The sequence below is a fragment of the Astyanax mexicanus genome, chromosome 3 (assembly GCF_023375975.1).
Source record: "Astyanax mexicanus isolate ESR-SI-001 chromosome 3, AstMex3_surface, whole genome shotgun sequence".
Lineage (NCBI taxonomy): Eukaryota > Metazoa > Chordata > Actinopteri > Characiformes > Acestrorhamphidae > Astyanax > Astyanax mexicanus.
In genome coordinates this window covers 38,311,405-38,383,493 of record NC_064410.1, presented here as the reverse complement: position 1 = coordinate 38,383,493, position 72,089 = coordinate 38,311,405, and the positions used below count along the sequence as shown (strand labels likewise).

Here is a 72,089-nt window from a genome sequence, read left to right as displayed (position 1 = left end):
TAATGTATGTGTATGTGTTTTTTTAGGTGTAAAAGATGGCCTCTTGCCCGGAGGTCAGTGGGTCAGAGCGTGCAGCTCGCTTTAAAAGGATGGCGGGTTCTGGATGTCATGGTTTTGGAGTTCGCTCCTACCTGCATCATTTCTATGAGTGCACGGCCTCCATGTGGGAGCAGGAGGATGCTGAGAGTCGGAGTGCATCACCACAGTGGTGGAGCTCAGGCCTCTGCAAGGTGTGGACCCTATACTGGTGCTAAAAACGAAAATGTGTCGCAAAAATGATGATAGAAATACATTAACACATAACCAACCACATGGGATGTCACAGCAACCACTTGGCAATAATATCAATAGTTTCAAAAATATTCCACTGCGACAACATAAATGGTAAATTGTTGTTAAATATGAACAGTTTCAAACAATAAGTAGAAGCTAAAAAAAAAATGTGAACGTGTGTAAAAAAAACAGTAATTATAACATCAGTAACAATTAATATCAATGCATCACAATTATTAATGTAACATAAACATAATGTACAAACAGATGTACTGCATACCTGCAAACCTACGTACCTTTTAACCTTCATATGAAAATAGCTAAACAAAGACAAATACAGGACAAAATATTGATATTAAATAATGGAATTTTTTATTGTTTAAAAAATGACGATATTATTGCGTATGATAGGATATGGCATACTCTTGGCAACTTCCAAGATCCATTACAGCAAATTGTCCAGGCCCTGAAGCAGCAAAGCATCCCCAGGCCATCACACCATGTTTTATGTTTTCTATATTTCTAAGAATACAAAATAAGAATGTGCAGAATGTGAGATGTCACGGAAACAGGACGAGAAACTATGAATACACTAATTTATGAACTACATACACATTCCCTCTATTTCAGGTTTCTCTGGCATTCGGAGCAGTGGTCTTAGCTGTGGGGTTGGTGGTCCTGACTGTGGGCTTTGCCATCCCCTCCCGTATCGAGGCCTTCGGAGAGGGGGAGCTGCTGTTTGTGGACCGGCAGGCCGTTCAGTATAACCAGGGGCTGCATATGTGCGTGCAGGCCGGCACAGGCATGCTGAGTCTGGGGGGGCTGCTGATGGCTGCCGGCCTTCTGGTGTCTGCCTTCTCCAAACCAGTGGGCAGGGAAGGTGAGCGCAGCCCTCAGACCGCCGGGAGAGAGCGGAAAGGGGTCCGTGGAGCCCAAAGAGAGCCATCGAACACCAGCCTTGTCACTAAAGCACCGAGTCCAGCGGCAGGAGACGGAGCTGTGCCAGTCAGTCTTTCTAAAGTGGAGAACGTCCAGCCTACCCTGTGAATATCCTAAACAAGCTCATCCATCTAAAGACCTGGATACACCAAGCCTGTTTTTCTCTTCCCTTCTTAAATGTTTTATCTATAGAAGAACCCAAACTATTTCAGTAGGTGGCCTGAGATACAGTCTAGCCAGATGCTGACCTCACAAATGCATAGTTTGGCTGAATGCAATCAAATCTGGGCAGCAGATGTTCCAGCTTGTGTTGTAAATCTTTAACAAGAAGAGTAGAAGTTGTTACTGCTGCAAAGGGGGAACAAACCTTATTATTAAACGTATTAAAATGCTAGACTAATCTCAAGGGCTTATTAAGAACACCTCCCAAAACCACATGGTAGGTTAATTGGCTATGCTACGTTGCTCCACACTCCACAAAAAATGTGCTACATACTAGGGCTGCACGATATATCGTTTAAGCATCGTCATCGCAATGTGTGCATGTGCAAAAGTCACAGCACAGGACGTGTGATGTCACCTAAGACAACTAAATCAAACACGTCATGTTGCATTGTTTTGATTCTTGACACAAGAAGTAGATACACAGCACTGTGCCTGTGTCTGTGTGAGGGATAGGCTCCTGCTGCCTGCGCAAGAAGTGTGAGGGGAGAGGGAGAGTGCGAGGGAAGGGGGGCAGGAGTAAACATGAAGTAGCTGCATGGCCTCCATCCACATGGTTGGGCACGTGGTTGTAAATGCACATGTCGAAAGCCCTGCAGCTCAGTCCAGCACAGTTTTGCCCAGATATTTCCAGTTACAGCTGATTTCATTCTTTTAATCCCAGACAAACACTCTTATTTAATCGGCCATTTAAATGCCCGATTAAAGAGCCAATTACTGTTGTTTTTCTGTTTTCCTCGGGTTTTGAGTGCTCAGCGCCGATTCAGCTCTTGATTGGTCCGGACGCAAGACAGTGCGTGGGTTGGGGTGGGGCTGGTGACATCAAAAAAAAAAAAAATTCCAATATCGTGCAGCCTTACTACATACTGTAAATACTTTAAGTGATGCAGTTGAAGAAATATTTTTGAAAATGAATGAAATCAAATCAAATCAACCAATTTCACCCTCTTTGTCCCTGTCTTGGTGCTTCAACAGCAAAGGCTTGATCATCCTTCTGGTTTAGTGAACCCAAGAACGTAGAACAACCCGCAGCAACTGAGTTAAAGACATCCTCATTGGAAATATGACCCTGATTTTACTCACTACTACTACCATTGTGATGCTGGCTGGCACAGGCATCTGTTGGCTGATGTACCAGAGCTGGGGCCAATAAAAACCCAAAAATCAGTGTCTCAGAAAATTTTTACATTATAGAAGACTGTACTTTTGGCAATATGGACAGTGTGCTAAGTCCTGCTGGAAAATGAAATCCACATCTCCATAAAAGTTGTTAGTAGTGGAAAGTATAAAGTGATGCAAGATTTCGGATAGTGTGGAGAGTCAAGTCATGTACCAATTGGTCTTATATAATATTATAATTTTCTGAGACACTGATTTTTGGGTTTTCATTGGCTGTAAGCCATAATCGTCAACAATAAAAGAAAAAAAAACATTTAAAATAGATCATTCTATGTGTAATACATCTATCTAATATATGAGTTTCACATTTTGAACTAAATTACTGAAATAAAGTAACTTTTCAGTAATTTTAAAATTTTACCAATTGTAAACAAATTTGGGCTTTTATTAAATAGTAGTAATAATACAAGTTATAACAATACACTTTACTGCTGCCTTTATGAGAAGAACAAATAGAGATGGCAGGATAATAAACGCGTATTATTACAGCTTTTCTTTTTTTGTCGTCCCTGTACATTTATTAAAACATTGCTTTGGTGTATCCAGGCCTTTCCAGGAAGTGAGAAAATGTCCATACTTTTGAGAAAGAAATTACAGATTATTTTATTATGGTTTATTATGTGCCAGTTTTGTGTTACTGACTTTTTTATTGATTTGTATTCATAAGTAAGTCATACCGTTCATATTTATTGCATTGTTTATTTTTAAAGATAAAATCAGATATTGCTATTCTAACACACTTATAAAACTTGTAAGGCTGTGACTGAAATGGATTCCACTCCCTCATTAGTATTGCACTTCACAGGGAGAGACTATTTAATTCCCTATTAGCTGTAGAAATGTAAGTAAATGAAATGAAACTGAAACTCTTTCATCATTAACCTCCATCAGCACCAGTCACATTATCTGACACATGAGTGGCTGAGCTGTGTTTAAAGCTCTGTACACACACAAACTGAATTCTGACTGAAAGTTAGTAAAAGTATTGTGCTGTTCATTAAATAATATTTAGAATTTATTATTTACATAAGGCAATATAAGCCCTCTCCAAATAAGCCTAACTACAAATATTCTATTGAATAGCAGGACTAATATATTCTAATATATTCATTCTAAAAACAGAGTGGTCTGGTGGGTTCATTAGTTATAACTGATCTCTACATTTTGCACTATACAATACTAAGGTCATCCAAACTATGGAAAAAAAAATAAAACGTATGAAATTATGTAGTAACCATAAAAGTGTTGAACAAACCAAAATATGTTTTATATTTTAGATATTTTAGAAGTACGTACCTCTTGCTTAGATGACAGCTTTGCACATCTTGGAATGAGTTATGAAACTGATGAAACTGGCTCTTATCAGAACTGCCAAAGGAATAGAAGAGCAAGAGTTACCACTGTTGCACAGAAAAAAAATTAACAATGCTTCTCAGAGTATTTTGGTTTGTTTAACACTTTTAAGTTTCTACATGATTATTTACGTATTCCTTCATAGTCTGAATGACTTAATTTTTCATTTACAATGTAGGAAAAAAATTATAAATAAATAAAATCAACAGAACAACCCTTAATTTCACGCAGGAATCCATTTATTTACATTTCCATGCATCAAAAGTTCTCAGTCTCTAAATCCCCAAATTCACACAACTTACTGACTCTAAAAAATATGGTACTATCAGAATTAATGTGTTAAAGTTGTTCAGTTTGTGCTTAACTTCAGGTTCTAACTTTAGAGGCTTTTCATATTGTGATTCTTGGTGAGAAACAAATTTTTCTGATAAAGAAAAAGGAAAGTTTATAGGACCTCAAAATCATGATAGAATTCCACTTTACTATTTGGTTAAAAGGCTGACAAACTCAAAAATACCATAAAACACAACTAAGGACCCATTTCAGTCACAGTTCAGTTCACATGCTGAAGAGGTTTGGCTTACATGCGTCCTTTCTTTTGTGGTTACCTGGCAACCTCTTGATCATGTAATTCACCTTATTGAGCAGGAACAAAATGGTGATGAGTGCTGGCAGCACTAACACCTCTTATTCACAGCAGTCGTGAAGAAGAAGAAGGAGGAAGCACATAATGCTGTTAATCTGCAAAGGCACTCCAGAGCAATGTACCTTGATTACTCCACTTAAGTCATTTCTTTTCATTATGTTAACTCGAATTTTCCTCATTTCCTTGTTATCTTTCGCTCTGCTGTTTCTTGGTCACTTGTGTATTCAAGCTTTTCTCTTTTTTTTTTCGTTTCGTTCGATTGGAAGAACTAAGGCTAAGGATTTTGAAGGCTCCTGTCCAACCAAACGTGCTCAATAAATTCTAAGCATACTCAAACTGCGGTGCCCGCTGGTCTCTTCACGTCCTCTGATATCTATCGTTCATGCGTGCTGTGATAATATCAGTGGTGCTGGCTCTGATTTTTAACCGGGGGAAGCGTCGGCCCTCTGATTGGCTGGTGGTCTATCGGCGGGTCATCTCGTATCTGAGGGGCTGTAAACAGATTGAGGGAAGGCAGCGATGACTCATCCCGCCCTGTCTCCTCCCCCAGCCGAGCAGTGAGTCATCCCCTCTGATATACACCATTCACAGGCCTCAGTATAGCAGCGCTAATAATCCATTACCCAGCATTACAGAACATGCAGTGCTGCGGTCGCTCTGGATGCACTCACTGCTCTGCTCTTATAAGAATTAGTGTGGAACAACATCATCAGGGCTGTCATTTATTGCCTGTTGATCTACATATACTTCGCAAATTCATATGATTTTGTCATGCAAAAACCTTACATTGAATTTTATGGGAGAAGCGAAAGATCTTTTTCAATATCAGTGGAAAAGTAAAAGAGTTCAGGTAACACTTGATTTTCAATCAAGCAATCAACCTTTATTTTCACTAATTAAAACATTGAGGATGACCCTCATTTACAAAGCTGCCGAGCATTTACAGCATCAAAGAGATTGAAAACATTTAATAAGAAATTAGAAATAATATTTAATATGTATGAATAAAATATACAGGGATTGGACAATGAAACTGAAACACCTGGTTTTAGACCACAATAATATTTTCCTGATGGACAGTTCTGGTGGAAACAGGAGAGTTAAGGTGCACATTGAATTCTGCCGTGATTTGGGAAGCCGTGGTTTTATGTTTTTTGGATACAATCTGGGTTAGCACCCCAACATCCCTTTCAAACAGCTTCCTCTTGCGTTCACAGTTAATCCTGTTGGATGTGGTTGGTCCTTCTTGGTGGTATGCTGACATTACCCTGGATACCGTGGCTCTTGATACATCACCAAGACTTGCTGTCTTGGTCACAGATGCGAGGAGCAAGACGTGCACCAACAATTTGTCCTCTTTTGAACTCTGGTATGTCACCCAAAACATAATCCTATTCATCAACTGAAACCTAGTCTTAACTGTAACCTCAACCCACACCTAGTATTTATCTTCAGCATGGCCTTAAGCCTAACTTTAACTTTAGCCTCAGCCAAAAAAAAACAATCCTAACCATCATCCTGAACCTAGTGTTAACCATAACCTCAACCCACAGTGTTCAGTATTTTTTGTTAAATTAGAATCTTTTTTTTTTTCATAAAAAAACTATAAAAAAAAAACATTTTTTTGATGATGATAATGATAATACAATGGTAAAAAAGAGGCAAAGCAGGTTTGGTGTTCAGTATTCAGTATGTTTCAAATTGTTCAGTTTTAGGCCAAATAATTGTATAAAAATGTCTGCATCCCAAGATACAAATTATATCAGAAAATGAACATATACATATATATTACACTTAAATATGTCACTGTGTTTGGCTGAGCTGTCAAACTACAATAAAATACTGACTGTAACATCAATAAAAAGTAGTGTATGTACAAAATTAAAAATATGAAAGTAACTACACACAGAGCGTTATTTTAAAATAAATTGAGCACTTTGTTTTTGGACATTTGATCCTTTCACACCTGATGAGCAGACTGATCTGTTTATTCCAGAATGGAAAAACCATACGGAGTCTTTCATCAATATGTTTCTATTGTCTTAAATGTATTTTTCACTGCTATCTAGTCTTAGTAAAATGATTAAAAAATGGTGAACATCAGAATCTTCATGAAAACTGAGTATTTAAGCATATGAGTTTGTGGGTTGGTGAATAAGAGCCATGTTTATGGGTAAATATACATTTTCTTGCTTTTTTTTAGACACATAATTATATATGGTTTCACAGCTCTAGAGTGGCACAACTGTCTGATTGTCAAGCAAAAAAAGGAGATCATAAGTTTGAGTCACCTTATGAAGAAGGACATCAGATGTCTGAAGACACCATGAAGTAAGAAGAAATACAGAGGATTAAATAGTGTAGTAATGAATGCCATACAATTTTAATGACAAAAATAGATAAATATTCTAAATTTAAAGCATTATGTACTTGTAACAGAACAGAATTTACATTTATTTATTTGTCAAAATGTCTAGAGTCTAGAGGTACCTGTTTGCATCATATTGCACTTTTTGATGACTTACAGAATGAGGAGGTATTTGAGATTCAGACAGAAATGTGACGCATGTGATGTGATGTCAGCAATTTCTTAGAGCGCTGTTTTCCCTGTCTGTACAACAACACTGAAGAGAGACCAGAAACTGTCCTTTTGTTTGGACGGGAGTTTTTTTTTTTTAAATATGTTTCTAAAAATATCCAGATATGTCTGGACAGGGCCTGAGTGTGCACCTCGCTTTTGTTTCAATAGGGAAGATTATGGCTTCAGTTATGTTTATTAAGTTAATTTAGGTCAAGAGAAAAAATACTTTGAGTGGGAAATTAATAAATACAGGTTATTCTATTTACTTTTTTTTTTTCATTTTTCCATTTATTAATAGCCTAAATAACTTAAAATAGGAAAGAAAATAACTGATCTCCCAAAAGGAGGAAGGAATTTTTGATTATGGTTATTGATTAGAAGGCCTCAATAAATTATTTTCTTCTTCTTCTTCCTATTATTATTATTATTACTATTACTATTATTATGAATTATACATAAAGCACTAGGTCTTCTTGGAATCTAAACACAGAGGAAGTAAAGTCAATCTGAAGGAAACAGGAGGGTTAAGTTGAAGCCATAAGCCCTGCAGCAGAAGCACAGCAGGTGTAGAAAGAGCCTCATCCAGGGTGAGTCATATTCAGCAGCTCAGTCAATGGAGCATGCAGTCTCATCTCATTTCCCCTGCAGCGCTCTCTCTCTCTCTCTGACGGAGCCGCTCTGTGTGTGCTGCTGAAGCCCCCTTCACACGCTCTGTCTCCCTGCTCTCCTGATGGGCCGGAGCTCAACAAAAGCCCAGAAATTCCTCCTTTATGAAGATATCTGTCATGTGGAATATGTGAAAAGTAGCGTGTTCAGTGGTCTGAGGATGAAAGACCGTGAGCTCTCGAAAGCCAATGGATGTCACTTTGGTGGCGACAGTATAGAGCATAGCAAGTTCACACTCTGCAACAGTACTAAACCACCTGAGAGAATTATATTGACCTCTACAGGCTAGAAACAGGTAACTACTGTAAATCCTTTACTAACTGTATTCGATTTGAGGTAAACTGAAGTGTGGACCAACATCATAATCAATACTATTTTATTTCAGCAGGTATTTTACACAGGGCTGGGGTGAGATGGCTGTGGCTTCGGCTGGGTTGGGTGTGGGAGAGATAGCTGAGAGTGGGGTGAGATGGCTGGTAGGTGAAGTCAGAAAGCTGAGGGTGAGGTGGGATGGCTGGATGATGGGGTGTGATGGCTGGTTGGTGAATTTAGATGGCTGAGGGTGGGGTGGGATGGCTGGTTGGTGAATTAAGATAGCTGAGCTTGGGGTGGGATGGCTGGATGATGGCTGGTTGGTGAATTTAGATGGCTAAGGGTGAGGTGGGACGGCTGGATGATGGGGTATGATGGCTGGTTGATGAATTTAGATGGCTGAGGGTGAGATGGGATGGCTGGTTGGTGAATTAAGATAGCTGAGCTTGGGGTGGGACGGCTGGATGATGGGGTGTGATGGCTGGTTGGTGAATTTAGATGGCTGAGGGTGAGGTGGGATGGCTGGTTGGTGAATTAAGGTAGCTGAGAGTGGGGTGGGTTGGCTGGATGATGGAGTGTGATGGCTGGTTGGTGAATTAAGATAGCTGAGAGTGGGGTGGGATCGCTGGTTGATCTACAGTCTTGGAGTTTTCTGATCGAACAAACATGAGTCTAAAATGCTGTTCCTGTCTATGAAATTTGTGGGTGGGTTGAGGTTTGGCTCTGCAGGAATAAACATTCCTGTAAAATACTGTATTGAACAGACTAGTCAGCTGTAGTGTCTATTGATCAGTACTCAAATTAGAGTGACAGAGAAATTTTAAAAAGAAATATAAGAAAATTAATAACTTTAAATAGCAGACAGCATATGAAACCCACTGTAAAAGTAACTAAAATAGAATATATTAATGTGAAAAATATTACTGTTATTAGTTTTAAACGGAAAGGTCCCAAGTTGCACGAGAGTGCCCCAACTGCGTACTAATACTTACTGATACTAACTAGTTTAAGTAAAGCGTATGTAGTGTAGCTTAAAGTTTCAGTTAAGTATACTCAAATATTCCCAATAGGTACAAGAAGCCAGACTGTTTTTTAAGTATGGGAGAGCTACAATATTAGAAAATGTTTTGGATACATCAATACAAGTGCATCAGCAATGGTGTTAGGAGATGTTGCAGTGATGTGTGCATGCAATCAACGCTTTAGCCCTTCTTGCTAATGCAAAACAGGTAAGTACATACATTTTTTGTGTACCTATCTGCTAAACCCATATTATTAAGATTAGTATAAAGTACCCGGCAAAAGTTTGGACACACCTCATTCAATGTTTTGTCTTTATTCCTTTATGTAATTTATTAACTACATTGTAATACAATATGAAGGGACACATATGAAATCACATAGTAAACAAAAAGTGTTTGTCCTCCACAACCCCCTGATCTAAACCCAACTGAGATGGTGATTTGAGGTGATTTGGGATGAGCTGGAGCTTCGCGTGAAGAAAAAGCAGCAACTATTGTTCAACACCTCCAGGAACTCCTTCAAGATGCTGAGAAAACTATTCCAGGTGACTCTCCCTCATGAAGACACTGAGATTAAAACACCAAGAGTGTGCAGATCTGTCCTCAAAGCTAAACCTGTTTAAATAGATGAGTGCAAGGATAGCTGGTCAACCAAGCAGCCTTTCTAAACCAGATTAATATTTTTAATATAATATTGACCCACTGATTTGGTTATAGTATTTACTGTTTCTTATAAATGAATCTTAAAGTTGGAAGACCACCAATTTTCTAGTAACAACTGAAACAAAAAAAAAAACTGATGCATAATATTTACTGAAATAATTAAATGAAATTAAAAAAAATCTACAAAATTCAAAATTTAAGTCAGACACATTTAAAAGTGAGTTGAATTGTGTATATTTTGATAATAATTTCAGTTGCATATATTTAATGTTACAAAACATTTTTCTGAAAATGAAAACTCTGTAATGCTTAAAGAGAAAACTGATACATAATAACACTGAAAAATAATGTTTAGTGAATGTGTGATCCTGAAATTGAAAAATTCTCTACAAAATGTATATTCAAAAGTGAGTGTGAAAAACTAAACAGAAAAGTGATATAAAATAACTGATAAATTATGTTCAATGATGTTGAATAAAACAATTGGATGTTAAAGGACCACTATGTAACTAATTTTCAGTAGTAAATGATAAAATGATCAGGATGTATCATCAGATATTAAGGAAACATGTTGAGTGAGAGCACTGGCAGCTCTTGTCAGCACGGATTCAGCAGTTCGTTCCTATTTTAAGTCTGCAGTCCGTCCCCTGTTTTGTGTTTGTTTTGTCCTCTGACTCCTCCTGCTGCTCGTTCCCCAACACTAACTCCGCCCCCTGAGGTTGCCAGTACTACAGCAGCGCAGCACAGCAAAAGGAGCTAGCAGAGCTGGTTCAGTTAAACCTCAGCTGCTACACAGCTTAAAAAGCCTCAGCATGTCTCAAAAAAGCTCAGTGACCAAAGCAGGGATATAACAAGAGTGAAAACTGGCAGTGAGTTTAAAAGTTGGAGACTTAGAGCTCAAAAAGACTACAAGACCGAACCAGAGCTGCTACTTTTCTCCTGAACAGGTAAGCTACCTGGCTAGCTAATTCAGTCAGGTACTTTCACAGAGCCGCGGTCCGACACACCGCGGAAATCGCGTGGTCCAACACACTCGCGCGGTCCGTCACACCGCGGAGCCTCGGTCCGGCACACCGCGGAGCTTGCGCAGTCCGGCACATCGCAGAGCTGGTTTTAGAAGACGTTGTGTAGATTCAGCCTGCTGAATTTGACAACCCAAATAAGTTTCGTGGCTGGGGAGGGGTGGGCGGAGCAGACTACTCTTTGTGGTGTTTTCAAATTGGACTGCTGTAGCCATTTTACACACTCGCTCTCAGGTCCTACATAATGCACCTTTAACTGGAGCATTATTTTATATTTTCTGAATTTCCACTGATGAATAAATATTGGACTTGAGTTAGTTTTTGAAATATTTCTAGCAAAAAATGTGTATTTGTTAGAGCAAACATAATCTCACCAGAAGAGGACGGGTTCCTTTTAAGAGGCTTGGACCTGTGTCTCTGTAAAGCTGCTTTGGATCATTTGTTGTAAAAAGTGCAATAAAATAGATACATTGTATTAAATAAATGGGGTACTTGGAAGAATCTAAAGTATAAAACTTATTCTGGTCTGTTTAACATGTTTTGTTTACATACACTACCGTTCAAAAGTTTGGGGTCACATTGAAACGTCCTTATTTTTGAAGGAAAAGCACTGTACTTTTCAATGAAGATAACTTTAAACTAGTCCTAACTTTAAACAAATACACTCTGTACGTTGCTAATGTGGTAAATGACTATTCTAGCTGCAAATGTCTGGTTTTGGTGCAATATCTACATAGGTGTATAGAGGCCCATTTCCAGCAACTATCACTTCAGTGTTCTAATGGTACAATGTGTTTGCTCATTGGCTCAGAAGGCTAATTGATGATTAGAAAACCCTTGTGCAATCATGTTCACACACCTGAAAACAGTCTAGCTCATTACAGAAGCTACAAAACTGACCTTCCTTTGAGCAGATTGAGTTTCTGGAGCATCACATTTGCGGGGTCAATTAAACGCTCAAAATGGCCAGAAAAAGAGAACTTTCATCTGAAACTCGACAGTCTATTCTTGTTCTTAGAAATGAAGGCTATTCCATGCGAGAAATTGCTAAGAAATTGAAGATTTCCTACAACGGTGTGTACTACTCCCTTCAGAGGACAGCACAAACAGGCTCTAACCAGAGTAGAAAAAGAAGTGGGAGGCCGCGTTGCACAACTAAGCAAGAAGATAAGTACATTAGAGTCTCTAGTTTGAGAAACAGATGCCTCACAGATCCCCAACTGGCATCTTCATTAAATAGTACCCACAAAACACCAGTGTCAACATCTACAGTGAAGAGGCGGCTGCGGGATTTTGGGCTTCAGGGCAGAGTGGCAAAGAAAAAGCCATATCTGAGACTGGCTAATAAAAGAAAAAGAACACAGACATTGGACAGAGGAAGACTGGAAAAAAAGTGTTGTGGACGCATGAATCCAAGTTTGAGGTGTTTGGATCACAAAGAAGAACGTTTGTGAGACGCAGAACAAATGAAAAGATGCTGGAAGAATGCCTGACGCCATCTGTTAAGCATGGTGGAGGTAATGTGATGGTCTGGGGTTGCTTTGGTGCTGGTAAGGTGGGAGATTTGTACAGGGTAAAAGGGATTCTGAATAAGGAAGGCTATCACTCCATTTTGCAACGCCATGCCATACCCAGTGGACAGCGCCTGATCGGAGCCAATTTTGTCCTACAACAGGACAGTGACCCTAAACACACCTCCAAATTGTGCAAGAACTATTTACAGCAGAAGCAGGCAGCTGGTATTCTATTGGTAATGGAGTGGCCAGCGCAGTCACCAGATCTGAACCCCATTGAGCTGTTGTAGGAGCAGCTTGACCGTATGGTACGCCAGAAGTGCCCATCCAACCAATCCAACTTGTGGGAGCTGCTTCTAGAAGCGTGGGGTGCAATTTCTCCAGCTTACCTCAACAAATTAACAGCTAGAATGCCAAAGGTGTGCAATGCTGTAATTGCTGCAAATGGAGGATTCTTTGATGAAAGCAAAGTTTGATGTAAAAACAATGTTATTTCAAATACAAATCATTATTTCTAACCTTGTCAATGTCTTGACTCTATTTTCTATTAATTTCACAACGTATGGTGGTGAATAAGTGTGACCTTTCATGGAAAACACAAAATTGTTTGAGTGACCCCAAACTTTTGAACGGTAGTGTAATAATAATACATACATAATAATTCCTGTATGGCTTTAATGTATTTAATATTTAAATTACATTTTTACAGTGTAGAAAAAAAAAAAAACATATAAAGAAAAAAAAATTGATTGAGAAGAGATGTGTTCAAACTTTTGACAGGTACTTTACGGTGTTTATCTTACAGTATTAGTTTAAAATAGAATCTTTGATTAATTACTCATCTGTTTTTTAAGACAGCTTAAGAAAGAGAATAAGCATACGAATGCAAATAATCAGCAAAAAGCTTTTTTTTTTTTTTATACGACAGCGGTTCGTCTGTGTAAACCGGAGACTAAACGAGTGTGAAAACTTTCTGCCAATCTATCTGAGCGTATCTCGTAAAGGTATCTCCCGGTCCCAGACCAGAGCTGAGATTCGAGTCCCGTCATGAATACATGCATGTGTTAGAATATCATGACTGTACGGTGGAATATGCAGAGACAGGCAAAGTCCCTGGGCTGAAAACCTGACAGCTGATGCCTTCTGTGATCACAGCCCGTCACTCAACATTACCAGGAGAGCCGCATGCATTAAACTCCGCTATCAGCTGTAGGCCAGCGCGGCAAATGATCAAGAATGCGTGTGTTATGCAAGTAACCGCCAGCCACGCTGTAACCAATCACTTTAATTCAACATGATGACACATAATGAGCCAATGTGATAAAATACTGTCATTAAGATAAGGTTTTAGACACCTATTGTCACTGCTGGGAATGTAGAAGCAGCTTGTTATGTTAATGGAGGTGCCACGGTGGTCAGATCTCACTAAATATACGCGTGTTGTCAGTTGTCAAATTAAAAAAAAAAAAAAGTTTCATTAAGCTAAAGTTTGGCTGCTTTAGAGGAAGCTATCATAATATTCCATGGTCAAATAAGCCTGCTGGTATTTGCCATCAGTGCGGTTTGTTGAACATGGAAATGTTAATTGGATAGCAAAGTGAGAAATATCATATTCAATAGGATCCACCTACTATTGGCGAAAAGCAATATTCCAAATGAGATTTTAATTTGGATAATCTTTTGAACTTTAATAGAGCCGGGAGCCAGTGGGCATATTGCGATTGCTACATCATTATTAAACAAAAGTGACACAAAACCATCAATTCTCCGCCCGTGACAGATAAACGCTTTCCACCACACAAATAATATTAGTTCTGCCTACCGACACCAGCTCTTATCTCCATATTGGTTTATTGGGTTCACATTGCTGTCAGGTGCTGGGAGATTTGACAGAATTGTTTGCATATATGAATAGCTGCACAGACGTATATTTATATATATATATATATATGTGTGTGTGTGTGTGTGTGTGTGTGAGGGCTGGTGGGACTGGGGGGAAAAAAGCCTCAGGCATGGTGAAGGCCCCTATCAGCAATTTAATGAAATTCTCCCCGCTCATCAAAGACGGGCAGCGGCTGATTATACATGGAGAGGGACAGGGAGACGGGATGAAAGCCCGGCTCCCCAAATATCATAATCCATACTCCTCATCATTATCATGCTAATGCTCGGCAATAGGACGGACTTGTCGCCGAATGCAGACCGTCAAATGTCACCAGGCTTAACTTTAGTTAGACTAAAGAGCAGCTGAGAAACAACAGCGCGTGTGAAACGTCCATCACCCATCTCATTCCCCGAGATAATGAAAAAGAAAAGAAAAAAAGAAATGTCAACACGTGCCGTATGGCGCGTTGTCTTTCCTTGATCTTCATGTTCTTCTATATATCTGTACAAACAACCATCACCATCATACACAAACATAGCATGCAGCACTCTGAGGAGACGTGGGACAGTCTATGAATACAATTTATGTCTTGTTAGCATATATTCACTATATATTCACTCGTTTTCGTCAACAAAAAAAAGTATTTGGCATTCAAGATGTGCCTGAAGTGAAGATGTTCAGATTTTATTCAAGGAGTTATAATAATAACAATAGTGCATAGCACTAATTTCAGGAATTTCAGCCATTTTTAAATAGTCAATACACACAATACACTATTTGGTTTGAATGGTTCAAGTAATTGGACAAACCAATAATAATAATAATAATAATAATAATAATAAAACATTATTTTTAATACTTGGATGCAAGTCGTTTGCACTCAGTGACTGCTTAAAGTCTGGGAGCTATAAACATTATTATGATACTGATAATTAGATTCCTCCCTTTATGTTGTCATGCCTTAGCCTGTGTCTTTTTAATGTTTTCCCTATTTTGGTCCCATGTTCTCCTGTCCCCTGTTTTCCTGTCTTGTGTTCCCAGTCATGTGCTCTTTAAGCATATGGCCATGTTTTGTTATTATCCTGTCTCTGCCCTAACCCCGCCTGTCTCTTTTGTAACCCCGCCCCCTTGTTACCTTCCCAGGTGTCCCTTGTCTGTGCCTGTGTGTTATTACCCCATGTGCTCCTGTGTTCTCTGTCGTGCTTTTTGATGGACCTTGTCATGTTCAACCTTGCTTTATAGTGTGATTTCTGTCAGTTTGAGCATTAGTTCTGCCTTATTGTGTATGTTTCTGGCTTGGTTTCTTTAGTTTGTTTGTTTCTTGGTCTACTTTTGCTTCTTTTTTGTCTTAGTTTTTTTTTTGTAATGACATTTGCATCCTGTCTCAGATTCATTACAAAAAGCACAACTGAGAACAAAGAAACACATGGGGTATTTATACACAGGCACAGACACGGGACACCTTGGGAAGTAACAAGGGGGCGGGGTTACAAATGATGACACAGGCGGGGCTAGGATTGACACGGGATTGTAACAAAACAAGACAGGAAAACAGAGGACAGGAGCACATGGAACCAATATAGGGAAAAAACTCAAGACACACACAGGCGGAGATGTGACATATATGCTCTCCAAGGTCTTTACTGTAGCTGATTTCAGCTGCTGCTTGTTTGTGGATCTTTCTGACTCTAGGTTTGTCTTTAGCCATAAAAAAATCATGCACACTTAAGTTAAGATTATTTCATTTTTGTTTATTTGATTTAAACAACTCCTGGATGTTTTTTTTCTCTTATTTGGGTCATTATCAAGTGCTACTGTGAATAAGCCATCCCCGTTTTTTGCTAAATTTGATTGAATCTGAGCCGAAATATAACTCTATACACTTCTACAGGCCATCACACCATCAACAAAGGCTAGGACCCAGTCTTACTTGCAGTCATACATGCACAAGTCATAGTGTGACATCATCTGCCTTCACCATGTTTAACAGATGATGTGAACAGATGATGCTTTAAAAAGCTTTCTTTTACTTCACCATAATATTCATACAATTTATTCTTGTTTTTTGTTTGTCTGTAGAATCCTGTTCCAGAAGAGAAATAATCTGATCTTTCTGATCTACTAGTGGTTTGGATCTTGAAGGGAACACGTCTGATTTACATTCATGTAGGCATCTTTTTTTTTTATCACCACCTTCTTCCTGCTTATTATGTGTTCCCAAGAACAACTACTGAAAATTCTACTTTTGGCGTGCCTTTGCTATCATAACGATGGGAAAAGTATGCCTGTCTGTATGTAAGGATGGGCCAAAATCCCAGGAACAGGACAGGAAATGTCCTCTGTACCTTTGTAATTGCGAACAGGTTTCTGTACCAAATATTGAGTTTTGTTTTTCCTATTGTATTGTATCATCCAATAAAATGTAAAGTAATTAATTATTTCAAAAAAATCATACAATGTGATTTTTAAATATTTTTCTCACAGTTGAAATGTACCTACCATAGAAATTACAGACCTCTCTATTCTTTGTAGGTGTGAAATCAGAAGTGTATTACAGTCATATGAAAAAGTTTGGGCGCCCCAATTAATCTTAATCATTTTTAGTTCTAAATATTTGGGTGTTTGCAACAGCCATTTCAGTTTGATATATCTAATAACTGATGGACACAGTAATAGTTCAGGATTTAAATGAGGTTTATTGTACTAACAGAAAATGTGTAATATGCATTAAACCAAAATTTTACCGGTGCAAAAGTATGGGCACCCTTATCATTTTATTGATTTGAATACTCCTTACTACTTTTTACTGACTTACTGAAGCACAAAATTGGTTTGGTAACCTCATTAAGCTTTGCACTTCATAGCCAGGTGTATTCAATCATGAGAAGGAATTTAAGGTGGCCAATTGCAAGTTGGATTAAGATTAAGTTTAAGATTAAGATTAATAGGGGTGCCCAAACTTTTTCATATGACTGTAAATATTTTTCCCCTGCTGTGTAACCAAGGATTGCAGCTGATGTTCAGTATGTGCTACGTGTTGTTTAGATTAATGGGATTTAGTTGCTGAGGTTCCAGGTCTGGAGCATAATCCATCTTGCTGGTGTTGGGTTACAGGGTGGATAAGGGTCTCAACTGCTGATCAACCATCTTATCCACCATCCACTGCTCTTATGGGAGTCATCCACATACTTTTAAATGAAGTTTTCTCAATGAAACTTAAGCCTGACCTTGTAACTCTATTGATGATGATTTTGGTTATATTCACCACATTACATTTCCAGCCCAGACGAACACATGTCGAACTAAACCAAACACAGTATAAGAGGAGTATGATATGAGGGGGTTCAGCTTTTTTAAAGACAGTTTAACCTTGTTTTGTTTTTGTATTTTTGCCTACAGATAATATATTTTTTTTTAATCAGATTTTATCTGTACTCCACCGTGGCTCATTTTGCAATATTTTCAACACAATTTTTTAAAAAGGTATTCTAGGGTCAATAGATATCAGTACCAGAACACAGAGCATTGAATTTTTACTTGGTTGAAATGTGTACCTCATTGCCACATGAATAAAATATACCAACACAATTAGCGTGAAAAGTAAGTGAAGGGAGAGTCAGCAGTGTGTAGATGTGATATTTTATTCACTGCTTTACTCTCCTCAGTCTAACAGAGACCTGAAATCTCATTCCTGCATGAAAGTGCCTGAGATGAGAAGGATTCATTGATGAGATGGATTACTTTATATAAGCAGTAAGTGTAGACTTTTTCCCTCGCTCAGTAAACATCAGGCTGTGGAATGTGTTTCTGCATGAGAATGAGGCAAACAGCGCGAGAGAAGGGAGATCTGCTCCTGTTTTTCAAAAGTTTACGATGTTCTACAAACGACCGTGTGCTCATTTCCTCACATCATCGTTCATTAGAGCCATGACAGACGTGACAAAGACAGACAAACGGCAAAGCCATTTAGGGCTAAGTCCTACTATCAAGGACACTCCGGTTAATTCAGCAAGACAAGCTGCTTAGCAGCTCCATCAGTTGGGTGCAGATGTGCACCAAATCCCGCTTTTCCATGAACAATTTCAGATGATGTCATTATCTATTAACAGCCCTGACACAGGTGGCAAAATGCTCCACTTCCAAGAACCCAAGAAACCAGCTCTCAGTCTATTTTTACACAAGCAATGATGTAATGCTTTTCCTTCAGCCAGTGGAGGGTGGGGGGGGGGGGGAGGTGGGTGCAGACTGGGGCTGGATCCTAAGTGTGCTAGCGCCACCTTATGGTGGTGTAAGTAAGCATTTACATAAAATATTTATAAAAAAAAAAAACAAAAAAAAAAAAACAAAGAGCACATGCTTGTGTGTTTACATCAAGAGAGATTGAGAAGAAAAAAAAAGACGGAGAGAACAAATATGGATAGGTAATAGACCAAAAATACAACAACAAAAATGGTGATAAATATAATTTACCATGCAAATATTAAGAGCATTATTTGTCAAACAGAAGATGATGTTCTCTACTTAAATATAGTCACTAGTCACAATGGCAAGTCTCATTTTTTTTATTACATTAACTTTTTAAATAATAATTTTAAATAATAATGTCATAATAAGACCAAAATTCTAATTTATTTATTATTCTGTTATAGTCCGAAGTGCAATATGTTTTTTTTAATTCTATTGTCTCTCTATATATACATGTATACAGCTCTGAAAAAATAAATACATAAGATGAGTTTCTTTGATTTTACCAAATCAAAAACATCTGACATATAATCAAGAGGAAGCTGGATGGTCACAAGCCATCAAACCAAGCCATCAAACCAAGCTGAACTGCTTGAATTCTTGTACTCGGATTGCCATAAAATGATCCAAAAGCAGTGTGTAAGACTGGTGGAGGAGAACATGTCAAGATGCATAAAAATGTTATTAAAAACCAGGAATATTCCCCCAAATATTGATTTCTGAACTCTTAAAACTTCATCAATATGAACTTGTTTTCTTTGCATTATTTGAGGTCTAAAAGCTCTGCATATTTTTTTTTGTCATTTCAGCCATTTCTCATTTTCTGCAGATAAATGCTCTAAATGGCAATATTTTATTTGGAATTTGGGAGAAATTCAACAACAAATATTTATTTTACTCAAACATATACCTGTAAATAGCATATACACACCAATCAAGCATAACATTGTTTTATTCTATAAACTACAGACATTTCTCCCAAATTCCAAATATAAATATTGTCATTTAGAGCATTAATCTGAAGAAAATGAGAAATGTCAAAAAAAAAAAAAAAAAAAAGATGCAGCGCTTTCATACCTTAAATAATGCAAAGAAAACAATTCATATTCATGAAGTCTTAAGAGTTCAGAAATCAATATTTGGTGGAATAACCCTGGTTTTTAATCACTGTTTTCCACCAGTCTTACACGCTGCTTTTGGATAACTTTATGCCACTCTTGGTGCAAAAATTCAAGCAGTTCAGTTTGGTTTTATGGCTTGTGATCATCCATCTTCCTCTTGATTATATTCCAGAGGTTTTCAATTTGGTAAAACCAAGAAAAAACTTCATTAAGTGGTCTTTTATTTTTTTCTAGAGCTGTATGTCTGCCAGTGCTGTCTAAATTGTCTACTTGTTTAAAGTGTACTTATTTTTGTTATATTTGCAAATCAGAGCCTGTAGAGAAGCTCATTCAGCTGTGCATTCCTTTCTTTATAGAATGATGAAGCTCATTTTAAGCAATTGAGCATTTCAAAGATGTTAAATTTTAGTTAAGCTAAATGCCTCTATACTATAACCTATGATCTTCAATTGTTTTGTTTGATTATTGATAACATTCTAAGTGTAAGTGACACAGGCTCTCTTTATATGTCTAATTCACATCATCACCACCGTAAAAAGAAACCCTGGTTCAATACATAAAATCTAGAAGCAAGCAAATCAATATTGAGCCAGTCTGCATGACTTAATTTATGTCCAAAAGATTTGTACAGAATGGGTGAAATTACCTTTTAGTGTTCACAGTTAAAATAACACAGTTCTTACAGTGTGGGCTGTGAAGGGTTAAGACTTCTTTCCCAGTGGCAATGACCTTCAAGGACAGTGTGTGTGTGTGTGATGAGGTAAGCTTAGCCAACACACAAATACACACACACACTGGACACCAACCTGCTCTGGTCTCCTGATCCTTCTGTAATTTTCTCCAAATAATGACATCATGCACAACCCTATAAAAAACAATTACATCAATGAGAATCAGAGCAGCAAACAAGGCTTTCAAACTGTACACTGCTTACAGTCCAAACAGTGAAGGAGCAAAGCTAAATAACTCCATTAATTAATAATAAGTGAACAAATTACGCATTTCAGTCAAATTAATAACATTAACCATATGTGACACCATCAGTTTCACCACTACTTACATTCTGAAATAAAGCAAAACACCACACACACACACACACTTTTCAAACAGTGCAAGCCATTTCTCACATCACTTAGTGTAGATCCCCCTCTGCTGGTGGAGAAGGACACTACATTCCTAAAGACAGGACCTTAAAAAGGATTCATTATTCAACTTTGGGCAAAAGTTTGGGCACATTTGGAAAAATGGTTATTATTAATACATGATTTTATTATATTTAAATGCATTTGTAGCTGATGATTATTGTGTTGCTGGTTCAAGTGTATCAGCTGCATTGATGTTGTTAATGTTTTTTTTTTTTTTAAACACTTATAAAATCACTACCAGTTTAACACTGGTTTCATCACCCAACATACCCAACCAATAGCAGCTCTGTGGTCAGAAACTGACATAAGAATTACAAAGCCTGACTGTTGTTCATCAACTGCCAGATGAGCTACAGTCTCAAACTGGAGCTATAACATAAAGCAGCTGATAAGTGTTAGAAAGAGATAGGTGTCTAAAACCCTATCTAGACAGGATTAATTTCTCAGTATTCAATTCTACTCAGTGATAAAACTCCTGCATCCAGACTGCAAATGAAAAAACAGGAGGACAAGCAAGTCTTTTTTTGGCTCTCTAGGTCACATGACATCGCGTTCAGTAGCTCCTCCATTTCCACTCGCTGTTGTGTTTGCGTGGATTTCTGTGGAAACGCGCGCCCAAAGTAAAATTACAGTTTGTGGCAGTGGACAAATAGCTATTTTATTAAACGCAAGGTGACAAAACTCAGAGATGTGCGTCCAGACGGGACTAAAATTACTAGGGGACCACGGAGTTCAGTGAAAAACAGTAGGTAATTCAGCCTGTAATTTTCCTAGAGGACGTATGAGAAGAACACATACATAGTAATTCAGGATGGGAATAAAATCACAGAGGATCCCCCATAAAAAAGAAAACTACCCCAGGACCCCCAGGTAACTGAACATTATGTCAAAGCAAAAAAACAAAACACTACTATACATCTAGTATCTGGTGTAAACAGGAAATAATAAACACATACTAATTATTACTATAAAATTATAGCAATGCTTACATAAAAAAACACACACAAGAACGCACTCAAAGGGTTTTCAGTATTTCTGTATTAAAATCAAATCTCTCAACATGTCTCAAAATTACAAACAGAATGAAACTTTATATAATATAGAAAGCTTGGCCTGGAATAAATAGATTACCTGTCCAAAAAGCAAAGGAGGAATAAAAAAATATATATTAAAAAAGTCCCATTACATTTCTGAAGATCATTTTAAAAATCTGTCAGTAAAAAAAAACAGATAAAAAAGATAAAGAAGAAAAATAATGAGTAAATTGCCCAAATCCACACAAATGAAGTTTAATTTCAAAATATCATCAAAAAAATCTCTCCCTTATACTCACACTCAGTGGTAATATAAATGCATTCAGACACACATACATATACACACACACACACACACGCAAATCAACAAAACATGTCTTAGTCGTGCTTCTTGTTGTGTGTGTGGTTGGTTATGGAAACTGAGGGTTCAGAAAAGGTGTGTGAGGTCTGATCGGGAACACAGTGGTACAGCTCTATAAAGTTTGGACAGCCCTCCAAAAACGTGCAGAAATCCTCTGAAAGAAAGAAAAATTTGTATAAAAACAATTTATAAAAACAACCTTTATAAAGAGATTTCATTTTTCAGATGCAGATTTCATTTTCCAGCAGGACTTGGCACACTGCCCACACTGCCATAAGTACCAGTTGGTCTTATATAATATTCTACTTTTCTGAGTGACTGAATTTTGTGTTTTCATTGGCTGGGAGCCATAATCAATGACAATAAAAAAAATATACACTTAAAATAGATTACTGTGACTGTAATACATCTATATAATATATACAGAGTTTCACATTTTAGACTGAATTACTACAATAAAGTAGCTTTTCAATGATTTTCTATTTTTTGAGATGAACTAGTATATAATAGTAGTAACAGCATTTGCAGTGTTTAGACCAAATGCTAATTTATATGCATGTGCTAAATTCAGGTTTTCACATACATACCAAATGTGATCTTCCCCTTGTCTCCAGTATCAATGGCTCTGAAGACATCACAGACAGTGAGATCTGCCACTCCAAGAGCTGTTTTCAGAATGACAGCTAGCTCGTCCTCTACTATAGCCCCATCCTCTTCAGCCTCAAACATCTGCATATAACAGAAACTGCTTAAAATCACATGCTATAAATATAACATCAACATTACAGAGCAAGATTTGTAAAAAGAAATGTTAAAACATTTAAACTGACTGAGAAACAATTTTGCTTGGTGCAACTGTGTGTGTGTATGTGTGTGTGCTGTAACTGTTAATGAGTTAATCTCCTGCTGATTCTCCTGGAGAGTTTTACTGCAGCTCTAATCAGATCCACCTGATCCTCCCATTCAGATTCTCCTGAAGGTTTCACAACTCATTCATGTGTGTTACTGAAAACTGCTCAAGGAAATGTAAATCAACAGGGAGTGGAGGAGGCATTTTCCCATAGAATGCAGTAGAGCAGAGATACACCTCGTCCTGGGAGGACCACAGTGGAATGCGTGTGGTGAGCCATGGGGAAATAAGACAGAGCAGGATACAAATAAAGAATGTGGAGGAGTTTCATTGGGTTTGATGTAGACACAGCAGGTACAGTGGAACAAATCTGATTTTCTCACCAAAACCAAAGTTTTAAGACTTTTTCACAGATTTTTAAAGTAACCAAAGTCTGACACTCATCTCTTCTAAACCGACTTGCATTTTTAAAAAAGCTATGCTTCACCTGATGTTTCGGTTTCACCTATACCACCATCACAGGAGCAATAAAGGAGCACAATGAAGCTTGCTGTAAAAAGTGCACATTAATCGTCTATGGAAATTTTTTGGTGTGTCTTTTGGTTTCTTTAAACTTTTTCAAAAATATTCGTGAGCATTTTACCATACTTTTACACAGAAAATTCTGTTAGTACAATAAGTCGTTGTTGCAAATATTTGGTACCTTTTTGGCAAATATCTAGACACAAAAGACAAATTCCAATCTGACCTGTTACAGCAAACACTGCCTTGTATGACTATGAAAGTTGATTTGGGCAACTTTATTATGTGGTACAGTGTGTTTTTGCTGTTCACACTACCGCACAGACAGCAAATACGTTGCACATGACAAAAATGACTGCATTTAGACCACTTTAAACACATAAAAGATCCACTCTTTCTTGGCTCATTGTCTGCTTTTAGGAGTAGGATGCATCAAGACAAACATTAAAAAAAATGGCATTAATATGAATGATTTCTTTAATATTCACAGTTTCATAGTCAGTATGTTGCTCGTCATATAGACTTTTGTGTTCTGCTCAGAAGAAGATCAGATATTGACCATGAGGACGGAGATCTGCTGATCAACAAAGCTAAGCTGAGATTGGTCAGACTGATTTTAACACATCTGTAAATGCAGATAATTAAACAGACTCTGATTAAATAATGTACCCAACAATGCAGTTCCTAAGTTTTGGAATTTGTGTGAAAGATATTACATATAAGATATAACTTAATTACTTAGTTAACAAAAATGTTAAACAAACCAGAATATGTTTTATATCTAATTTATCTAATTACTAGCCTCTTAATTTGAGAGCAATAGTTAAGTTGTGAAAGGTGTGAAAAGCTCTATTTGAATAATGTTTGAATCCATATTATGGTAAGAACTATTCAACTAAGTAAAGAAAAAAAATACTTTAAGGTGAGTCAATCTAAAAATTTCAAGAACTTTGAAAGTATCCTCAAGTGCAGTCAGAAAAGACCTTCAAAAACTTTATGATAAAACTGGACCACCTCAGAAAAGGAACACCAAGAGTTACTTCTGTTGCACAGGATACGTTTATCAAAAATACCAGCCATAGAAACTGCAAGTTAACAGCACCCCAGATATGAGACACCTAAATGCTTCACATATGTTGGGTTGTTTAACATTTAACCTTTGACTGGTACAGTTTTTGTGCGTGCTTTTTTAAGAACTTACATCTTAATTCCTAACAAATCTTACTTTCTGGACCTGAATTTCCAAACCAAAGCTGACTCACCCTGAAGGCCAGCTGAATGGTCTCCAAATATCTGACAGGTCTGCAGACCACAGAGAGAGCAATGACATACTCCCTCACATCCACCTGATCATGCTGGAAAAAAAAAACAAGATAATCAAAAGCATGAGGCCACTTTGTACAGTTTGCTATAGCATTTAGATATACCAAGTATTGAAATATGTTTATACCTAGATCCATTTTAGATCTGTGAAAGTGCTTTGTTAAAATGTATTTTAATTGAATACTGTGTGCAGAAACAATTGTGTGATACAGAGTTCCTGGGCAACTGAAAGAAATTCATAAATGCAAATCTTTTAGGAAATGTTACTTGAATCATTCTAATTATATTAAGCACAGTATAAATATGAACAACATTTTAAAAAGCCAGCTGTACCTCCTCAAAGAGGGCAAAGATGTCCTGCAGTGCTTCTGTAATAGGCAGGTTTACATATTCTGCAAAAGCCTCCAGGCTTAGTTTGTGTCCACAGAGCTTTCGTGCACGACTGCTCTCTTCATGCAGGAATTGATCCGTCACTCTTCCATTCAGTCTGCAAGATAGATTACAAACCAATAAAATATACTGTTTCTCAACTAACATTAATCAAAGTATCTATTAATTGCAACTGAACTTTCAGCTAAATAGAAAAGATTCTCAATGCTTATGCCAACCTCAATCCGAACCCTAAAACCTAACCTTAATCCTACCATTAACCTAAACCTCTAACCAAAAACTTAAACATCCCAAAATTAAGGTTAGAGTATAGTATAGGTATAGTGGGTAGACAGAGTTAGGTGTAGGGTTATATTCAATAATTATTATTTAATAGAGAATTTACATTAAAGTAAGATTTGCATTAAATGTACATTTAGGTAAATGTTAGTTAAGCATCTACAAGGCATTAAAAATTAACCATCTAAAATGTCAGATTCTAAAAATGTTTTTACATTCATCATGGACAATTTCTTGAACTGTGGCCAGAATGAGTGTACAACACATGTGTCTAATAGATAAAAACATAGATTTGGTGCACAAGTAAAAAATAATAATACAACTCAATTAATAATTGGTTAAATGTCAGTTAGCAAGGTGCATCTCGTCTTTTATAGAATTGGTAGTCAAAATAATAGGTATTTAGGTCAGTGAATAATATTCAAGCTCTGGGCTTTGGGAAGGTCATCAAGCTAGGTCCAAGTTGGTTTGAGGCACAGGCCTGCACTCCCGCGGGATTTGTGGGACCCGTCAGAATATCTTGTGGGAAATAATTTAATTGTTATTGGTAGGAGCGGAGTTCAACCAATCCAGGCGATGAGGGAGTGTGAACACATATACATGTAGAAAAATGCCACTAATTAAATTTAATTAAATTAAATTAAAAAAGCAGTTACGCACAGACCTCTAGTCACAGACGTAACAGTATTACACACTATTCTGACGTCATTTTTTGTCATCTGACATCATGACCAACATACAACCTGATATTAATGTCTATTGACATGGACTGTGCTCTAAGGTAGTCCTCTTTCTTTATTATAAGATTTACAGTTCAATGTGGCAATTTCAAAACATGCTGCTTCCACCACCATATTTAACAGTTGGTACACTGTACAGTTCACTAAATGAAAGAACAATGTGATCACAACTGATCATTACATTTTTGGTTTTGTGTGTGTCAGTGTCTGTAAGATTGAAGGTGACGTTTTGCATCCCTGCTGTGCAGTAACCAAAGCAAAGTGTCTTAAAATTTGTATCCTAAATCACTTCAAAGGTTTTTTTTAGGAATAATTTCAGTGAAACATCCCTCATCTGCAGGTGGTCTGAGAATTCATCTGCTTTCTGAAAATATACTGACACTCTTTATTTACTAGAGGGCGCTGTTCTCAGAGTGTGAGGTCCTTTCCACCAAGTAACAATGAACAGAAGCTCAGGAGATACAGCATCAGCCATCTGAAATCAATCCACAACTTTTAATCCAGACCGAGTAAAGCACATGCTTCATGTCCCTCTCTTCAGGAGGTAGCTGGGATACAGCAGCGTGCTGGAGGGCACAAATACAGTGCCACACTCTGCCCTGTGATTTTCCATGACTCAACACTCCACATCTCACACACTGACATACGCTCACTGTTACTGCTAGAGAGCTTTAAACGTTCAATAACTTTCAAGGACTGTCCTTATACTAAGCTTTTAATGGCCTTCCAATCACATACAATTTCAATTAACTATTTATTTAGATGGTTATTATAATTTCATTACTTTTCTTCATTGTGTATCAATATCAAAGACATGATAACAATTAAGGGACACATATGGAATTATGTAGTAAACAGTAAAAAAGTGTTTGTCCTCCACAATCACCTGATCCGAACCTGATCAACTAAGATAGATGATTTGGGATGAGCTGGAGCTTCACAGCATGAAGGAAAAGCAGCAACTATTGTTCAGCACCTCCAAAACTCCTTCAAGATGCTGAGAAAACTATTCCAGGTGACTCTCCCTCAAGAAGACACTGAGATTAAAATACCAAGAGTGTGCAAATCCTATCTGTCCTCAAAGATAAATGTGGTACTTTAGAAGAATCTAAATTATAAAAACATATTCTGGTTTTCTGTATTCTGGTTTGTTTAAAACTTTGTTTAAAAATTTATTCTGCATGCTTTTCCGTATAATGTTAATGTCTTTAGTATTAAATTTAAAGTCTAAACAATTATAAAAAGAAATAAAATGATCAGATTGATTGACTGAGAAGAGAAAAGGGGTGTGTCCAAAGGTTTGACTGGTACTGTATATGCACACAAAATGACACAGACATACAGACAGACAGACAGGCAGACACTTATAAAAATGAGAGTGTAAATAAAAAAATGTGACTACATTTACATAGATTAAAAAAATTAAAAAAACTATATATATGGGCTTATAAAAACAGCTAAAAAAAATGAGAAACTTATTTTCCTTTTTTCTAAAAAGTTCAGGAAGCTACGACACCCTTATATTATTCCATTCCATAATTCCATTTGGCCAACCTTACATGCATTGTTTTGTTTACAAGTAAAATATGCATTATTAAATAAATAAATCTTAAGAAGAAGAATTATTCACAATTAATCAAATAATATTATTGTAAATAATCTGATTTCATGAATGAGATGATGAATTATTTTGATTGTAGAGGAAAATAAAAATATAAGCAACTTTCTCCTATAGAACATGAATTCATTCATATAAACCGATCAACAGATCAAGCGGAATAAAACATAAGCAGGTACCTGCAGACTCACCCGAGCCTACGCACCAGCCTGGAGAACTCCAGCAGACAGGTATGACTGGGCAGACACAGGGGGCCTTTGGCCATCGCAAGACGACAGTCCTCGAATGAGTAGTCAGTGGTAGGCAGCTGCAGAGCCCTCGAGATTTAACAGACAATCAAAAACCCAGAGATGATTCGCAAAGCAGCACAACATCAGGAATATTTAAGATAAGACTATGCTGTGCTCGTCATGTGACTCTCAGACAAAATCTCCAAAAAGACTTCTAAACTTAGAAGTCAATGTAAGATATTTGAAACATTTACATTAATCTAGTCATTTTTAAATTAAAACAATATATTTTCTTATTTTATTTTATATTTTGGCATTTTTTAACACTAAAAGCAAAAAATCATTTTTTTGGTCCAGTGTTACAGTGACAGTATTTATTGTCACAATATTAATGGCCACTTAGAAACACTATAAAATATTATATCCTAAATTAAGAAGTATGCAACAGTTTCCTGTATAACTAAACAGAAGGTCTGTATCAGACACTCACTTGGCCATTATACACCTCACGTTGCTCGCAAACAGAGCTGGGTCTCTTTTCTCCTCTTCTGAAGGAGTGTATGTAGGGAGATACTAAGCAAACACAAACAAGCAGTTTTATAAAATCATAATCTGTGCAGAACAAAAACCACAAATATATAGTTGTGAAGAATTAAAACATTCATAAAAACATCTGACCTCTATTTCTATAGAATTATGCAGCTGACACAAAGTGAGCCATAAAATCTTGAATCTGAAAAGATCAACAATTCACTCATTAATAAAAGGGATACACAAATAAGACAAGAAAAGACAATAGACTAAAGTTTTGATGAAGAGACAGAAGGCAAATGAGAAGACAGGAAAGAAGATGAGAAGTAAGAAGATGAGGAGAAAATATTAAAGTAAACAAGAAAATACAAAGAGATAAAATAAAATGGTGAAAATAAGACTAAAGAAGAGAGAACAAAATAGAACACAAGAGGGAAACAAGATGAAAAAGCAAAAAGAGAAAATACTACAAAAATAAAGATGGCAAATGAGAGAAGAGGACCAAAGAACAACAGAGTGGAAAAAAGGAGGGAACACAAGAGAGAAGAGAAGACAGAAAAGAATCTAGAATACAGAAAAGAACACTGAGAAGTAAAATAAATAAGGCAAGAGGATAATATAAAGGGAAAAGGAAAGACAAAAGACGGAGTGGAAAGATAGGAAAAAAAAAAAGGAGACATGAGAAGACAAGAGAAAAAAATAAAAAGAGAAAAAAGAGAGAAGCAGACAAGACTATGCTAAGAACGCAAGAGAGAATATAGAGAGAAGAAAAGAGAGTAGAGGTAAAAAGACCAGAAGAAAAGACCAGAAGAGAACAAAACAGAGATGGCAAGAAGAAAAGACGAAAACGGCACAGAGAAGATGGGATGAAAAAAAAAAAACAGGATAACAGGAGAATACAAAACAGAAAAGAAAAAAAAGGTACAGAAGACAAGAGAAAATAAGGTAAAAAAGAATAAGACAAGGGAAAGGATGTATTAAAAAAAGAGAAGAAGAGAGAGAACAGAAGATCAGAAGGAAACTCACGCTCCTGGTCCCTGCCATGTCCACGATATTGTGTCCTATCATTAATAAGGGGAAAAAAAAAAAAGAAGAAAGTCAGTTTAGTTTAGTTTTAAACACAAGCAAACACACTACAGACATGAGTATGTAAGTGAGAGAGGTATGCTAATGTAATGAAGATTCATGATACTGCATGGAGAACTCAACAAATATATAGTTCTTCATGAATGCAGTACCAGTCAAATGTTTGGACACACCTTCTCATTTAATGTTTTCCTTTTTTCCTACATTGTAAATGAATACTAAAGTCATCCAGACTATGAATAAGAACTTGCATATTAAACGTAAGTGTTAAACAACTTTAGGTGCTGTAAATTTTATCTTGGGTGCTGTAAACTTGTGTTTTCTTAGGCTGGGAACTCGGTATCCTGTGCAACACGGGTAGCTCTTGGTCCTCCTTTTCTGGGGCGGTCCTGATGAGAGCCAGTTTCATCATAACGTTTTTGATGATCTGTGTAACTGCACATATTCAATTATTCAGATTAACTGACTTAAAAAAAAAAAAAACATTTTTTTCTTTACTTAGTTGAGTAGTTCTTGCCATAATATGGACTAGAACATTACTCAAATATGGCGAATGTATACCAACTCTACCTCTTCACAACTTTACAACTGATCCTCTCAAACACTTTAAGAGGCAAGACATTCAGGTTATTAACTCCTGACAAGTTCAGTACAGCTGTTAACTGAAAGTTGACCATTCCAGGTGACTCTACCTCATAAAGCTGACAGAGAAAATCCAGCCAAGATGTGCAAAGCTGTCATCTAAACATGAGATGCCTACTTTGAAGAATCTAAAATATAAAACATATTCTTATTCATATTTTTAAACACTTGTTATTATTTTACTAAATAATTCCATGTTTTTCTTCATAGTTTGGATTATTAATGGACAATGCAGAAAATGTTAAAATAATTAAAAAAAACACTTAATTTAAGGTGTGTACAACTTTTGTACTTTTGAAAGGTACTATAAATAATGATTTATGAAGAAAAATTCAGGTCTGTGTTGTAAAATGGGTGGGTCTCTGACAGGCTTTTTTTCTCTTACCATCTCATTGGGATAGCGCAGAACTACCGGCTGAACAGGAACGCCTGGAATAAATGCACCTGCAGGAAGAGCAGCAAATATGAGCGGATTGTCCAAAATCAAACATAAACCAAAAGCTTTTATCCCTTAAAATATGTTTCAACAGTTACCACAAAACCTTTTCCATTGTTAGTTTTGTAAACTGGCTTTTAATGCTAGTGTTTGTGCCCTCAGTTTACAGTAGACTGAATGTAGGAGTGGCATACAAACAAAGACCAGCCTTAACTGTCCTATTTCACAGTAACATGACTCAGTATGGCTGTGTCTGCATGAGTGCATGCATGTATACTTAGTGCGAGTGCTTTCTAGAATGGCACACACTGTTTCAGTTTGGATTATGAAGGGTAAATAAAGAGAGTAAACATCGCTAATAACATTAAGCATTAAAGCAATGATAAATGGGAAAAAACAACTGTGCAAACCAGACTGCAAGAGGACAATGCTGCTGAAGTTACTGCTGACTGTGTGTATATTTAGATTTTTTTACTGATACAAAATCCCCCTATTATTATAAATGTAGCTCAGAAGTGTGTTTGTTGTCTTACACTAAGGCTTTGTGTATATTTCAGCTAAAGGCTTTGTGTTTATTTCAGCTAAATATGCTGTTCCTGAATTTCTAACAGGTTTTAAATACCATGATTCAATTACAGTGTAGTGAAAAGGTATTTGCCCCATACATATTTCTATTAAAACACTGGTGAACCTTCCCAGGAGTGACTGGCCTTCCAATATTACTCCAAAATTCATGGACAACTCATCCAGGAGGTTGCAAAAGAACCAAGAACAAACATCTGAAGAACTGCAAGCCACACCTGCCTCAGTTAAGGCAGTGATTATGATTAAATAATTAAAAAGAAACTGGGTGAAAATGGTAACCAAGGGATGGTTCTGAGGCAAAAACCACTTCTGACCAAAAAGAACACAAAGGCCCGTCTCTTATTTGCCAGAAAACATCTTGATTTTCCCTAAGGGAAAATAATTATTGGAAAGTGTGTCCAGTTACATCTGACATAAACGAACACATATTTTCAGAAAAAGAACATCATACTGAAAGTCAAACATGATGGTGGTAGTGGGATTTTCTGGGGCTGCTTTGCTGCTTCAGGACCTGAATAACTTGCTGTCATTAATGGATGGAACCATTAATTCTGCTCTCTACCAGAAAATGCTGAAGGAGAACGTTCGGCCATCCGTTTGTGGCCTTAAGCTCAGGCATACTTGGGTTCTGCAGCAGGACAATGATCTGAAGCACACCAGCAGGCCCAGCTCTGAATGGCTTAAAAAAAATAAGGTTTTGGGGTGGCCTAGTCAAAGTTTAATTGAGATGCTGTGGCATGACCAATGTTAAACAATTACTTTCTATGACTTCCATTATGAGCCAAAATTCTCATTCACATCCTCAGAGATGTAAAAGACTCACTGCCAGTTATTGCCAACGCTTGACTGCAGTTGTTGCCACAAAGAGTGGCCCAAACAAATTATGTTTAGGGGCAAAAACTTTTTTCACATAGGGCCATGATGATTTGGACAGATTTACTCCATTAATACATTATTTATATTTTCATTGTCTTATATTTAAACAATTTTGTTTATCTGAAAAATGCAAGTTTCGAACACTGCACAGAGGCAGCCCTGAAAGAGCATAATTGGTCTTGATCTCTTTGAGTGGGCAAATGCCGCTCTCTCCCCTCACTACAAAGGGTGATGTCCGCTGCACAAAGTGCCTATGAGCTGATGTATCAGAACCGAGCCGCTGCGCTTTCCTCCGAGTGTGCTGAGATGCTATTCAGTAATGCTGCATCAGCTGCAGCTCGAAAAGATGTGGTGGCTGACTTCACATGTATCGGAGGAGGCATGTGCTAGTCTTCACCCTCCTGGTGTTGGGGCATTATTAGTGATAGGGGATGTCCTAATGAATGGGTTGGGTAATTGGCAGTGTAAATTAGGAGAAAATAGGACGAAATTGGAAAAAGTAGGGTCAAATACCTTTTTCACATCACTGTATCTATAAAGATAGATAAAATACAACAAAAGCTAAAAACAGTAATAATCGTTACCCTAAACCTTATACTATTATTTCATCTAATCTAATCTAATAAAAATTTTCAATATGTAACTGTTATTTGTTCAAACATATTTTCACCAAAATATACTACATCAAAAGCATTCATTAGGCTGTTGGCCCTCACATTTATGTGTAGATGACTGATTTAAAGCAAAGCCAGACTATTCTCGATCATGTGCCAACTCTCTGGAACAGACTTTGTTGTGAAAATGTGTCTGGCTGTAGACCTCCACTGCTGATGTGCGCTGGCACAGTGAAACCACCAGAAATAAAGGATGCAGAAAACAAAGTCCGACAGGCAGACAGGGGGAAACCAAACGAGGGATAAGAGGAGAGAAAGAGGGGGATTCGGAGCACGGAGTAAGCACAATAAGCGATGGGTGGGAGGGGATCAGCACAAAATAACACGACTGGACAGCGCACACAGGAAGAGGAAGCCAAAAGCTGCAGCTCTCAGCTCTGTGAACCGCAACGGTCCACAGGAGATGAAGAGAAAAAGACCAACAAGCACACAAACAGACTTACATGCAGAATACTGTGCCAGAGTTTTATACTGCATAAGCTCAGAAAGTAATATGTGTATATGCACACTCATAGACTGCCGAAGCTGGCGTCCCAGTTGGTCCAAAAAATGTGATTAAATGATTAGCAATCTGATGACTGGACAGGCCAAAGAACTGTTGTCATCTGGTGCAGAAAAGCCTGAGAATGCCCTTGCTGTGTGTGGGTGAGCATTATCCTGCTGAAAAATGCCTTGAGAGGCTACACACATTAAATCACTGCTAGGGAAAAGCGACTGTTGTATATGATGGCTCATCACATTTTTAAACATGCAGTTTTGGCACTGAGAAACTTTACCGCAAAGGCAAGATAGAAGCACCTGACCTCTATCATGCACTGGTCTATACTTGAACCTAACTGTTGTCAAAGAAGCTGATTAGTTTAGGAAGAAAGGCAGAAAGAAAGACAGAAAGAAAGGCAGAAGCTTGAAAGGTAGAAGCTGAAAAGATCATAAGAGTTTCTCTCCCCCGCTATCACTGACAGCTACACCAAAAACTGCATCCGCAAAGCCACCAGCATTGTGGATGACCCCACCCATCCCTTATACGAACTCTTCACTCTGATGCCATCTGGCAGAAGATACCGGAGCATCCGAGCCTCCGCTACCAGACTCTGCAACAGCTTCTTCCACCACGCAGCCAGACTCGTCAACACACAGAGACGGAGCTGTCTCTCTCACTCCAATGATATTCCCTCTCTCAAAGTCTGTAAACTAGCCAAAATATCTTTGAGTACATCGTAAAGGCATGTCTAGCAGCTAAAAATCTCTCACCAAGAGGTTCACTACCCAGAGACTGTCAATCTGGCAATCTGTGGTGTGTATGTTTTCCTCAAAATTGTATCGAGTACAAACAAATATCTTCTGTATCTCCCCTTTTACTACAGCCCAGATGTGTTCTATTTGATTCAGATCCAGTAACTTGATGGCCACTGAAGAGAAATGAAACCAGGTTTATTTACTTTTACTGTGAGACACGATGCATTAGAAGAATGTATTAAAAAAAGGGTACTCATGGTCACCAACAAAACTTATAAAAAAAAGGTTGTGGAATTCAAGTTATAATTGATCAAGCATGCCAAAAAATGAAAAAATAATTTAAAAAATAAATAAATCACAGCATTACACCAACTGGAAGTCTGTGTGCCCTTTTAGCAAAAAAAAAAAAAGATGTATCGGACTATCACCTGTTTACTCCTGGTAACTTCATTCATCTTCAGTATCAGGATTATACAGTATCTGGATCATTCAGATGACTCAAACCACATTTCAGACATATTTTTTAGCAGTGTGAACACATCCACTTCTCCCAGACATATTAAATAACCCAAACCTCTACCCATACAACTAAAACGCCAGTAATAATTGCAGAGGAACATTTTTTATCAAAGTAAAATAATAAAATAAAAGCATAGTAAAATAGTTTCTCTTCTAAACACAAATGTTGTACTACTTGAAAGCATTGAAGGTAATGTGTGTTTTAATGATTATGTAGGAATAGGCTGTGCTGGACAGAGAGCAGGCAAACAGAAAGCAAGGAGACAGAACACATACCAGGCTTAAACGCAATGAGGCAGGATCTGTTGGTGCACGTCCCCTCTGGAAATACCATCATCTGAAAGCAACCCAGTAGTGAGAGTGTGCTGACAGCAGGAAATTAAGCAACATGATGAACATGGATAATTATCAAATATTAAATATGCAATAAATTCTTTATACAACATAGAAATATATAAATCATATCCAAACAATCACTTGCAATTAAATACATTGATGTCAATTACATTAAAACAATAAATATTTACTGTATGTGCATAAAGAAATTAAAGGAACATTGAACTTTACATTGTTTCAGTGTCAGTTATAGAAGGTATGTACATCATACAGTATATACAGTGCCTTGCAAAAGTATTCGGCGCCCTTTGAAATTTTCAACCTTTTCAACCTGTCCACAGGACAACAATCGGTCGTACACTCCACAAATCTGGCCTTTATGGAAGAGTGGCAAGAAGAAAGCCATTTCTCAAAGATATCCATAAAAAGTCTCCTTTAAAATTTGCCACAAGCCACCTGGGAGACACACCAAACATGTGGAAGAAGGTGCTCTGGTCAGATGGCGTAAAAGAAACACAGTTCATCACTCTGAACACACCATCCCCACTGTCAAATATGGTGGTGGCAGCATCATAGTTTGGGCCTGCTTTTCTTCAGCAGGGACAGGGAAGATGGTTAAAATCAATGGGAAGATGGATGGAGCCAAATACAAGACCATTCTGGAAGAAAACCTGTTGGAGTCTGCAAAAGACCTGAGACTAGGACAGAGATTTATCTTCCAACAAGACAATGATCCAAAACATAAAGCAAAATCTGCAATGGAACGGTTCACAAATAAACGTATCCAGTGGCCAAGTCAAAGTCCAGACCTGAATCCAATGGAGAATCTGTGGAAAGAGCTGAAAACTGCTGTTCACAAACCAACGCTCTCCATCCAACCTCATTAAGCTCCAGCTGTTTTGCAAGGAAGAATGGGCAAAAATGTCAGTCTCTGAATGTGCAAAACTGATAAAGACATACCCCAAGCGACTTGCAGCTGTAATCGCAGCAAAGGTTCAAAAGTTTTAGGGGGCCAAATACTTTTGCAAGGCAATGTATATTACATTAACTTTATCAGAAAAGGTCAAAACCTTCTGAACTTCAATGTTGCAGTAATATAGAGCATTTCTATTGGTTTATTTCTTAAATAAAAGATCAAACAATGTAAAAAACAGTTATAAAAGACTAAGGAATAAACTGAAATAATGATTATGGTTAAAAATCTTTAGTATTACGAAGAGACTGTTAGTGTAGCGTTGAAATGCAGTCCACACCTTTTTGCACCTTGTGTGTGAAAGTGTGTGTGTTACCTGAGGCCACTCTCCTGCAGAGAAAGCTCTGCGTTTGATCTCTTCTACAGTCTTCCTGCGAGAGTCCTGATCTGAGCGGGACACGAACACTGGCCGGATAAACTTGATCAGGGCTATGAGACAGGAACAGGACAGGAGCAGAGGGAGGGAGAAAAGAAAGAAAGAGCGTAACTGCGTCAAAAACATAGAGACACTCAGTGAAGCCAGAGATAACAGTTTGACAAGAACTCAAACCCACCTTCCTAACTGCAATGTCAGTAGTTTAGGAAGACTTCTCAAATCTTTTCAAAATGTATTTAGTACAATTCTCTGTGTTACTGTCTAATAACTTAACATACAGAATTGAAAGCTGTTTTTTTATTTTTATTAGGGGTGGTTGGTAGGGCTGGACGATTTATATCGAAATATATTATTTGTTAATTTACTTTTTATAAAGTCGCTAGAAGTTGCTAAATGACGTCATCGCCTAATTTGCATAACATGTTTTTGAAGCTGTAAAGGATTAACATTGTGAGAGAAAAAAGTGAGTAAAAAACACTCTACATATGTTAGAAATTATACAAATGAACTCCAACAAATGAACAACTTCTGTTGCTTTTTAAATAGGCAGTCAAGTCTCAAAATAACTTTATTTTTACATAAATTACATAAATCAGTTTTTTGCCGTGTTGTTAAACGTTATTATAAGAGCAGTTTTTTATTTTATAATTTTTTTTTTAGCTTTCTTAAGTTTTCTTTATTTTCAAACCTATTATAGACAAATTGTTGAGTAGCTTTTTACAAAGAGGGAGACACTGTGGATGAGGTGAGTGACAGGCTACATGGTAAATGAGGTGAGTGACTGTCTCAGACTGTGTGAGTTAAATTCAGTGATTTTTTTTTCGTGTCACACTGAAGACACTTTTATATTTATATTTCTGCTCTGTAAATACAGGCCGGGGTCAGTCAGCACGCACAGTGTGTTCGTGGGCGGTGTGTGTGTGTGCTGAGTGTGTGAGACTGCACTGTGAGTGTTGTGGGGCGGGGCTCACTGCTGCGCGGAGGTCAGTAACTGAAGAGCATGTGTTCATCTCAGAGTCGCCAAAAGTCTCCAATAACACCGCAAAAACTCGCTAGATTTGTCGCTAGTCGCTTTTTTACAAAAAAAAAGTCGCTAGAGGGTCTGAAAAGTAGCTAAATATAGCGACAAAGTTGGCAACACTGCTCTGCCGTCATGTTGTGTGTGTGTGTGTTTTTTTTTCACAAAAAACATGGACTGTGTCCACCAATTAAGAGTGTAGAGATTTTTTCGAACCAATCCCCTATTTTTTACATTTTATTTTACAACAGAAACACCTATCTCTCTGTGTAAAAATGTAGCAACTGAGAAAAAAAACAACAACAACAACAATGGAGTTAACTCACTTCCCCAGACGGGAACATTTCTGCTCTCTGCCTTCATGACGATAGAGGCCATGGTCCTGGTCACAGGGATAGCATCGAAGTATGAGGAGTGTGGTGCCAGTGTTAGGATGGGTGCTTCACTGGGTAGAGCTGGTCTTCCTTTCACACGCACCCAATGGAAACCTCCAGAAAACCACATCGCCCTCATAATGGCCTTCAGGGCCAGATCCACCAGCCTAAAGAGGGAGAAGAGCAGAATAACAGGCAATTGTGGGTTATGAGGGCAGCAAGTACCTGGAGGTAGTGATGCGACGATCCACTTTTTTCAGCTACGATCCGAGCCCAATATAAAACTGATATAAAACTAGCGATACAGATATAAGGGCTCTTTTAGTTTATTATTAGTACTATGATTAAAGTTACATAATGAGGCTAAAACATTTTTATCCAGAGCTTTATATCTATAATATCTTTATTTTAATAATGGAGAGTGGTTGCACTGTGAATACTGTAGGCCTGAAGCAGGAATTAGCTGATGTTGATCCAGGTTTTTGTGTTGCTTTTAGGGATGTGACGAGACACTAATATCACAAGACGAGACGAGACACGATACTTGGTTCACGAGAACGAGAAGAGACGAGATTTAAAAATAAAATTTTAAAGAAAACCTCAAAAATAAAAAATGGCTTGAAAACTAGAGTTTTATTTGACAAAATCATATAACACAAACTTAACAGACTGGTTTCTCTCACACATTGATTCTATAAGAAAAAGGAATAAGAATAAGAATAAAAAACAAAAATAAAACTTTCCTAGGTCTTATATAGTGCAAACAATAAGTGCAAACCACAACCAGTCATATTAAGACTATAGGTTTGTGTTTTTTCTCCTAAATCTCTTGTAATTTAACTATGCATAACCATAACCAGGCATATTAAGACTATGCTTGAAGTGCAAACAGAGACAGGATTTTTTTTAAATACAGTACAGAGCAGGGATTAGTACAACTGCCTATGAAACAGTCACGTCGAGCTCACCTACTGTCACGCGGAGCTTTTTAACTGTACCGCAAAGCTCACCTACTGTCACGCGGAGCTTTTTAACTGTACCACGGAGCTTTTTAACAGTACCACGGAGCTCACCTACTGTTTTTTGTTTTTTTTTCGCGAGATGGGTTTAAGCTTGACGAGAAATATCGTCACACCCCTAGTTGCTTTTGTGCAGGAAATTAACTATTTGGTTAATTGTATAAGTTAGGTGTGTTGCCTTATTTAGAGTTTAGAAAAGGTATCTAAAGTACTGTTTAGCAGTTGTAAAAAAGTGTAAGATTATCAAAGATAGCATTAATTTTATGTACAGTTATGAAACCAGATCTGCAGCTTCAAACAAAAATCAGAAAACATTTTAATAAAACCTAAATCTAAATATCACTGAACTGCATAATGCGGTTATTACTGCAGATCAATTTTGTCTGCAAAGTTTTGTGAGCAAGGGCATGCTTGACTGGACTGAAGTGGGTGCCCTTTTTATTTTATATTTCTCAAGTTAGCCGTCCAGCCACCTTTATTACAGCTTCAAACACACACTTCTCTCAAGGTTTTGTCTGAGAACTCAGAAGTGTTTCCTGAAAGCATTCTGTAGATTATGAAGCATGAATATTCAATTTAAGACCTTTTTTCCAGTTCAAGCTTTTACAGGTGACTTGTAGAGCATTTTTTTGTATGTGTAAAGATGTTGTGTGAAGGTTGGGTCCTGTTTGTGCTGACACTTAACTTCAATTCGCAAAAGAATGCTTTAAGAGACTCGTAAACACACACACAGCTCATTAAAACACACTCTTACAAAATCACACTCACACAGAGCACTCACAGCAGGAGAGAGGCTTTCATGACCAGTAAAGTGGAGGTTTCTGGAGCCAGCACCTGATAAAAACACAGCCAGCCCCTCACATTCTCACACTGCTTTTGTGCAAGCACGTGCATCCATGTGTGCACACACATACACACACACACACACACACACACAATCTAATATATCAACTAATATATCAGCTGATTAGCTAATTAGCTGACGAAAGCCGCTGATTTTAAATAAATTCGAGTCTCTGTCTGTTAAAGCATGTGGAAAACACAAATGTGTAAAATTTAGCCAAAATGTATCCAGAGCATTGCCGGTAGCTGACCTATTTATAGCTATATATAATATCTATAGTATTTCCAATTTTCCTTCCAATTCCATAATTTACAATTCTCACCCAGTATTTAAAACCACCACATTAAATAAACACAACTGAGAGGATAAAAGATAGCAGGTGCTTTGCTCTAAATCACTTTAGAGTCAAATTATTTCAAAAAGCCACTACAATATTTTACAACATTTTTTGGAAACACAGTTGCACATAGTTCAAGAAGAACTTTGTCATATTAACAGGCCAGGATTTATGTCTGAAAAGCATCATTGTAACAGAAAGTAGAACAAAAAATATTTGAGTAAAACTGTCAAAATATAATGAATAAAATCTCCTGAACTTCATTTTAAAATCTATATTTTTTTTAAACCTGCAGAATTTGGGTTGATTCCTGTTACTGATCTGGAATTATTAAGTGGAGTAGAGAGAAAACAGGCAGCTTCTTCTTATTTTTTTTTCCAGAGCTGTAGTTACTAGAAGGTAATATCTAGAGATAGAAGTATCGATTTGTACAAGTATACTGATCCTGAGGGCTGGTCATATTATATAAAACTGTAAATATCTGACTCAAATATTTTTCAAAACTTAAAACGGAACAACACTAACAGGATACCCCTATTGAGAGAACACTACTTACCTCAGAACAGTGAGTATCAGCAGAGCTAGTAAACACTGCTAACAAAACTGCTCTCTACAGTACAAGCATATGCATATCTCATGCATTGTCAAAGCAAGTGCTTGGAGATTTTAAGTGAGGTTGGTTCCAGAAAATAAAGTACATTTTATCTTGAGACATGACACAATGCGGGACATAATAGATCTAAGCAATCCTAAACGGACTTTTACTTGAACATTCCCTAAATGTAGTATTCTAAAGATTCCACCTACCATCTCCACCAGGACAGAGGCTCCACTGCGTCCTCTGAACAGCCCACGGTGGCCACAAAGGCAAAAGGCCACGCCAACAACATCATAAATGCAGCAAAGAGCAATCGAACTGGGAAGAGGGTCACTGTCATCACTGCAATCTGTTCAAGAGAGAAGAAAGAGGAGAAAAATAGCCAGAATCAAACATCAATCACACATCACACCACCAGACATGAATTACAGGCTACACTGTGACCTGCAAATAATCACCCCTCGCCTCCAAAACCTCCGTTCAAATCGTACAATTTCACACCCCCATGCAGCAAAGGATAGTACAACACTCCAGTCATAAACAGGACAGTGTAATAGCAGACACACAGCAGCACACCTGCTGAGAATGATTTGTGAAGGCTGGGAAGAGAGATGTGAGCGAAAGTTGCAGTGAGAATGAATTTCATTTCCCTAAGTTGCATAAGCCTGAGAGAAAATCTGTCCAGACGCAGGAGAAACTAAAGCTGGCTAGCGGCATTAGCATTTAGATTACATCCAACTACAGCTTCACCCAAGTGTTACCCGAAAGCACAGCAGAGCGGAGATCTTCTGCACTGTCGCCGAGAGAAAAGTTCAAAGCATGACTCGCTCCATCCATCTTTCCACGATAAGCTCTGTGATAAAGCTAAAGAGCTTCAGGGACAGAAGGACCTCATTCTGTATGTTCAGTTAAAATTCCTACAAAACACTATGGGACTCAGATACTAGTGTTTAAATCAGCAGGTCCCTTTTAACCAGGGCTGCCCACATTGCGGCCTGTGGGCAATATTTGGCCCACCAGCGTTTTTACCTAACCCCACCCTCTTTTTTTTATTCAATGAAAACTGTTTTATTCATTCTTTCACTTCTATACTTCTCATTCTTCTCATTTAACAACAGAAAAAGTAAAAAATTCTAACAAGATTTTTCCTTAATTTGCTTTTTTTTATTACCAGGCTATGCAATTGCAGATGTGAACAGTAGGACTGGCTCTCTGTTACATTGGCATTTGTTAAAAAAAATTAAAAACTACAATACAATACATGATAAAAATATGTACAATTATGTCTATTGTTTTACTGTTGGTGAACAGTTGTCTTTTTTGACATATATGACATTTGATAAACATTAATAATAATTTAATTATGTAACTGGTTTGTTGCATCACATGTTTAAGTCAGGCTTTCATTTCACAGACTGCAACCAAATGCAAAAACCCTGTTTTACACGGCCAATAAAGATGCTCAAAAAATCAGCATGGAAAACTCATTATTATTAGGCAACATGGGAAAAAAAGTCTCACAAAAATAATTATTTGAATCGTGACTCTAAAGTTTAAAGAAAGTTCCACTATAATGCAAAATATGTTTTTTGTAGAGAAGTATAAAGTACTACAGAGCCAGAGTTAAGTAAAATACTTTTTCAAAGTGATGAGTAGATTTTGTAGTGTTCTTCTACTTAAGTATTACACATTTTTTACTGAAGTGTTGTAACTAATATATTCTAAAATGTGCTACTCAAGTACTGAAAGTAAAAGTACGGTACTGTATTATGCATTTATTACAGAAAACAGTAAAAAGAGGCAGTAAAATGTACATGTCAATATAATTGTCAATATAATTGTAACAAGTAACGATGCAGCACAAAAAAAGCTAATTAAACTAATTAAAAATATGTAGTGAAGTAAAAGTTAGAGACAAAAAATACTTCAGTAGATACATATACAGCATTTTAGTGCTTAGGTATGGTTGTGAAGTAGTAGTAAATTCTTTACAATATATATATATATATATATATATATATATATATATATATATATATATATATATATATATATATATATATATATATATATATATATATATATATATATGGATTTTCTGATTTGGCACAAGCTTTTATATTAAATACTGTATATCGTCACGGTCAAGAAAAAAAAAACAAATTAAGAGTTAAATATATTATCTTCATGATCTGATTGAGGATTCATATTTGGAATACTACAGTTATCTGATTATTTAGGCAGTCAGGTAAACAGCATATTCCAAATTCCTAAACTGGAGCAAAGTCTAAAAATTAGATAAAGAAATCTCTTAACCTAAATCTTTTAGAATCTCTTAACCTAAATATTTTCAGATTTCTCTGTCTGGGCATACATGAGAACTATTTACTCACATATCTCAGATTATCAAATACATTTCAATATCAGACAAAGATAAAAAGCACTTTTTATGATTTCATTTATGAAGGTAATAAACCTATCCAAACTAACCTGGACCTGTGTGAAAAAGTAAATGCCCACATGAATAAAGTGTGATTAACCACATTTTAGGAAAACTGAGATCAATTAAGCAAAAACAAAAGAAATCTGTAAGGAGAAATACTGAAAGTAAACGATTTAAATAAACTTCATTTTCTAACAACTTGATATATATATTGCAACTTGATTAGATTTTTTTCCAATACAAGTTCCAATACATCAGCTAACAGATGCCTTGTGCTGATCGACATCACCCTTTGGAGTGATGTGGGGCAAGAGCGCCATCTACCCAGCAGGGCCAACTGTGCTCTCTCAGGGCTCCGGTAGCCAATGGCAAGCTAAATTAACAGGATTTGAACTGATCATAGTGGCAGCGCATACCTTGCTGGAATACTCGAAACCAACTGGTAATCGTATTTTATGAAACATGTAAAAGGCACTGCCCGTCTTCTATTAAAATTAAATCTTAAGATTTTCTATTTTCCTTTTTTAGTACAGTCAAGAAAAACATGCAATCTAAAATAAGATTTATATAAACAAATCTAGTGGGAATCTACAAGCCAAGCATATTGTTCAATAATGCACTCAAAGACAAAGACGCAACACATACCAGTTTACAGCACTGTGTAAACTCAGTCGAAGCAGAGAGCATATGTATAAAAATGAAAAGAGGAGCAATGACAGCACTGAGGAAAATCATTATTTATAGCTCTGCGGTCTGAAACATTTTTTTTTGTTGTTTTGAGACATGGAAGGATTGAGCATTGACCTCTGACCCTGATGCAAACAGCCAGTGGTCATAAGCTTGGTGGTGGAGTGTCCAGGTCATCACAATGACCTTCAGAATGACACCTCAGGTCCTTCATCAATATTTTATGCTCAAAATTATTCCTCATTTTCATTGCTGGCACTGGAATATAGCACTGTGGAAAGATGCAGGTGCTCAAAATTGTGAATGTAAATTTCTCCTGATGCAAATAATACCAAAATGTAACAACTGTGCCTAAATTTACGAGGACTTTTCTGCAAAAAATCCAACATTTATTCCTTTAGATTTACCAGGGCAGTAGTGCTTTGCAGTGCAATAGTCCAGCATTAACTGAATGTTCTGCTCTTCTAAGGCTTAACAAATACAACATCAAACATCAGTGTGAAACATGTGTTCAGTTCTTAAACCTCAACCTTTGTCCAATAATTTATGTGCCAATTATTCTGATATTATTGTCAATTGCAAATATAACAATTAACACAATGCAACACACTTCAACATAAGCCTGCCATAATAGCAATTTTTGTTTGAAGGACATACTCCATATATACTTCTCAGAAATAGTTTAAGCCACTGATATTATTACTGATATTATTACTGATACTTATTACTGATATTTATTTTTTAAAAAGTGCATTTACTTGTAACTGATAGCAATATGTAGACATGGAATTGGAATATAAACAACTATAACCTAAATCAATAAAAATAGAAATAAAAATAAAATAAAAATAAAAATAAAATAAAGCCACAGTTTTTAAACAAAAAAAACTTTTCTCCAGTTTCTGATCTTTTAAATTTAAACCTTTACATTTACATAACATTTAATAAATGGACCAACAGAAATGATTCCTCATGAATAAATAATATTAAATAATGTTACAAAATACTAAACAATATAGATTTACAATATATATATCAAATATATTAAAAAAACCTGTTTTTTCACTAGTGTAAAAATGAATTATTGAATCACTTAACTCACGTTCTAATCACTTTCATGGTCCAAGGTGTATAAAACCAAGCACCTTGACATGCAGACTGCTTCTACAAACATCAGTGAAAGATTGTGTCACTCTCAGGAACTCAGTGAATTCCAGTGTGGTACCGTGTTAGGATGAAGCACCTGTGCAACAAATCCAGTCATGAAATTTCCTCACTACTAAATATTCCACAATTAACTGCCAGTGATATCATAAAGTGGAAGCCAGTGGATACAAAAGCAACTCGCTTTGTCAGCATAAATTACAGAGCGTGGTCAGCGGATGCTGAGGAGAATACTGTTCTTCAGATTCTTCAGCCTGATCTGCCCCATAAACTGTCATTATGAGCCCGATTTAAACCTGACATTCTATAGTAAGTAAAATGTTAAAATTGAGCCTTTTAAAAACATTTACGGGATGTTTGAATGAGCGAAATCTGTTCAGAATGATGATAATTAACATTGCAACACTGAAGAAGCATAGTTTATTAAGAACAGCTACGGTAAAGTGCATAATGCGGACATGTGGAGGAGCTCACGTGTGCGCCCCAGAGATGCGTGATTATAACATAACAATTATAACATTATAACTTGTGCAACTAACAGTTGTGCAAAAAACAGTTTGAATTGTTACTTTGTGCTTATCATACCATAGCTTTGTGTAAAATAAAAATAGCTAAAAAAAATCAGGTCAGGCAGAGAATCTAAACTCAACTTCACATTATCTTAAGAACAATAGAGATTAGATCGCTTCATGGAATGCGTTTTCATGGTCGAGCAGCTGCATTCAATCTTGCGTCACCAAACACAATTCGCTAGACATTAATATAGTGTATGATACAACATACATCACACAGCAGCCCACATTCCATGATATCAGTAAAGCATACATTATTAATCACAAGTTAAGGAAAGTTACTGTAAACATGTTTTTGCTTCCATTAAACAGTGTAGTGCTGATTTCGCTGCTGGATATACAGCAGCATGCAGTTTGTGTTACTGGGATCACTGCCAGTTTCAAACAACACAGCAATACATGAGCACAGGTGTGCTCTCTCTCACACACACACTCACACTGACACACACCCAGACACCCACAGAGCTACTGAATATTTAAACTGAGCAAAGGTGTGAGCTTCCAAATTCCAAGAATTATGCCTGTGACTCATATTATAAGATGGCAAAAAAGTTATTGTAATGGTTTTAATAATTTACTGATTTCATATTAGTAAATTAGATAAGTAAATGCTGAACATTATATATTGTTAAATAGCTTTTCCCACAATTTGGCAAGCATAAGTAATGCTTGTAGCTCACTTATTCATTATGTTTTTTTTCCTTTTAGAGTCAAACAATTAGTGAACAAATCTTCACCTGCTTTTTATCTTAGCAATTTTTTATGTCATTTTAAAAAATTAGGTTAGATTTATTTTTATGAAACTTGAACTTTGTGTGTACACATGCAATACGCTGTTCTACAAAGACACTATATGTTAAGCATTTTACATCTTGAAATACTTTCTACTCAATTGTTCAAATAGAGCTGGACAATATATCAATCTTTTATTGTATCATGATTATTTTCTCATAGTATCGGCAATATGCCTTAAAAAACATATCGACAAATGTACCTTTCATTACAAAGTGTGTCAAAAATCCTGTTAAAATTGGATAATGTTCAGCAAAAATCACTGTGCTACACACAAAAGAGCATTGTGATACATGTTAAATATTGAAGTATCATGAAAATATCTTTAAAAATATAATGATAGAATATTTCTACCAAATTATCCAGCTTTATCAGTCCATGATTACCTACCTCATGGGAGGTGGCTTTTATACTGTCCATATGGATATCAGAATTGTATCGATTGAGATTAAAAAACATATTGTGATACAAATTTTGACTATATCGTCCAGCTCTAGTGCAAAAGTACACCCAGTCAAATCAAGTTTTATCAATGTGTAAATGAGTGCACAGCCTCAACAGAGAATAAAGCGATATGCCATTAAATCAATATCAAAATTAATTGGGAATTTGACCTAAATTCTGACTAATTAATTAACTATTTTAATGACTAACAGACAAGGCTTTTTTTTCTTTAGTAAAAGCTGCTAGACTTGATCAGGTCAGTATTTCAATTTTTCCTTAATGTTGCTTTCATGTCTAATATTGTGGACAGTGTGGAGTCACATATTTGTATAACAAATATGATCCTTTATGAAACTATAGTGGTTCTTCTATGGCAGTGTCAAATTATGTCCACACAATGCATATAAATATAAATGTAATCAACAAGAATTGATTTTTTTTTGCTCAACTTCTAGCCTACAGTCAGGAAATACAATTTTCATTGTGATCCACTCTTACACACTGTTCACATGCATTTCTGGACAAGCTGTTTGAAAGAATATGCCTCACCAAAGTTACATAATACAATTAGAAGCTTGCTGAGATTGGAGTAGCATGCTAGAGACGCCTTCAGCTTTTTCTGATGATTTACACGGACATACTCTATAACCTCTGACTGGACTGATGGTATAAAATAATGAGCCAGGAGAAACATCATCTGCAGATTGTTATGAGGCCCTAATAAGATCAGTCTCTGGAGGTTGTGTGTGGCAGCCGTGCTCCTAAATAACCTTGTTAGGCCAATGTCACTGACACCAATAAAGCAGGCCATGTCATAGAGTGGTGATTAAATGAGGATGTGCTTCTTACGCCCTCTCAATGAGTGCATCAGGAGGAGATGAGCAGTGGGGGAGGGGGAGGAGTCTGTTTATTTATTTATCTGGAGCAGCTGTCAACACCTGCGGCCTCTCCAGACAGGACGATTAAAAAGATCTCCAAGCCAGGGCTATAGCTCCCCCGGGGAAAGAGATGGGGGAGTGATGGAGGAAATACCAGCCTGGAAACCCGAATGAGGGGGACACACATAGAGTATGATGTGCTAAACAAAGTACTACTGCACTGTGCAGTACATTAATCTATATAGTTATATTAGTCTTTGCAACGCTGACGTCACTCTAGGCCACAAAGGAGCACAAATGCAAATGAGCTCTCACCCTTTAACCAATCACACGGGACAAAATGAGTGCAATATTAATATTCTGAGCATAGCATACTGGATGTTTAATGCTAACTGTAAATGTTAGCATTAGCTCAATTTAACATAGACAGAATTGGAGAAATGCAGAAAGCATAATTAATTACTCAGTTTTCTAATCCCACCAGCTCACATCATGTGGTATATCCCACAGGAAGAAAACCAGAGAAAAACACACTTCTCCCCACCTCCCTGCCTATAAGGTCCCAATACCAGCCCCTTTCCTAGTGCATCCCATCCTCCATCTGCTCCTGAAATGCACTAAAAACAAATAAACAATCATTTTCTATCGCCGAAATAAAGGCAATGCATATTTTGTTGTTCTGTAATATAAACTGCAATTTTAAGGAAGGAATTTCACAAGACATTATTCAAATCAATATTTGAAGTAAAGTAAATTATACTGGGAATATATAATGATTTATCTGGTAGATGTCTTGTATACTGAGACAGTTTGGTACTTTGCAGCAAAAAAGTAAAAAAAAATGTAATTGAACATTGCACATCCTGCGATGTGACTATTGCACATACATACATCTCGGAATCAATGCTGAAATGACATACGCTTCAGCCCTAATTTAATACAACAAATGTACAGAGACATACCATATTAAGCCTTCTAATTGCTGCGATGCTGCTCTTTTGGATGCGGTTAAATGTAGTTTACAGCTACATTTGTGTGGATAGTGATGTTTGTTATATATGATGTGCTGCACCCTGGAGAGGGGAATCCGGTTAGTGGTGTTTAAAGATTTTACACAGTTTCCTCCATAAGGTACTGATGGAGCCTTACACAAATATGTTGTAATCCTTAATTCACAAATATGATCTGAGCCGCTCTTAGAATTGGCCATTTAAAGAAATAATATAAAAATATTTTTTTCTTAAATGAAACATGTGTCTAATACTGATACATAGCTGATTTTTTAAATCTCTAGACAAATAACTAACCTAATTAACTAAACAAACAAACAATATAAACAAAGACAAAGATGCTTTAAATGGAATATTATTTACAATAGTAGCTGTAGGAGGAGCCCACCAGCAAAGTCTACCAACCCAATTATATTAAAGTATTTTTTCACACTATAAAACGCACTTAAAATCCTTAAATGAATTTTACCAGTCATGTTGTAGGGTTTCTCACTGTAGCACTGTCGGGTAGCATTTACTAGCAATAAGCGCTGTAAACTGAGCTAAAATACTAAAAATCTAAGCTTACTTTAAATAAACAGAAGGGCTTAACTCACCCAAATAAACAGTTTTTTTTTAGGCGCCCCCAGTGGCGAGACCTGTTGAATTAGGAGTTCCTTACTATTGTCACTTAAAATGCACTTTATAATCTGGTGTGCCTTATGTATGGAAATAGACCAGAAAAAAGGTCATTAATAGTGTGCTTTATAGTCTGTAAAATGCGGTACCACATAAAAACACTTGAGTTTATTTTATTTTATCAAACCACAACTAAAGTACTAAGTGCTGATTATCACCAATCGCAGATATGGAGACTTACAATTTGTAAATATATCTAATCTATACAGGGATATCTGCTACGTAATAATAATATGAATGAAATATGTAGTCATAATGTGTCTCTTTTACCACTCTTTTTACCCAATAACACAAAGCTAGTGAGCTACACATTAACTGGTTTTCTGCACTGTTTTGGCAGTAGGTTTCTTCTGAAAGGTCAGTTACTGGGTGTGATTTTATCATAAAACCAGCAGAACTAGGAATCAGGAAGTGCTTTGGATGTAAACAAACACCTTATCCACACCAAATAACATACACAAAAAAAAAACACTTTCTGCCCACACCTACACGTGTGACTTTGCAGAAGTAGAATGTGGGTCAGACAAGTCTACTTTAAACCAAACCAACCAATGCATCCCACTGGATGCAATACAGACATAATGTCTGTGCATCACTCATAAAAGTCATTGTAATGGTCTCATGTTTTAATAAAGTAATGGGGTGCTAGCTAACTAGCTAGCTTACCCAATTTTCTAACATGAGAGAATCTAAAGTGTACAGTGTATTTTTACACCCCAAAATAAAGGATCTTCTATCTAGAGACCAACCTTCCTACAAATTCCAACCCAAATTCAACACAATACACCATGACCAGAGAAGCTTACTTACAGACCTGGCATGTTCACTTTGCAAGTACCAGCATCCAAGAATGGGTGTACTTGGTTTAGTCATTCTGCAATTGGAACAGCAGCATGGTCTGAAATGCTGGAATATTTGTCTGTGCCACAATATATCTCTTGAGACATCCTCAATAAAATGTGCAGAGCATGAAGGCATTTGGACCAGTGCTGACGTTTTGAAGTGCTTGGGCTGCAACCGATAAGGTTTTTATGTTCGGTTTGAAATAGCACAAATACACACGCAAAAGAAACAGGACCACTGGCTCCCAACTAGGGTTGCAGCGGTAACCGGTTTCACGGTATAACATGGTATCAAAATGCACGGTTACCATACCGTGTGTGTTTGCTTATTACCGGTAAAACGCAAGCCAGCGGAGAAACTCACCCGCGCATGCGCAACTCTGCTCCGCTTCAGCTACTCACAGCACACAGCGGGGAGAACGGCAGAAAGTGCATCAGACTAAACAAATCTCCGTCCGCCTAAAAAAAGGCTAAACTAAAATCAGCAGTGTGGGACTATTTCAGAGACCCGCCGAACGCACCCGAGGATGGTTATCCGATTTATAATCAATGTGGCTGTAAAGTCACAGCTAAAGGTGGACATACCTCAAACCTGTTCTCCCATCTCCGAGAACACCACCCCGCTGTGCAGCGCAAAATATGTGTTTAGTTTAAATTTTAATCTGAACCTAAATAAAACCTCTTTGTAGTCGTGCACAACCCATGCGGTAAGCGCCCGCAAAAGCGCTGAGAGCGCTGAGAAATTTGGGCACGCAGGTACAGGCGTGAAGTGCGTGCTACGATAGATTCACGTGTCCGTGTAAAGGTCCTGGCCGGACTGGATGTGAAAGACGCCATTCATTTACATGCGTTCATTTTTAAATTCTGACGTGCCTGTTTTTCATATGTTAAAACCAGACTCGGTGTGAAAGCCTTAAAATAGAAATCTCTATTGTGAGGATCATGTCAGAAATAAATCCCCTCTTTCTGCAGTATCTGGTTATATACCAACTTGGCAGTAAAACGGACGTTTACAACAGTTGTTGATCAGACACTGACCCAGGCTCAGTTTATTAAATATTTTAAATAATATTTAAATAATTTAAACTTAAATAATTGTACTGAATATTTTAAATACAGATATTTAGTTCTTAGAGGACATGTAATGTGTGTAATGTGTGTGTGTGTGTGTGTGTGTGTGTGTGTGTGTGTGTGTGTGTGTGTATGTGTGTATATATTTATATTTATATATATATATATATATATATATATATATATATATATATATATATATATTTTTTTTTTTTTTTTTTTTTTTTTTTTTTTAATATACACTCTTAATGCCCTTAAGAGTAGTGGAAAAACCCGGTTTCCTTCACCTGATGGTGTACAGCTTATTTTTCTTTAAGGAGACATTATCTATATAATTGTTCCAGGTTTCTACAATAAATAGTTAATTGAACAAAAAAACTTTGTTGTAATTTCTTTAAGGGTCAGTTTAATAATATATGTAACAAACTGTGATACAGTGATAACCGTGATACCGCGGTATTTTCTGAGACGATTATCATACCGTGAAAATCTCATACCGTTGCAACCCTACTCCCAACTATAAAAAAAAAAGAAAAAACATTTTATGTGTTTTAACTAGGGGTGGGCGATATGGCTCTAAAATAATATCACGATATTTCAGGGTATTTTCGCAATAACTATATACTTGGCGATATAGGAAAACAGAAAAATAATTAATTAATTTCAGGAATATAGTATAAGAGTATAACAGCATATCAAGATACAGGCTAAATAAATAATATAGCATAAAATAATATAATGCAGCAAAAAATATTGCAGAATATTTAGTGCATGCATATAAACTGCAAACTAAAACAATTATACAATAAATACACTTAAAGCTTCACAGTAAATAATAAGACTACTTTTAAGACAGAACAGCCCTATTATCACGATATGGATTTTTAATATCACAATATTTCTGCGTCACAATATATTGTATACGATATAATATTGCCCACCCCTAGTTTTAAACATAGAATAATTAGCATTCCTGAACTGTATAAAGCATGCTTTGTGTAGAATGTGTAGAAGTCACATTTTGTAACCAAAGTGGTGTATACAGGAAGTACAGAGAAGGTTGCACAGATATTTAAACCATCATGAGTCTGAATCATGAGGTTAGAAGTGAGCATAGTTATGACGACATCACTGACAACTTCACAATATGTTTTAGAAGTGCAATAATATAGTAAAATGGGACAAACATATGTTTTGTTTTTTAAAAAGGTTTTTTTTTTATGATTTGCCAAGATAAACATGGATTGATACATAAAAAAATAAGAAAAACTATGTGATGTTTGCCGCTCTCACTCTCTCCAAACAGAGACAAGACTAAATTCCCTGATCAGATGAGTTCCGTTGATGAACTTCCTCTCTTGCTTTACATCTCCTTTTCATAAACAGGATCATGATCATGAGAGATTATAAAGAGGAAGATGAAAGGAAAAATTTGCTTTGCGATGCTTGGGAGGAACATGAGCACACCACAAAGGGTACTGGGTTGGTCTACAGATCAGATTCAATGTAAACTACAGTGTCATGAAGAGCTTGTTCCCTGCATTAATATTAATTCAAGGGAAATGTTTGAGAAAACAAAACACCTAACATGATAGATACTTAACACCTAACCCCCTGTATGAAACTGTGAACACCAGCTTTCTTTCAACAATCCACAAAGCAGCAATAACTCTTTCTGTTGTAGTTCCTTAGTTCCTTAGTGTTTCACAATGCTATGAAGGAATTCTGGCCCACTCCTCCCTGTAGATCTGCTGACGCTCAATGACGTTTTTAAGCCTTGAAGCATCAACTGATAATTTCAGGTTCTGCCACATTTCTATAGGGTTTCTATAGGGGTAGCTATACCATTCCAAAATCTGCATTTCTTATCATTTTTAATCACTGCAGAGTAGACATGGTGGTGTGCTTTGCCTTGTCGTATGACCCAGTTGTGCTTTAGTTTCAGATGATGCCTTGAAGAGTTCTCTAATACAAATCAGAATGTTAACAAAGTGCCCAAGTTCTGATGATGCAAAGCACCCTCAAGCCATGACACATCCACCACCATGCTTCACAGTCGGTATGAGATTCTTACTTGAAAAAAAAAAAAAGGGTGCGAGAGAATGAGGTTCTTAGTAGGGGTGGGCGCTATGGCTCTAAAATAATATCACGATATTTCATGGTATTTTCGCGATAACGTTACTCTTGGCGATTTGACGAAATACTGAATTAAAAAAATGATTTCAAGAAAAGACTAATGCACCAAAATCAATATTAAATTTTCTTACTGCACGTGATATGATATGGCACACCCTTAACTGAGATTTTTAAAAATACCAGAAATTACTTAGATTTGTAAAAGCTCAAGAACATTAATCCAGAATATCATGGTACTAATAATGCGTTCTACATATCTCCAGGATTAAAGTAAATTAAATGATACTGGACAGATATAATCTGTCTCTAGTAGATGGGAAATGGGAAAGGCGAACAGTGTGAATTGTTCTTTTGCTAAAAACAGCATAAAAGTAGTACCCTGATGTGATAATTGGGGGTGGGTGATATGGCACGATATTTCAGGGCATAATATCGCTCACGATATCAAAAAATTTTGGCGGTATTATCGTGTACGATACGATATGGCACACCCCTAGTTCTTAGTGAATTGAGATGAGTACTTATAGTCTTCTTTATTGGAAATGGTTGCATCATAAACACTGATTGGTTTAAGACAGGCAGGCAATTCTTTACATGCTTTTAGATTCCTACCACATTCCAAGAATTTCTTTTTTGACGAGACTTCTTTGTAACATTTGCACACCCCTTTTCCCGTAACTATATTGAACAGCTTTGGCTTAAATCAAGGCAGGTAACTAACTGGAGACTTAATATAATGCAAAACTGTGCAGAAAAGAATTTTTAATAATGCATTTTATGGCATTGAACATATGCAGCCAGCTTTTGAGTGATATACATAAAAATATGTTATGTGTGTGCATCCATCTGTGCACCCACTGCCACAGACAGAGGCCTTCAGCTGCACAAACACACATTGATTATATACTGCATTCTCCATAGAAAGAACGGTCAATAAGGTATAATCCTCCAGTATACATCTGTGGAGCAGTAGGACTGCACTCTCTGTAGGGATGGAGCTCGATTGACTCTTCGGAATCAACAATACTACTTCACCATGTTAATGTTCTCATGATATATTGCAAACAAATCCTCAAAGTTAAGGTTACTTAGAAAAAAAGCCTCCTCATAAAAATAGAGACTGTTATTGCAACAAAATACCAAATTGTACCGTTGGTTTCAAAAGAAATGTTGGATGACAAGTAGGGATGCAACTATGATGATTATTTTTTTATTAGTCAGTTGATCAATAATTATTTACGCCATGGCCTTCCTTGCTTTAGAATGAAGGAACAGCTAAAACTCTGATTTAAACATCATGTAATGTCCAAAAGATGTGGAATGTACTACGAGTAGTGAGTAAATGTGTAATCTGTTGTGTTTGAGCACTTTTGGAGACACAGACCCAGACACAGTGTAAACTGTGAGAGTGAGCCTATTACCCCTCTCGTTTTGCATTTCTGTCCCCAGCACTGAATTGTGTGGTCTGGTGCTGTAACAAATTAGACACAAACGTTCAAATAATTGTTGCAGCCCTAATTACAAGTTGTATATACGCTTTTGAATATATAGTGTATTTCTCAGATTGGAATACAGAGTTTGGCTCATGTAAAAATATTTTTAAAACAATATTTGTAGCAAAATTCCAGTGAATTAAAACTGCAAAAGCCTAACCAGCATAACATTTATTTATCTATTTTATTGTTGATGATTATGGCTTTCATAGTCAGAAAAAAAATTAAATATTATATAAGACCAGTTGGTACTTTTGGCAGTGTGGGGAAATGAAATCCACATCTCCATAAAAGATGACATGTCTCTTTAAACAATCAGTGACTATCAATATATTTTGCATTTCATTTGAAAATCAAGGGACCAGAGTCTGGAAGAAGAGTGAAGAGGCACACAGTCCAAACTGCTTCAAGCTGAGGTCTAGTGTGAAAAGTTTCCACAATCAGTGATGGTTTGTCATCTGCTGGTGTTGGTCCACTGTGTTATATCAAGTCTAAAGTCAGTGCAGTGTTTTCCTATAGAATCTTACAGCTCTTTATGCTTATGGAGATGTGGATTTCATTTTCCAGCAGGACTTGGCACACTGCCCAAACTGTCAAATGTACAAAATGGTCTTATATAATATTATAATTTTCTGAGACACTGATTTTTGGGTTTTCTTTGGCTGTAGTTCATAATCATCAACTAAAAAAAATAAATAAAAATTAACGCTTAAAATAGATCACTTTGTGTGTATCACATCTATATAATATATGAGTTACTGAATTACTGAAATAAAGTAACTTTTCAATTATATTCTAATTTTGTGAGAGACACTAGTACAGGGGTGTCCAAACTTTTTTTTTCAAATTGATGTTTAATTTCTTGATGTCTCTTAATATTAAACTCCTTAATTACGTCAACTTTTAGACTCTTTGGCCTGTTTTTCTGCGCTAGAAACGCGCACCCTCTCCGCTTTTAGACTCTTTGCCCTGTTTTCTGCGCTAGAAATGCGCACCCTCTCCGCTTTTAGACTCTTTGGTCCATTTTTCTGCGCTAGAAAAGCACGCTCTCTCCGCTTTTAGACTGTTTGGCCCGTTTTTCTGCGCTAGAAATGCGCACCCTCTCCGCTTTTAGACTCTTTGGTCCATTTTTCTGCGCTAGAAACGCGCACCCTCTCCGCTTTTAGACTCTTTGGCCCGTTTTTCTGCGCTAGAAAAGCACGCTCTCTCCGCTTTTAGACTCTTTGGTCCATTTTTCTGCGCTAGAAAAGCACGCTCTCTCCGCTTTTAGACTCTTTGGCCCGTTTTTCTGCGCTAGCAATGCGCACCCTCTTCGCTTTTAGACCTTTTTGGCCCGCTTTTCTGCGCTAGAAATGCGCACATTATAAAAACCTGCTTAACAGCGGTCCAACTTTCATTCTATTTCTAAAATACCTCGAGGGCCGCTCCAAAAAAGGAAACGGGCTGCAAATGGGCCGGGGGGCGTAGTTTGGACACCCCTGCACTAGTATGTATATATAACACAGCATTACACTTAATTGATCATAGTATAGATATTAGTGTACTTAGTACACTAATATGAGTAACAATAATAAGAGTGTAATTCTTTACTCTTGTTTATTGTGTATTGACTAACAGCCAGATTTACACAAAATAAAGCATTCTAATAGTCTTATAGTCTAATAGAAAACATATTAGAAGTACAGCAATAAAATACAATGAGTCATAAATTAGCAAAAAATAAATAATAATAATAATTACTGCCACTATGCTTATTTATATCATGCTACTGGATCATCAATTTAATAACACACATATCAACCACACACTAGGGCTCTACATCAGAAGATAATATATAGAAGAAAACAGCACAAATGTTGTGGTAAACTGGTAAGATTAATTTTTCCCCAACTAAAGTCTGTTTATTTTATTTTATTTAACCTCCAGTTCGATTTGAAGTTTTCTTGTTTAGGTTTCTAAACTATGAGAACAGTAGAAACAGTAGGGGAACATTCAGGTTTCAGCTGCTCCTCCATCCGCACGGAAACTTCAGGAGCTTCTCTTACCTTGACTTTCTGGAGAGCGGTGAGCCGCAGCTCGTGTATGAAGGGGTTAATAAACTGTGCTGAGAGCTGAGAGTCCTCTCCGTCCGCCAGGGTTAACCGTTTCCTTTTCGCGAACCTCATGTTTCCACAGTCTCCCCGTGTTTAAAGCTGCTGTTTCTGAAACTCTTCCACTGTTTGAGAGGAATAACAAACCCGTTCTGAGCTGCCCTCGCCCGCAGCGCTCATCACCCCGGCCCCGCCCCCTCGCTCTGCCGCGCATGCGTGATGAGTGGGCGCGTCACAAGCAGGAGAGTTGTGGATAACCAACCTCTTTACACATTTTAGAAATTTGTCAGTTGTTGCTTAACATTGTATCAAAATCTCATGATTACTCAACCAATAAAATGCTCAAAAATTAGAATAAATAATACATTTTGCATTTTAGTGACAACTATTGTCCTCTATTGTCCTTTACAAAAAAAAAAACAGTCTAATCTGTGAATGTTCATCAATACATTCAATAATGTTCTCATAAAATTTGAATATCATTGAAAAGTTACTTTATTTCAGTGATTCAGTTCAAAATGTGAAACTAATCTATTATATAGATGTATTACACACAGAAGAATCTATTTTAAGCGTTTGTATCTTTTATTGTTGATGATTATGGCTTACAGCAAAAAAAAAACAAATATCAGTGTTGAAGAAAATTTGAATATTATTTTGAACTGAAATAAAGTAAATTTTGAATGATATTAAATTTTTTGAGATGCACTAGTACTTTGTGTGACATGACATAACCAATTAATTTAAAACAGGTTGTTTTTACAGCTTATATTTCCAAACATGGGCATTGTTGACATCAAATTCCTCTATTTTCCATTACATGGGCCAACTGACCGCATGAAAATTAATGTTTAGGTGTGAGATGTTGCATTATGCAGAAAAATCATCAACTCGTTTTTACAGTGGTGATGGGATCTCCAGGGTCACAGTGGCTACAAAGCAATTTAAATCTACGTTTTATTTTGTTACTGTTTTGTCTTTAAAAGAAGCTCCCATTGCTCCACCCCATTGCCCTGCACATAGTATGCATACTGCAAAAAAAAACTAGATAAAATATATGTACATTTATATGTAGATTTTTATACTTAAATTAAGCAAAATTCTGCCAATGGGGTGAGCTCATTTTTAGTAGTAAAAATTCTTAAAATAAGCAAAAGTCTCAAATCACAAAGTCTTAAAATGAGTTAAGTAAGAAAATTCCCTTATTGTCTGGCTTAAATTTCAAACTTATTTGAGTTAAAAATGTAAATTCTTTAAAATAAGAAACTTCTAAGTAAAACTGAATAAGTTAATTGTTTATAAAATCAGTAAAACAATGTTACACTTACAACGCTTAGTAAGACAATGCTCATGAGAGAAAGAAAATACGATTTATTGCCTTAAAATTTGATAGTTTTACTTGATAAGATTTTGTTTTTTGCAGGTAGTTTTGCAGTTCTGCAGAAACAAATTGTCATTTTTTTCTACAATACTGTTCCACATTAAACCACTCTAGAAAAGTATTTTATGGATAGTGCATGATGCTAAAAACTCCGAAATTGAGGGCTGGACAATGATGATCCCTGTGTGCTGGTGAAGCCATGAGTGCTTTGTTGAAGATGACACCACTGCCTTCCCTGTGTGCATGTTGTAAAAAAATGGTTTGCTTTTCTTCAATAAAAATTGTTTAAATCGTTTAAATGTTGTATTAAAACAGTTTACATACTGCATAATAGTCAGTATTTAGTTAATCATTTTTTGAGGTCACACACATTTGTGCATATTCATAAATTTTGCCAATATTTACAGACGCTGATGGTGGTTTTGGCACATAAAAGTGCACACATGCCATAAGGGTACCAGTAGAGAAAACAATTTAAAAAACAATCTGAATGAGAGAAGTTTTTTCTGATCTGATCTTATGGAACACTTAGGGCAATGCAGAAATATCTACCCAAACACACACAGAAGCTTTAGCATTACAGTGATACACATATCTTTATTATTACAGAAAAGAAGTGAAATACAACAAAGAGTGGGATCAACCAGAAGAAACTCATCCCTGCCGTTGTTTGTGTCTTGGGTGGGTTTTGCAATAAACAAACAGCCGTCCTCTGCGGCGAACAAAAAAGCAGTCTTTGCAGCGTTTCTTCAGCGCTGTTTTGGTTTTCATGCCGGCAGAAGGCTGCACACACAGGAGCTGCTGACACTGTCCAACCAAAGGTGAGCAGAGTGGGCTGCGCAGACCCTGAACAGGGCTGAAGATTCCTCTGGCTGGAGCCAAAGCAGCTGTGACAGTGGAGATGCAGCGCTGGGCACTCGCTGCAGGTAAGGAGCTGGCAGCCGCAAACTTCACAACATGAGACAGCTGCCGGGTCAGGGAGCTGACTAGACGAGGAAGAAACAGCGGTGCCATGGCGCCACCACCTGTACAGGGAGCTGAAAACAGGCAAATTGGGAAAAAGGCTTAAATAATATAACTAACTGTACAGTCATTTTAAATATAATTCAAAAATATTAAAGTTTAATGGCTTGCTTTATGGCAAATTCAGGCAGAACAACAGCAAGGCAGCACTCAATAGCACTCGATACACTCATTACAGCCCCACACTGTAGATATAAGCACATGAAATGTGCCATTTACTCTTGTATTAAACCCTAATTTATCAACACATTTACTAAGATAAGAAAATCCATTATGAGTCCCACAGTGGAGAAATGCAGCAATGAAGAAATTACAGCAGCAAAGGGATAGCCAAGCCCCCACATTAGAGAGAGATAACAAACAATTTAAAAATTTGAATGATTTTGAAGATTTAAAATTAAGAATGATAAAGTATCAAAAATGAGTGAAATATATTTACATGTCAATATTAAAACTGCACATAAAAATTGTTACACATCTAGAGATTGTAAAGAATAAAATGAATACAAATTACAGACTAAAATACAAGAAACTGAATAATACTGATACTACTAAATGAAGCATTTTTCACAAAACAATGGTTTGTCATTTAAGTATACTGACATTATACTGTGCATCATCGTTATATTTCGTTTTTGGGATCTCACCACTGCCATTTCCAGTGTGGTTTTCTTAAAATCTCCAGATAATAAAAAAAAATATCAATAATAAAGCATCAAAAATATGTGAAGTAAATTTAAATGTGAACATTAAAACTGCACATGAAAACACTGTAAAATTATTACACATCTAAAAATTGCACACTTGTACGGTATTACAATATTAAATTAAGCATCTTGTAAGCGTATAGTGTGTAACTTAATGACTGACTATTTTTTTTTTATATTATCCGAGATTTCACTTACTATCTGCTCTTAGTGTAACATGCCGGTTATAGGGAATGGTACAAATTACAAACTAAAAAAATACAAGAAACTGCAATTTTCCAGTGTGTTTTTCTTAAAATCTTCAGATTTGGCAACATGGCTAAATCTGGACAGTGCAGCACCAAATGCTGCCGGTTTTGTCTCATTTCAGCTACCACTTCCTCTGCTGCTTTCGTTCTGTGATTTAGTTTAGCTACCCCTAGCTAACCTAGGTTAACTAACTAACGCTAGCTAACTTAATTAAAGCTAACTAACGTTAGCTAGCTAGCTAGGTCAGGTAATAATAGATTCTTTACCTATAATACCGGATACCCTTCATTTAAATGGCGCACAGTTAAGTAAGAATACCTACCTGTTTCTATAAAGCGTTAAATACTGATATTTGTTATATGCGGGTCTGTTATAATCCCGTTTATTGATCTGTGCGCATGTTTCTCTCTCTGCACCAGTCCAGCTTGAAAACGACACTTCCTGTGACGTAGATGACTTTGAGAAAAGTCGTTGGGCCGTTTCATACAGAAGCGATGACACCTATACCCTACACCCTATTCCCTGCGCACTACTCCCTACTCAACACTTCATATTCCCAACATCATTATAAAAAAAGCTGCATGCCCAAAAGCAATCATGAAATAATTAATAAAAAAAACTATAACATTTTCGAGCTGTAATATTCACACCACAACCATATATACTATACCTTATTAATATTTAATATTTTTTTAACATATAAATTCTACTATGAAATGTGGGACAAGACACTATAATACTTCAATTTGATTGGCTATGTAACATTTCTTACACTTCTGTACTAAATTGATTGCATTATTTGTTTCATAGAATCTTTTAGCGCATATAACACTGGTGATTATTCTCTTTGGTGGGCTACCGACAAATGTATTTTTTTTTTATATAAGATTGATTAAATTTTCCTTTACTTTGCAATTATTTTGAAACTGATACAATTATTTAATAATTAAATTACAAAAAAAGAACACCTTAATTTAACCTAAATTCAAACTATCTCAATATTTTGAGATACTAAGTCAATATTTTGAGATACTAAGTCAATATTTTGAGATACTAAGTCAACATATTGTGATACTATCTCAATTATTTTTATTTTTTAGGTGGCGGGAATGGGCTTCCATATGTTCACCAGTGCAGTAAAAAAAAATCTGATTAAGGGCTCTTATTTGTGGGGAAATTTGAGACAACACTAGAAAGTGCACAATAGAACAAAGGAATGAGGCTGACCCTGAAGGACCAGACAGAAGTTCTACCTGCGTTCAGCGCCATCTGCTGTACCGGTGCGCTCAGATTACTGAAGCGTTATTGAAGAATTCATAAGATTTTTTCTTTTTTTCTGATGTTTTATTTTAATGTATTTTTTTTGTCTATGTGTGGTGTTCATTCTTTCCGACGTGTAAGTTTATGTGTGCGAAACGTATGTAAACAGTCTGTAAAACACACTATAACATTTTTGAACAGCGCTGTTGGGCACTAGGGGTCAGCAGAGGGAAGCCCGGAGCGGAGGAGCTGTGAGGAGAAACATGGCAGCCTCCTTCCCCAAGATGTTGTCCTTCGGTAAAAATACGAGGATTTTACTCGGAGTTTTGAGGCTTTCTGTGGTTCCTGCTCAGAGCTACACTGTACCTGTTTCAAACTACGGGGAAAAGATCACTCACACTGGGCAGGTAACGTCTGGCTTCTGAAATATACCGGACTGTTTTCCTTCAGCAGTGATCGCTAACCTAGTTAGCGTTAGCTGTATGCTAGCTATCTATCCACCTTCACTTTGCAAACTGTGTAAACAGCCGAGCAGCTCTGAAAATTTTTCAGCTGTTTTAATTTCAACAGTATTTGTGGCTGGAATTAAGCTGGATTGAGGAGGCCTATATATATAAACTAATAAAAGAGACACAATGCAGTGCTGTTTAAATGTAACTGGATAATTAACTATCAACAGTTTATCTTTAAAGCACTCTGGTTTTAAAATAATAATAATAAGTGCTGAACATTTTTTTATTAAATCACCTAGGTATTTATTTCGCTCTTAGCTCGATTTCCAGTACTCTGGACACTGTTAATTGCATATGTCGTCGTATACTTATGATGTCTGCCTGTCAGTCTCTGTTTGTCTCTCTCTCTCTTTCTCTCTCTATCTATCTATCTCTCTCTCTCTATCTATCTCTCTTTCTCTATCTTTCTTTCAATTTTTTCAATTAAAATTTAAAAAAGCTTTATTGGCATGAATTGCAATTAACAACTTTTGCCAAAGCAATGAAACAAGAAGTTAATATACAAAAGGTAAAAAAATACAATACATATACAAATGTATATATTAACATATCTTACATATAAAAGTAAATATAAATAAATAATAAAAAAAGAAAATAAATGAATAAGATATTAATAACAGTTGTATGTTGTAATTATTTAAGAAGAGTTGTGATTAGTCTGTTGATTAAGCTGATTTCTGTGATGATGTAGAGCTGAGACGTATTTTGGCTGATAGTGTTATGGTCTCAGCTTCTTCTTCGAGAACGACTCTTTCTCTATCTCTCTATCTGTCTCGATCTTTCTGTCTCCCTCTCTGTCTGTCTCTCTCTCCCATTCATCTCACTTTCTGTTTGTATCTCTCTCTCTCTCTTTCTCTCTCTCTCTATCTCTGTCTCAATCTTTCTATCTGTCTCTCTCTGTCTCTGTCTCTCTCTTTATCTTACTTTCTGTTTGTATTTCTCTCTCTCTTTCTCTCTATCTCTCTATCTGTCTGTCTCAATCTTTATATCTGTCTCCCTCTATCTGTCTCTGTCTCTCTCTTGATCTCACTTTCTGTTTGTATTTCTCTCTCTCTCTCACTCTCTCACTCATCTCATCCTTTTTGTGTGTAATTAGGCCTGTTTCATTTTCTTCAGGTGCAACTAAAAATTAGAATATCATTGAAAAGTTACTTTATTTCAGTAACTCAGTTAAAATGTGAAATTCATATATTATATAGATGTATTACACACAGAAAGATCCATTTTAAGCGTTCATTTATTTTATTGTTGATGATTATGGAAAGAAAGTCAGTCTCTCAGAAAATTCGAATATTATGTAAGACCAATTGGTACTTTTGGCAGTGTGGGCAGTGTGCCAAGTCCTGCTGGAAAATGAAATCTGCATCTCCATAAAAGTTGTCAGCAGAGGGAAGCATGAAGTGCTGAAAGATTTTCTGGAAAAATAAAAAACTGTACTGACTTTGGACTTGATATAACACAGTGAACCAACACCAGTAGATGACCTGGATCTACAACCCATCACTGATCATCAGTAAATTTTACATTTTATTTGTAAATCAAGGGAGCAGAGCCTGGAAAAAGAGTAGAGAGAAGCACAGTACAAGCTGCTTGAGGTCTAGTGTGAAGTTTCCACAATCAGTGTTGGTTTGGAGAGACATGTCTTTTCTGGTGTTGGTCCACTATCAGCATGATAAAGAGATGATGAATTTACTTTCAGATTTATACTAAAATGTATTTTTGATTGCAGGTTTATGATGAAAATGATGTGAGAAGAATGAGATTCGTGGGTAGACAAAAAGAGGTAACATTAAATGCAAACATGCTATCATTGAAGATTGATTGAAATGTATTTGTCCATATTGTGGAATTATTCTCTCGTTTATGTTCCTGTTAATCTCTTATTATGTAGGTGAATGAGAACTTCGCCATCAAACTGGTTGCAGAGGAGCCAGTGTCTGATCTAGAAGCAAGAGTGGTTTCTTGTGATGGGGGTGGAGGAGCTCTCGGTCACCCCAAGGTCTACATTAACTTGGTAAGCAGTTTTTATCAATAACTACACGAACAGAAAATGGTGTGCCTTAAATTCATATAATTACTGAACAGCTCTGTTAAACAGCAGTGAATAAAATAGGAATACATCTTACTTGAAATTCTGAAATTCTGTGCATGTACACTGTGCAAGTGTACATGCACAGTTAACATAATATTCCACTAACTTAATAATGGGATTATAAGTATGACAGTGGAGTAAATTAAATACATGTGACAGAAATCTTCAGTTTCTGGCCTGGAAGATCAGGGATTGTTTTTTACTTAGAACACTGGACAGTTAGTAAAGGTGTCAAACCAGGTGTTGTTAATTAGATAAATCACCAAACCTCCAGGACTAGAAGAACCCTGCTATATTCAGGATTGGAAACCTGAAATACAGTCTTCTAATGGAGGAAATTTAGGGGCAGTTTCTCAAACAGGGATTAAGCTAGTCTTTGACTGCGCAGTGCTTTAAATGTAGATTTTCCATTTTAAGGAAAACATTGTGTACGACAAGGCTTAATCCCTATTAAGCTTGGCAGCACCTGAATCTCGATGTAAATAACATGATTTAACAACTCAGTATCTCAGTCAACCTGAAAACACCCTATCTGCCTTCAAAATAGAACACAGCCTATCTGAAACCAACTAGTTCTGCAGACTGCAGGAAGCATCATTGGCTTTTTAATGCTTTTATTGTATTAAAGGAACATCAAAAAATCTGTAATATTAAATGTAATGCCTCTAAAAAACACTATTTTCTACTGTGAAGTTAACTAATAAACATAAGTTAAGTATTAAACATAAGTTAAAACTAATGTTAAGTTAACATGGATCTGGATTAAGGATTAAATAGTAAAATTTGTAATAATTCATACAATTTCTTCTCACACTTCTCACACAGGACAAACTGACCAAAGTGGGCACATGTGGATACTGTGGACGGCAGTTTCAGCAGAAACACCATCACTGAAAAAAACGTCTTCATAGTCTGCTTGTTATAAATTATTTCCTTTGACAAATGCTTCATTCGTTTCCTGTAAAAAATAAAATCTTACTATGAAAACAGTAGTGTACTTCTATTTTTCAAATTTCTGTAACTTCTGTAACTGTTATTAAATCTTATGCACCAATCACAATTTATTTTGTTAATAATTTACACCACACTATCCTTTTTTCTAGACCTATTATCCATTTTTAAGCTCCAGTGAGCATATAGTAACTCTTTTTAGCTCTTTAATAACAAACTGTAGTCTTTCTGTTTGTCTTCATACTTTATTTTCCTTTTTTTTTTTACCATGTTCTTCAAATGTCAGGATCATCAAAGATCAGTTATTATTTGTATGGAGGGTTATTCTCAGCACTGCAGTGACTCTGCTGACACATGGTGTTGGTGAACTATTGTCAGTCCAGCTCATACCGGCACAACACACACTAGTAAAACATCATGTCAGTGTCACTAGAGTGCTGAGGATGATCTGCCACCCATATAATAATTTGTGGTGTTCCTGTAGGGTTTTGATTACTAAAGAACAGGGTAGTGTTGGAGAATAACAAATGATAAATATGCAACGAAACTATAAGGATAGCACTGGTAAGAGAAGCAGCCAAGAGGCCGAGTGTCACTCTGGAGGAGCTGCAGAAATTCACAGCTCAGGTGAGAGAATCTGGCCTCTGGAGGTCAGATGTTATTATAGTACAACTACAAAGTGCTCCTATGTGCTCAGTGTACCTGAAAAAAAATGGATAATGGGTCTAGAAATAAGGAACTCTGTATATGATGCTTGTGCAACAGTGTGCAACTGTTTTTTTTTCTGAAGGGTGAGATTAATTGGATGTAGAAGCCCTGGTGGATATGTTTTTCGAAGAAGAGAGCAAAATCTTGGAAAACCGTATCTAAGAATGCAGGCAGAGCTGTACATAACAAAAAAAAATATTTAAATGAAAAGCTTTAGCTTTTAACATTTGAATTCCTTCTTATGTATCTCATATGACCAGTAACTTTGTGAAGCTTCTCCTTATTTACAGGCAGAGGGCGCTGTTTATCTTTGCACGGCTGATAAGAAAATGTCTTTGGTACCGTAGTTGATTAAGACTTTCTGACACTGCTTTAATATTTTCAAATCTGAACAAATACAATAGCATGATGGGTTAATTTTCTGAATCAGTTTTTCTGATTTTGCTATTTGAGATTTCCTTTGAGTAAAAAATGACTGAAATAATAAATGAGATGCAGAGCTTTCAGACCTCAAATAATGCAAAGAAAACAAGTTCATATTCATAAAGTTTTAAGAGTTCAGAAATCTTTGGTGGAATAACCCTGGTTTTTAATCACAGTTTTCATGCATCTCAGCATGTTCTCCTCCACCAGTCTTACACACTGCTTTTGGATAACCACTCCTGGTGCATACATTCAAGGAGTTCAGTTTTTTTCAGGTTTTCAATTTAGTGAAATCAAAACTCTGCTACAGCAAATAAATATCATATGTAATTGTGCATTTTATTTTTGTTAATATAAGTAAGCACAACATAACTGAAAATTAGACTCAATAATTTCAAGTAAAAATCAAAATAAATACAAAAATCAGGCAGTAAAGATAAGTCAGTAATGGGTGGGCAGGGAGTCATGTAGTAAAGAAAATGTGTTTTATTTGTGCCTGAATTATACATTGAACTTTATCAATAGTAAGCATAGGCGTAGGAACCGGGGGGGATGGGTGGGACATGTCCCACCCAATATTAGAAACAGGTGGATTTGTCCCCCCCCAAAAATGATATCAGTTCGCTCAGGTCAGCTGTACTATTAATGAGGAGACAGACCGGACCAATCACGGAGCCGGTTCAGGTATTAAGTCACGCCTCTCAGTAGAAACAGCCAATCAGCTTGCTGGTTTTGCGGCGCGAGGAGCAGAGGCAGTTTGCTGTTGGGGAAGCCCCGCCCCCTCGCTGTGAGATTTAGCAGCGGGATCGGGACGCCGCAGCTTCAGCTGATTTTAAAACAGATATGGATATACTGAGATTTTTCTAAAAGAAAGGTAACGATAGGCTAACCACTTCAACTGTGATGATATGTTTCTGATAGCTGGTTAAAAATACACGTCTCTGAATCAGCACACAGTTTAAACCCACTGTGATTAATAAACTGCAGCTGTGTTAGTGTGTAAGCTTATCTTTGGAATTAGCTAGATTGGGAGTCAGGGTTAAAGAAAAAAATAAAATATATATGTAATGTTTCCCTGTACCTGATCAGCTAATCACTTTAATTTTCAAACTGTTTATTCATTTAGGATTACAGGACTTACTGTGAGCTATAATGAACGAAAATTTAACTAACTAGTTATCTAGAAGCTGGATGTAGATGATCGCCAGAATTTCGTACAGTACTTTAAGTTGGTAGTTTAAAGCAGTTACTTAACCCCGATCACTGCCCTAAACTAGTGTTTTCCACCTGATCAGCTAATAAACAGTCATTTACTGAGTTTACCTGTTAAAATCCTTTAGCCCCCTATGGAGCCTAAATTAATCATGTATATCCACCAGAGGAAGCTCTAGAATATGCAGAACAGTTTTAATATGCAGTAGAATATGTAAGAACTGGGTTGAGAAACACTGCTGTAACGTGACTTCTGTTCATTTGTATTTCACAGTAAGACCACATATCCTGACGTTTATAAAAGTCTCTATGAAACGTAAAGTTACATTCTTTTACATAAAAGGACACCATCTTAAGAAGAGCTCTCAGTAGAAAAAAATAAAAGTGCAGGAGAAAATGTAAATATACAACAGAATTGACATGCCAATACATAATAATAATAATAATAATAATAATAATAATAATAATAATAATAATAATAATAATAACAATAATAATAATCTGTTATATTATTTTAAATATTAGGTGATAACTGAAAATTTTTGTCATATGTACATAATTCAGACATTGCTTGCATAATTTTTAGTTGTATGTAATGTTTAGGTTGTAAAATCACCTTATAATAATAATTTACTTTTAATTAAAAGTAATTTCCACAAATGTTGTTCTAGGAAACTATTGGGTGGGCTTGGGTTCATATTGGCAAATGTGTCCCCCCCAATATCAAGCCCGCTCCTACGCCCTTGATAGTAAGCAATTAATGCAGTTAGTAATGTGGTTCATGTTGGTAAACTTGGGGCATCTTGTTGATTACTTGTGTGCTAAATAGTAGTGGGCAGTGGTGGCTCAGCATTTAGAGCACTGGGCCATCAGCAACAAGACTGTGGGTTTGATACCTGGGTTTGGTGGGCCGCCACTGGTGGGCCCATGAGCAAGCCCCATAATCCTACCCATCATAAATATGATGCACATGGTTGTCTTGTCTTCTAAACATTAATTTGTAATCTATTTTATTTGTATTTCATTTTTGTAGCTTTGCATTTCTTTTGTATTAACTTTTTCTTTTGTATTAACCCCTTAGACTCTACATGTAAGCCCACACTTCAGTTCCTCACTCTCATAACTACATAACCTCAGCTTTATTGTCCCTACATTTGAACCCTATGGTACTTCACAATTCAAAATAGTGTCTGCAGTAGGATTAATAGCTGATTTTTTTAAACCTAGGATTCAAGGTGGTGCCCTGTATACCCTGTAGTTCACTACATCGTCTCACATTCCTGTTATTTCCCTCTGTCTCAAACTTTCGGGATGTCTTTGTTGACATACAGTACTTTATTGATCTTAAACAAAAATCAATAGAATGAAGATTGCATTAGCAAATAAGTGAAACCCACACAGTAGTCCCAGTAGGTGGCAGCAACTTCTTATAATAACCTCTTATAACCAGCTTTACATTAACATACAGCTCTGGAAAACAATAAGAGACCACTTCAGTTTCTGAATCAGTTTCTCTGATTTGGCTATTTATAGGTATATGTTTGAGTAAAATGAACATTTCTGTTTTATTCTATAAACTAGGGACAACATTTCTCACAAATAAAAATATTTCTCCAAATAAAAATATTTTGTCATTTAGAGCGTTTATTAGTAGAAAATGAGAAACTGCTGAAATAACAAAAAAGATGCAGAGCTTTCAGACCTCAAATAATGCAAAGAAAACAAGTTTATCATTATAAAGTTTTAAGAGTTCAGAAATCAATATATGGTGGAATAACCCTGGTTTTTAATCCCATTTTTCAGACATCTTGGCATGTTCTCCTCCACCAGTCTTACACACTGCTTTTGGATAACTTTATGCCTTTACTCCTGGTTCAACAATTCAAGCAGTTCAGCTTGGTTTGATGGCTTGTGATCATCCATCTATCTTCCTTTTGATTATATTCTAGAAGTTTTCAATTTGGTAAAATCATAGAAACTCATCATTTTTAAATGAGCTGTATTAGCACTTAACTTACATATACACTTACAAATACACTTTTTGTAAGATGTATAGATGTGTGTAAATGTGCTTCCATTGACTAGTCCTCCATCACTCAGTTGAGTAGACAATTGTCCAGCTTCTTCAACTGTCAGGAGCATGTCTGTGTGAAGAAGACGAAGCAGAGAAGGAAGCAGCAGCAGCAGAAGAAGAAGAAGCAGGAACAAAAGCCCGGGGAGAGTGAAAGATAACTTGGTTCTTAAAGCAAAGGCAGAGCAGGCTCCAGTCTCATCCTGCTAACTTTGTCGAGTGTCAGAGGGGATTCAGTCTGATAAGAAACAGCAGGGCGGAACAATACATGTTTGAGGAAGATCATATATATATTTCATCAAGAGTATTCTCCGTCGGCATGGCCATGCCAAATTGGCCCAGTGGCAGTGTAGAGGCAGTGTAGGGGTCTCTGGTGGTGCGTGCAGTGGAACTGAGTTTTCCAGCTGCAGGCTCTCAGGTTGGAGAGGAGCAGCCATGCTGCTATAATTGGGGGGCCGGTGACAGAAAGCAGGAGACAGTGTGATGCTTATTAACCCTCATCGGCGCTATGTCCTGTCCAGTTTGTGTGATAGGTATGGGAAAGGATTCATTGTTAAGGGCTTCTGCATTCCTTTCCTCCTTTTTTTTTTTTTTTTTTCTCTGCCCAATAGCAGCAGCGCGGGCCTCGTAGGCAGATGGCTAGTTCAAACATCGCTCAGAGCGAAATTTTGAAGTGAAACTGAGCATATGAATTGTGCTGCATAGAAAATCACACTGTCTATTATTCATGGGGCTAAAGTGGAAGTGGGAAAGATATAGGGACGTGTTGGTTTAAAGGGAAAAAAAATCCTTAAAGCTTTTACAGGGAAGATTGCTGTCGAATCAGGTACTGTCTGCAACACTGGACCGTTCTTGATTGCTCTTCACTTCACAAGAATTCAAGAGCTCTATTTGATTTTTTTGTCATTTTTAAAAATTATTTTTTTCCTTGTACCCTCAGGAGTTGGGTAACAACAATGCCTACTCTGTTTTAGACTTAGGACAGTTTGATTGGACAAGTCCTTGGGCAAGACTCCTAACAGTACATTTACCAGACGAAAAAGGAACACATAAGGAATCATTTAGTAACTTAAAAGTGTTAAACAAACCAAAATACTCTGTGAAGAAGCATTTAGGAGGCTCTTATCTGAGGTGCTGTTAACGTGTGCCTTCTAAGGCTCTCTCTATTACAAAAATACTATATAGTGCACTATACTGTATAGTGTGTCATCGGTTTGCTTGTGCTGTTCGAAATCTCAAAGATACATTTTTATTTTCTATATAGTTTACTATCAAACACCCACAACGCCTCTCAATACATAATATACAGACAATGTGTGCTAGAATTTATAGTATACTATATACCATAATGCAATACGGCAGTGTTGTGTTGGACATCCTCAAAGCGACACGCATTAAAGTTGTTTTTTTGTTTTTTGATGGTTTGCTCGTTCCCTAGTCAGTTCATTAAATACAGTAGTAAATTCAAGAGCTGGCAGCAAAAGTTGCTACTTTGAATAATCTAAAATATATAACACATTTTCTGGGTTGTTTAACACTTTTATTTTTATTAAATAAATGTATATGTTTTCATTCATAGTTTGGATGACTTTAGTATTAATCTACAATGCAAAAAAAAAATATATATATATATATAAAACACTGAATTTAAGGTGTGTCCAAACTTTTGACTGGTACTGTATGTTTATGTAAAAATACATACTGTTCTAGCTTTACAGTATAACATTTTATACGAACTAAAATGTTATCATTATTATTATTATTATTATAATTATTAGATTTTAGTCAAATTTATTTTATATTATTTTAATTTAGCTAAAAATAAGGATAATGGAGTTTGTTTTTTTTAACTCTTAATCATGAATAAACATGGATCAGTGGGACCTAATGGGAAGGGATAAATATATATATTTTAGTATAGTTACTTTCTCTATTTAAAATATAGTACAGATACACTGTAATGTTTAGTAATATTTTCTGCATAACTTGGCTACTTTAATATTATTTTTTTAATCAATATTTCTTGAATGATATGTTAATTTGCTTCTAGCTTTTTTTTTTGTTTAGTTGATTTCTTCATTAATATTGTATTCATATTTTTGTCTCTGAGCAGATAACTTAGAGACAAGCACCACTTTTTACATAATAGTTCATTTACTGTTTGATTTATTTATTTGCAGTTTTTTGGTTACATATTTATAAGAGAGAAATAATTGTTTTTGTTTTTGAGTCATCTTCATCCAAGGGTATTAACCAATATAATGTACCTAAAAGAATAACACAAAAAAAATTATGATCCTCCCGGTCTTTATTGAAAACACTCATTAAACACTCCATGAAATTTCAAAGGGTTCAGATACTGATATTTCTTTTACGTCTTTTTTTGTCTGTAGTTTCACCAGGAGAGCGTTAAAGTAGAATTTAGAATCAATAACCGGACAATTTTGGAAGATACAACATACTCGCAGTAATTACACTGAACTCTGCAATCAATTCATCTTCACAGCTCATTTGGGAACACACACACAGCCAACCGGTCCAGTACACACGCGCCACACTCCCCCACCCTCTTAATTATTCCTCAAAAGACCCTGAAGCACTCAAA

The 72,089-nt window shown here is 36.5% G+C and overlaps 3 protein-coding genes and 1 non-coding gene across 5 annotated transcripts in view; 2 read left to right on the top strand and 2 right to left on the bottom strand.

Moving 5' to 3' along the window:
* nrsn1l (neurensin 1-like) overlaps positions 1-4,948 on the top strand; it is an 8,606-nt gene extending 3,658 nt beyond the window's left edge. For both annotated transcript variants that reach the window (XM_007249417.4, XM_022683169.2), the window contains exons 2-3: positions 27-230; positions 904-4,948. In XM_007249417.4, coding sequence (XP_007249479.1) covers positions 36-230; positions 904-1,320 — 612 coding nt within the window. In that variant the 5' untranslated portion in view covers positions 27-35 and the 3' untranslated portion in view covers positions 1,321-4,948. The remainder of the gene's footprint in view (positions 1-26; positions 231-903) is intronic.
* A 16,858-nt stretch (positions 4,949-21,806) lies between these two features.
* lpcat1 (lysophosphatidylcholine acyltransferase 1) lies at positions 21,807-57,095 on the bottom strand. Its single transcript, XM_007249420.4, has 14 exons — positions 56,851-57,095; positions 40,805-40,944; positions 37,750-37,964; positions 36,346-36,458; positions 34,997-35,057; positions 30,780-30,838; positions 29,693-29,727; positions 28,814-28,868; positions 28,626-28,708; positions 28,097-28,222; positions 25,212-25,365; positions 24,818-24,910; positions 22,771-22,912; positions 21,807-22,337 (listed from the first exon to the last, which is right to left on the bottom strand). Exons 1-14 carry the CDS (start codon positions 56,968-56,970, stop codon positions 22,201-22,203), a joined length of 1,533 nt encoding a protein of 510 aa, XP_007249482.4. The 5' UTR covers positions 56,971-57,095; the 3' UTR covers positions 21,807-22,200.
* A 1,758-nt stretch (positions 57,096-58,853) lies between these two features.
* LOC103024850 (uncharacterized) lies at positions 58,854-60,699 on the bottom strand. The gene is made up of 2 exons (XR_007438058.1): positions 60,578-60,699; positions 58,854-59,301 (listed from the first exon to the last, which is right to left on the bottom strand). It is a non-coding gene; the product is annotated as an uncharacterized LOC103024850 (transcript).
* A 757-nt stretch (positions 60,700-61,456) lies between these two features.
* Positions 61,457-65,106, top strand: ndufs6 (NADH:ubiquinone oxidoreductase subunit S6). The gene is made up of 5 exons (XM_015605805.3): positions 61,457-61,535; positions 61,717-61,922; positions 63,757-63,810; positions 63,919-64,041; positions 64,945-65,106. The coding sequence occupies exons 1-5, from the start codon at positions 61,472-61,474 to the stop codon at positions 65,011-65,013; spliced, it is 516 nt and encodes a 171-aa protein (XP_015461291.2). The 5' UTR covers positions 61,457-61,471; the 3' UTR covers positions 65,014-65,106.
* The last annotated feature ends 6,983 nt before the right edge of the window (positions 65,107-72,089 follow it).

What these genes read in the sequence shown, in the direction of transcription:
- ndufs6 (XM_015605805.3), top strand. Translation starts at nt 61,472, where the DNA reads ATGAGGCTGACCCTGAAGGACCAGACAGAAGTTCTACCTGCGTTCAGC. An exon ending in CAGCGCCATCTGCTGTACCG is followed by an intron (nt 61,536 to 61,716) that starts GTGCGCTCAGAT and finishes ATTTTTGAACAG; the next exon opens with CGCTGTTGGGCACTAGGGGT. An exon ending in AGATCACTCACACTGGGCAG is followed by an intron (nt 61,923 to 63,756) that starts GTAACGTCTGGC and finishes TTTTGATTGCAG; the next exon opens with GTTTATGATGAAAATGATGT.
- lpcat1 (XM_007249420.4), bottom strand. Translation starts at nt 56,970, where the DNA reads ATGAGGTTCGCGAAAAGGAAACGGTTAACCCTGGCGGACGGAGAGGAC. An exon ending in TGCGCTATCCCAATGAGATG is followed by an intron (nt 29,728 to 30,779) that starts GTAAGAGAAAAA and finishes TATTAATGATAG; the next exon opens with GACACAATATCGTGGACATG. An exon ending in ATAATTCTATAGAAATAGAG is followed by an intron (nt 28,709 to 28,813) that starts GTCAGATGTTTT and finishes GTGTTTGCTTAG; the next exon opens with TATCTCCCTACATACACTCC.